Source organism: Paroedura picta, chromosome 6 (assembly GCF_049243985.1).
Source record: "Paroedura picta isolate Pp20150507F chromosome 6, Ppicta_v3.0, whole genome shotgun sequence".
Lineage (NCBI taxonomy): Eukaryota > Metazoa > Chordata > Lepidosauria > Squamata > Gekkonidae > Paroedura > Paroedura picta.
Genome location: NC_135374.1, coordinates 67,593,564 through 67,648,113, shown reverse-complemented (window position 1 = coordinate 67,648,113; position 54,550 = coordinate 67,593,564). Strand labels below are relative to the sequence as shown.

Sequence of the window (54,550 nt, the reverse complement as noted above, 5' to 3'; positions counted from 1 at the left end):
TGGGAAGACCCCTCTCCCAGTCAGACACTGGAAGCAAGGCAAGCATTTCTCCTATTCTCACAGCCCCCCCCCCCATCTCCAAAAGCAAAGAGGGTAGCTCAAAGCCCTGAGTGTACCTAATGCCCAAACCTCAGCAGGGAAAAGGTATTTACCGTCAGGAGGGTATAAAAAGTGGGTCTTCAGCCAACGCACCCAGTAGCTAAGCCTCTCCCCACAACATGAGCAGAGACGTGGGGTGGCTGAGAGCCCTGAGTCCACCTGGCGCACAAACCCCACAATGGGAGAGGTATTCACTTGCAGGAAGGATGGGAGTGTATAAATGTGGGTCTTCAACCAAGGCATCCAGTAGCTAAGCTCCTCTGCTCAAAATGAGCAGAGAGATGGGGTGAGTCAGAGCCCTGAGCCCACTTAAAACCCAAGCCCCACCAGGGAAGAGATTTTTCACAATCAGCAATACATGAATGTGCTCTGCTTTTAACAAGTTCCCTGTTTCTCTAACTGCCAATACACAATTGAGGTGAGGGTGCAGAGCAGAGGTATATATAGCATTCTGATTCCCTAGAGAAGAATGGGAACTCTGTTATTGGAAGAAGCACCTGTTAAGTTTTGGAAGCCCCCTATTGGTGTTTCCAGGGCTGTACTGTTGCTTTTGATGTTTGGTAAACATTGTGATTGAGTGAAGAGAGTCTGTCTGGAAATTTTTCCATACATGAAATTTTCCATACATGAACTACCATGAATTGCCACATTTTATTTTAATTCATGGAACGTTCATGTTGGTTGACCTGCCATGTAACCTCAGTTCATAAATTACAAACTGGCCAAAATTAATCATGAACCAGTCCATGAGCCAGTTCACGCCCATCTCTATCCAGTGCTTGTAACATAACAATGTAACCTCTTCTTTTGCAGTGTGGTCTTAGTGAATGGGGTATGAACACCACTGTGTGTTGCCTCCTATGAATGGTTTAACCTGTGAAATAACTTGGACACAACTGGATTTTAAGCATCATGCCACTGGGTGAGAACTGGTGTTACTGGTCAACTGATGCTGAGGTCATGTCCAACTCTTGGCGATCCTATGGGTCAACTGTCACATCTTTCAATCTTGCACCACTTCTTTTAGCTGTATAATGCTCTGGCCAGTGTCCATTTTGATTGTATCTAACCACCGTGTTCTTTGTCAGCCTAGTTTCCTTTTACCACTGACTAGTAATATCAACAGATAACAGGATGAAATCTGGTACCGAGTCCATAAAATCTGCTCACTAGGAACGTCTGAGAAGGACTAGGAATATTCCAGAAATGTTCCCCTAGAAATATGTTTTATTTGCTTCATAACAATGACCAATACTGCAGCACAGAGCAAACCAAGGCACGAAGGGGGCCTAATGTCGGGCTGTTGGGACTCTCCTCAAGCACAAAGTAGCCTCACAAGAGATAATCAACTGGGGTTATTGATTCTCCTATCAAACAGGGCAAGAAAGGTCAGTCACAGTGGGAAATGGTATACATGTCTTTTAAGCTGCTTTAGTGAGCTGTTCTAAGGCTCCAGTGGCATAAAGCTTGTTATTGGGACCACCTAAACCGACAGAATGGCTGAGAACAGCAACAACTGGAAACTGATACGCTTTCAGATTCACGGAATTCTTCAGGATGGCGAGAAGCTCTTCAGCCCTTCCTTCTCACGTTAGGGCCGTTACCGAGTGCAAACTGGCAGCCTGCCCTGAGCTAAGCAGCTGATGCCTCTTGCTGCCACCCTGGTTGGTGGCGACAGGATCTGCCAGCGCCTCCGCCGGGCCCTCCGGGTGACGGTCGAGCCACGCCCCGCGGGACCGCGGCGACGGCGGGGGAGGGATGAGCCTGCTGCCCGGAGCCCGGGTCACTCCCGGGACCGCGCCTCCGCCGGGCGGCTCCTCGCCCCCAGCCCCGCCGGGAAGCCCGGGCGAGACCATTGGGCGGCCGGAGCCGCAGCCCTCCCAGGCCTGCCCCCTAGCGGCCGTCCCCGGCCCGCTCGCTGCCTTTCGTCTCTCGCCGCCGTCCATCCGCCGGAGCCGCGCGATGGGCGCCCGTGCGCCGCCAGCCCTGCCCCGCAGCAGCGCGCTGAGCTGAGGCTGGCCCGCCACGGCCGGCCGGCGGGGTCCCGAGCGATGAAATTCCCGGGCTCCGTCCTGGTCTCGCTCTTCCTCTTCGTGGCCGAGACGGTGGCCGCCCTGTACCTGAGCAGCACCTACCGCTCGGCGGGGGACCGCATCTGGCAGTCGCTCACGCTCCTCTTCGCCCTGCTGCCCTGCGCCCTGGTCCAGTTCAGCCTCGTCTTCGTCCACCGCGACCTCAGCCGGGACAGGCCGCTCGTGCTGCTGCTCCACATCCTGCAGCTGGGACCCATTGTCAGGTGGGCGCCTCCCTGCACCAGCCCGGCGGACCGGAGGGCGGGGCGGGGCGGGGCGGGGCGGGGCGGACGGGGCCTCCCTGACCCCTCGTGGCCCCCGCCGAAGGGGAGCCTCAGCGGCACGCCCTCCCCCCCTCGGACCATGGCTGGCGCAGAGCCTGGCCTAGCCTGGTGCTCAGTTGGTGGCCCTTTTGCTGCACGCTAGCCAAGATGGGCCGCCCCCCCCCCCCCCGCGTTTGCATGCGCCGCCTTCGTCTGGTTCCCGGAGGCAAAGAGAGGGGAATATACGGAGGCAGTGACGGGGCATGTGCTCAGCGCCTTCTGCAGCAGTGCAGGGTAGCTGTATCTATGGCACAGAAACGTGCCTTACATAATGGCATGCCCCTACACGGAACTTCTCTCGGGAGGAAGGGAAGGGCCGGTGGTTGTATTCCACCTGTTGGATCATGCAACGGTGCAGAATGAATGGACAAGATTGACTGCCCTCCTTAAGAAGCGACCCTTAATTTCTTGTAGGGGCAGTCAGCCACACGTCTTGGCCTTTCTGTTATCATAATATAATATGCTGCACAATCTTGGACTTTATTTATTCATTAAAACAAACCAGTCAATGTTCTCCATATACCTTCCTTTCAAGGTGCAGCTTGAAGACAAATAACGCTGTGAGATGTCAGAAGCGACTGTAAATGAAAGAATGCTAAGCAGACTCCCAGCCAGTATTCAAAGGGAGAAAGTTTCAAAGCTGTTGTGTCACTAGTTGCCAGGGAAAGGCTTTTGGGGCTACATCTAACATTGCTGAGGAGATCTGCTATGTAGGATTGGGTAACTGGCCTGGAGAAAAACATAATGCCCTTATTGAAGGCTTTCTCAGTGAGGGTTTCATGAAACCTTGGGGATTCTTGATGGTCCTAGAAGGGATTCCTGAATGGATGGGAGTTAATTAAATTTGTATATATTTTTAAATGTGTTAAACATTTATTGGGTGATATGACCATATATAAGAGCCTCTTGTGGCACAGAGTGGTAAGGCAGCAGACATGCAGTGTGAAGCTCTGCCCATGAGGCTGGGAGTTCAATCCCAGCAGCCAGCTCAAGGTTGACTTAGCCTTCCATCCTTCAGAGGTCGGTAAAATGAGTACCCAGCTTGCTGCTGGGGGGTAAACGGTAATGACTGGGGAAGGCACTGGCAAACCACCCCGTATTGAGTCTGCCATGAAAATGCTGGAGGGTGTCACCCCAAGGGTCAGACATGACCCGGTGCTTGCACAGGGGATACCTTTACCTTTATGACCATATATGGCCATCTACCTGCCCCCCATCACCAATTATGGGCCTGGAAGGGGAAGGAAGGGGAGGGGCCCTGGGTGGGCGAGTATACAGCTGTGCTTCCCAACCATATTCTGCATGATTGCACCACTTCTGGGGCTTCTCAAAGCCTGAAGAATGTTTCAGAGATTTCTCAATGGTAAAAAAGTTGAGAAAGGTTGCGTTACTACAAAGAACCCTAGAAATAACAAGCTGCAGTCTGAGGTTACAGGTCAGTCAAACAGCAGCCACAGTGTAAAAAATAAAATAATTAACCAACTATTGTAACTTCACCTCTAAGTTAGGAAGGTGCCATCCATTGCAAGAAGTAATGTACACCTAATTCTGGAGCACATACTTCAGCTGCGTGGTGGGGTATTCCTCAAGGTAAACTACGCTCAACAAAAAGAGGGAGGAGTCCAGTAACTTCTTATTGATCTCTAAGGTGCTACTCAACTTAAATCTGGCTGCTCCTTTAATTGGTAGCGTTCTTAGTCTCTCTTAATTTTCCAGCTTATCAGAAAATCATAGAATTGAAAGGATCCATACAGGCCATCTACACCCCTGCTCAATGCAGAATCATCCTAAAGCATCCAGGATAAACATCTGTCCAGCCACTGCTTAAAGAACACCAGTGAGGGGGAGCTCACCACCTCCTTAGGCACCCGATTCCACTGCTGAACTACTCTGACTGTGAAAAATCTCCCCTGATATCTAACCTGTATTTAACCTCCCCTGATATCTAAACAGTGTAAAGCCCTGTCCTCTGCTGCCATCCTTTCCCTCCAAGTGACAACCTTTCAGATACTTAGAGCAATCATATCCCCTCTCAACCTCCTCTTCTCCAGGCTGAAGATTCCCAAATCCCTTGGTCCTCATAGGGCTTGGTCCTGCAGACAAAATGCCATCTGTTGTGCCACTTTCCCCATCTCCAAGAGCTTTATTGTACTCTTGATTCAGAGAGGTTTCTGATGGAAGAAAGTCATTCATTTTCTTGGTTAGCTTCCCCACACAATCCCATCTATGACTGGACAAATTTGCTTGCTTGTGCTGCTCTAACGGATCTAATTACACCAGAGCATCATGGAGAACATGGATCAACTTATTTTGAGGATGCTGTTTAAGGATGAATGTGACTTTTGCAAACTCGTGGGCAAGATTTGAATGTCCTCCTTTTGATTCAATTTCTTTTTTGCAAAAAAGGAACCTATGGCAAATCCTGGTTTTACACACTTTGTATTGCCTTCTGTTAAACTCCCCTGAAAAAATGTTCGCATTTCTCCATGCTGTTTGTGTGCCAGTTGTATATAAATAGCATAAAATAAACAACAATCATCAACTAAAATGTGATGGATCCAAAAAGGGGTGAAAGTGGCTATATATGTAGTGCTAATGTGCAGGTATTATATTCCCTATTCCCTGTATTGATTTGTCCCTGTCACACAGGAACAGATATTTGAATAATTAAGCTAATAGCACACATATCACTACCCTAAATCCAGTTTTTGAGGCAAGACAGAAAAGTATTTGAAAGCAGTCTTATTGGATTAAAGAGATCTAGATTTCTTGATTTACTGCAGCAGATTGTATCAGGACTGCAGTTACAAATGCATGTATTTCACTGAGCACTGAGGGAACTCTTGCCTGCAATAAGACATTGCTGTATTCTAGTGGCTAAGGCTATAAACATCTGTTTAGGATTGTCCCCTATAAGGCTGAACTGAAAACCACCATATCCCCCTTTCATTTGCCATAAACTCAGTAGTTGCCCTTAGGCATGCTGCTATAAACTTCATCCTACCCCTCTTGCAACTGTAATATGCCAAGCCTCTATAACTGCATGGAAAAGTCTGAGGAGTTCCTCAGTTTCTCTACTGTCAATTGTTTTCTCTTGCAGCTACATTTATTTTAAATTTTCCAATTGATAAGCTTTTGTCCTTTTTTGTTGCCATCACATCACTGCTGACTTACAGTGACTTTGTGGGTTTTCAAGGCAAGAGAGGTTCAGAGGTCGTTTGTCATTGCCTACCTCTATGTAGTGACCCTGGCATTACTTGGTGGTCTCCCTTCCAAATACTGACTGGAGCTGACCTTGCTTAGCTTCTGAGGTCTGATGAGGCTGGACTAGCTCAGTCTGTCCAGGGCAGCGGCTGCATGCGTCTGCTTTTTATCCATCCCCAGTCCAAATAAATCCCTCCATCTACACTGAATTCGATTTCTATTTTGATTTTGGGTGCTTTAAATTTTCCTTCTGCAACATGCATGATTGAGTTGTGGCGACCCTACCTTTCCCCCGCAATATCCAGGAGCGGAGATAGCTCAGTATAATTGATCAAGGCACTGAGGTAGAGAAGCAGTTTGTCCCTGATTGGCTGGGCGCCAGTTCAAAGACTTCCTGGTTCCCGGTTGCAAAACTTTCCTCCCAAGATTTATTTTTGCCCTTTTTTTGGAATCTGTTTTAAAGTGACTGCGCTCCAGAATCCCACACTTCTTTCAGCAGAGATTTGCCTTGTTCTCTGAGAGGCTGCTGCTGGCTCCACTCGGCTCCCCTCCCCTCCCCCACCGCTCGTTAAGGAAAGGAAAGAGACGAGCAGTCTCATGCTGCACTTGGCTTCTCCACCGGTGGTCAAAAGAGAATGCCGGCTGGACTTCACACCCCCCCTCCATCCTCCCCCTCTGAGCTTCCCCAATCAAGTGCAAAACACTTTCTGTTTCAAGTTAGGGAAAAGCAATGAGGAAGACCCAGGTTCAAATCTATCTGAATTCAGCGGGATTGACAATGGAAAAAACAAAGTAAGTGCAGAATCAGCCTAGGTCAAGGCTTTATTCTTTTTATACTGTTCTTTTTACATGCAAGGGGAGGAATTAAAAGTGTTCCCAACTCCTTGCTTGCACAGAGGATCCCTGATGTAGAATCATATCATCTGTGCAGTTAGAAAGGCTAATCAGAGATGGGTTTTTTTTTTAAGTCAGGAGACTTACAGGAGGGTGCCTTGTGTAATTGTTTCTCTGTTTCTTTTTCTCCAGGTGTGTGGAAGTTTTTTATATTTATTTTCATGCAGGGAGAATAGAAGAACCTTATGTCAGCATCACCAAAAAGAGGCAGATGCCCAGAGATGGTCATTCGGAGGAAGTCGAGAAAGAAGTGGGCCAGGCAGAGGGCAAGCTCTTCACACACAGGTCTGCATTTAGTAGGGCATCCGTGATCCAAGCTTTCCTCGGTTCTGCACCTCAACTGACACTTCAGCTGTACATATGTGTCCTACAGCAGGAGATTGCGGCAGCCAGAAGTACGTAATAAACATATCCCTTTCTCGTTTTTTCTGTTTGGGTAGGACTGAAAGATATGGATCCAGTGCAACCTGTTCCCATGCTCCAGTGGGCTGTTTCTCTGTTAACTGTGGGAAAACAATTAAATAGACAGTTTATGGACTATGTCATATTCAGCAGGCTATAAAGTTATAACTGGTCCACCTATTGTAAAACCTCCTTCCCTGCTTAACTTGTAAGAGTTCAGAGCTTGCCTGTGAAAGTCATACCTCCTGTCCTGGAAAGCTGAATTTTTACAGACTCAGTGTGCTGCAGCACTGCAAAGAGGCTTGGAGAAAAGAAGCTTACTCTGTGGTAATGGGTTTCTGAAGGTCTTCATGGCAGAACATCACCTGGTAAAAACATCCCAAGCAGCCTAGATTAGAGGGGGTTGTGTTTTCCCCTGCAGGCACTTGGCACTCCTTGAACATGGAGATTCATGTCTCTATTGGTGTTAGTGCGGTGTCATGCTTAAGAGTGTCGGAATGGGATCTGGGAGACCAGGGCTTAGATCCCCACTTATACCATAGAAGCTCTCTCAGTGGCCTTGGGCCAGTCATGTTCTCACAGCCTGACCTACCTCACAGCGCTGTTGTGAAGATAAAAATAGAGGAGAGGAGAATGAGGTAAACTGCATTGGGTCCCCATTGGGAACAAAGGCAGGGTGCAAATGAGCTGTTTAAATAAATAAATCTGCCTAAATAAGTGACATGGATGATTTTATAAGAAGAGTTGGGTTTTATGCCCCACTTTTCACTACCTGAAGGAGTCTCAAAGTGGCTTACAATCACCTTCCCTTTCTCTTGCCACAACAGACACCCTGTGCTTTAGGTGGGATTGAGAGAGAGAGAGAGAGAGAGAGAGAGAGAGAGAGAGCCCTAAGAGAACCCTGGCCCAAGGTCACCCAGCTGACTGCATATGGAGGAGGAGATGGGAATCAAACCCAGTTATCCAGAATAGAGGCTGCCACTCTTAACCACTGTACCAAGCTGGCTCTTCTCTGTTTCTCAGTATAACCAATTTCACAGAGTTGCTGTGATATTAAAAAGGGTCACACAGCTGTCATATGTGTAAAATCATTAATATTCAAGTAAAATCAGATTGTTATCAAGAATTTAGATGCATGCACAAATATCTATTAAGATTAATTCGAAGGATCAGTTTGAAAATACCCTGGGCTAAAGAAATATGTGCAAGAAATCTTATTGGCAGTCACCGCCAGCTCATTCAGGGCCATGGCCAAGGACTGTATGGCTTGAAAGATAAAAGATCTCATAAGTGCACTGGAATAGCCTACAGTATTGGTAATCAAATACATAAGTGGATTGACCTTACAAAAACAAGAAAATGACTGCAGACAGAGTTGGATGGTGGGCCTTTTTTCAGAAAGTCATCATGAGTTGGAAATGACTTGATGGATCCTATCAACATTGGTAATGCAGCTGGTTTTTCAATAGGTTAATGAAGCAAATGTATTCATATTGCAGATACGTGGATGGTTGCTAAGCACTCAATATGAATGGAATCATTGTAAGCCAGCTTGCTGCTGGATGAGGGACCTCCTCAACAGTACAAGTTACTATGGATATAAAATGAGGATGTGTATGAAACTCGTGTGCTTTGGTTTTCCTGTTTGTGTTATGAGATCCAGAGAGGAAATGTGTTGAGAGGCATAAATTGTGTCTTGTGCAAAACATGTATCAGTTCTTCCTTCACCTTTTACCAGGAAGCCTGGGGGAAAAAAGCATATTATAAGACATCCGTATTTTCAACTTCGGGGTTATTTGTAAAGTGTTTCTCAGTTACCGTCGTTCCTATGAGCCGTCTGTAGATATGTATGCTAGATGAGCAAGGAAAGGTAATAAAGCTAAGATAGGAAATAAACCATTCCTTGACCATCTTTCTCTCCAATCCTAGAAGAAGCTGCAGAGTCCACATCTGGACTCAGACCATCACACTCTTTAGGGCAGCAGTTCTTAACCACTTGGCCATAGATGCTTAGTGCTTTTCATAATGCCACCCGTTATGGAACCACAAGTGAAATACTTACCTTATGAAGACACTATAATTTTGGTGTTTTGCATGACGTCACCAACTTCCCATGTCCATTCAGCAAACCTCAAGCAACATCTGCCATTTTAAAGCAGTAGTTGGGGAATCTCATAAAGTGAATTCCCCTACCTATGTAGTGGGAGCTACAGGAGAGCAACAAGCAATCCACATGCTAAAGATATGTATGGAGGTGAAGAAGCACTATCTCCAATGTCCTGCCCTCGCACCCACCTTCCTCTCCCATCTTCCGAGGACTTTTTTAGAGCAAACTGCCTGGAGCAATGAATTAATGAATTCAATCATGCTGGCAACAGCAAAAAGAATTTCCCCAAAAAACTGTCATACAAAGCATGCCCCTCTAAAGTCCCCCCACCCCCCAAAAAATTAAGAATGAGATTAATTTTTTAAGATTCCAGACTTGTGGTTCCATAACGGGTGGCATTATGAAAAGCAATAAGCATCTATGATTAGATACATAGGCATTTCAATTGAGAAGTTTTACTTTAAAAAAATAGCTGGCATTGCAGGCCCTTTAAAACAGTAGTCCCCAACCCATGGGCCGCGGCCCGGTGTCAGGCCGCAAAGGCCTTGGTGCCGGGCCGCAGCTCCTTCTTCCCTCCCCCCACGAAGCGAGAAGCTCGCCAGGCCAAAGCGGCCGATTAGCTCAGGGCCCGGCAAGCTTCTGGTTTCGGGAGGGGGGGGGAGAGAAGCTTGCCAAGCCGCAAGCTAATCAGCTGCTCTGGCGGCCAATTTGCTGGCGGCCCAGAGGGGCCGGGAGGGGGAGCCGCGGCCGCCGGCATGGCGGCGGCGCAAACGCGCTTGCACGGACTGCCGTGCACGTGCGTTTGCGCCCCTGCCGGGCGCAAACGCACGTGCGCAGCAGTCCGCGCAGGCGCATTTGCGCTGGGGCAGCCGCGCGTGGGCGGGCCCCCAGGCCACCCTCTCCCCCCACTCCGGAGCAGCGGTCCGCGGCAGCCAAAAGGTTGCGGACCGCTGCTTTAAAACATTGCAAAAGGGGATTGGCTGCCTAGCTTGATTGACAGGCGGAAGAGAGTCACATGTAAAGTGCATTGTTCTCTTCCACCATTTCAAGCAGTGCTTGTGGAGTGTAAGAAGTGTGAGAAGGCCACAGACGAAAGCAAGAGGGCCAGAAGGTGAGGACAGAGGAACAATAATTTGTAGCACTATGCCATTTTGCTGGTGTAACACTATTTTTTTCAATTTGCAGAAATGCCCTTAGTTTCTGTTTTCTCCCCATCTTCCTTTAGCAATCCTTTTATTCCTTGGTCATCGAAAGGTCCAGCTATTTCTCTGGGTAATTTCCTGTTATGGGCATATTTAAAGAAATGCACTTTTTTTTGTCTGAAAGGTTTTAGAGTTCTGTTTTTCAAATTTATTTGCCTATTTATTTCTATACTGCTTTTGCCAGTCCCTGTGCTTCTTTCTGCTTACCTTTTGAAATAAGCCTTTATTTTCTTTTGCTTTTTATGGCTTCCTTGACTTTGGTCATTTAACATGAAGCATTCTTGTAGCAGTTCATTTCCTAACTCAGGTAATGCATTCTATCTGGGCTTCAATTAGTGTGGTTTGATACAGCTTCCAAGAATCCTGCAGGGATCTGACTTTCTTTTGGTTCCCTTTCAACTTTTCTTTGGCCAAGGTACAATGAGAGTGTGTATTGTATTACTTTATACTAACTGTGTCACTTCAGTAGAAGGATGTACTTACTCTGGCCTGTCACTAAAACAAGTAAAGAAAGTAAAGTCTCAGTAGTGGGTAGAAATATCTTTGGTATGTTCTTTTTCTAGGGACTTGTGTCTCTCAGCCAGCTCAACCCCATTCTGTCATTCTCTGGCTTTCTCTTATCCCCCCCCCCCCCCACACACACACATAATCACACCATCAAAAGATCTCAGAGCTCCTTCCTTCTATTTTATCATCACAGCACTGTGAAGTGAGTCAGACTGAGGAAAAGTGATGGGCCCAAGGTCACCCAAGTGCATTCATGGCAGAGGGGCTATTTAAGCCCATACTCCCCAATCCAAGGACAACACTCTGTCTGCTGTACCTGATTGGCTCTATAGGATTATAAATGTTGTAGGGAGTTGCAGGTTTCCACACTGGGAACTTCGTTGCCCCAGCTCCCATGAGGGAGCACAAATCTTGGGCGGACAAGGTACACTGGAACAAATGCTCCCCCGTGCAGAAGCAGGAAGTGGGTAGTAAGTAACCTGCTCTGACTCAAACTCCAGCCTGCAACCTGGTGCAAACCCTCCAGTGTGGAAACAGTCACAGATCAAACCACACACAGTAGCTTCTCTCAGTGGTTTATTTAGGAGGCTACAACCAAGAACCAGAAAAGCAGAGAAGGGCTTGTTAACCCTTTCCACACATGCCTTTTGGGAATTTTTAAAGTTGTTCTCCCCTCTCCACTCTCTGTATGCTTAAGTGCCGCTTCTATGGTTGCTTTGTACAGGAAAGACTTGCAGCTGATCTCCTGGAGCTCCAGAGAGCCTGCTGCATGTCCTATAATAGTTCCCAAAACAAAATGTTGGTACAAGAAGTCACAGAAGTGATTGATGCCAGTTAACCTCTGTTTGAAAAGCAGAGAGTGGAAACAGTTACAGGACAAAGTCTGCCTCAGCTACAGTCTTCTAAAATCACTGTCATTGTGGCTCAGTGTCCAAAGTAATTGAGCTCACTGAATAGTTTGGGATGCCGACCAGGAAGAGGTTTTCTTCAGCTGACGGCCGTGGTGAGTCTCTATTGAGTCCTAAAATGTCTGAACACGACACAGTTTATTGCTGTCCTGCTGCATTTGATTCTGCGAGTTCATTTCCCTTTGTTCCCAGGCAAAAGACATTCTGTAGCTATGCTGGGAGGATTTCTTTATGGTCTTTACTGGGCTGAACTTTCCATCTATTGAGTGGTGCCCAGGGAATCCTTTATTTCTGTCTGTGATCTGATTCTAGACTCAAGCTGATAATATTCCCTCCAGAAAGCTCTCATTGCTTCCTTTTTCTCCCCAGGTGTCTTCATGGTGCTTTCTCTCCTATCGATTGTGTACGGAGCCCTCCGCTGCAACATCCTGGCCATTAAGATTAAGTATGATGATTATGACGTCAGTGTGAAACCTGCTGCCTACCTCTGCGTCTTTCTGTGGCGAAGCTTTGAGATTGCGACCAGAGTTATTGTTCTCGTTCTCTTTAGCTCAGTCCTACAAATCTGGATCCTTCCCGTGGTGCTTGTCAATTTCTTTGCCTTTTTCTTCCACCCGTGGATTCTCTTCTGGCAGAGCAAGTCTGCTTTGCCAGAAAACATAGAGAAGGCTTTGAGTAAAGTAGGCACTGCCATCGTCCTAGGCCTTCTCACTTTCTTATATGCCGGCATCAATATGTTCTGCTGGTCTGCTGTGCAACTGAAGCTCAACGATTCCGACCTAATTGACAAATCCCAGAACTGGTACAGGCTGGCGTTCTATTACATAATAAGGTTCTTTGAGAATGCTTTTCTCTTGCTGATGTGGTATATGTATAAGACTGATGTTTACATGTATGTTTGTGCCCCATTTCTGGTCTTGCAGTTGTTGATTGGCTATTGCATAGCTGTCCTTTTTATGCTTGTGTTCTACCAGTTTTGCCACCCATGCAAGAAACTTTTCTCGTCTAATATTTCAGAAGGATTGGCTATGTGTTTCAGATTCTTTTGTTTCATCTGCAAGCCTGGGACATCCAGCAACTCGGTGGAAAAAGCAGATTTGAAATCCCCAGATGATCCTGATTATAATACACAAGCCAGTTACAAAGCGAGTGAATCCCAGAATGGAAATGCACACCACAGTGTTTCTTCCAATGCCTAGAACAAGTGTTTGATATTGAGAAGGTACCACATTAAAGCAGCAGATGACTTGATTCAAGATCTCTTTCTCGTGATGTTCATGGAGTGAGAGTGTCTAGCCAGATACTCTTCCAGGCATATACCCCACAGGGGAGTTTGGTTGATCTGTGCATATTGTAGATTAATGCTGTTTGTTGGTTTTACCTCAAGTTATCTGTCACTTCTGAATTCCTTAATCGGAGGGCATGTCTAAGTCCTGTCAAATTGTTGCAATGCTAGTTTGGTTGTTCAGCAACTATGATGGTAATTTGAATGCCTGTCAACTGATGCAGATGGTATGCTTTCTGGACAATATGCTTCACTTTAGATTCAGGGACTCATGAACTTTGTCCCAAGAAGTCTCCCAAGTCCAGAAAGAAAAGACTGAACAATGACAAAGTGACTTATTCCAGGAAAGGAGCTGAACTGATTGCAGGAAATGGGAAAGTTCTATCCTGTGTCAAGTTTATCTCCATTCCCTATAGTATTATTTTCTTGACTGGAACCAGAAACATCTGGATCCAAACAGGAACACACAGAAAGAATGTAGCCACTTAATTCAAGCCTTTGACATTGACCTGCCAAATTTTCCTTCCAAGTGCCACAAATGTTGACTCTCTCCAGAAGGCAGCTTAGAGACTTGGTCTTTCAGTTTTCTTTTTGTTGTAATTTGCCTTGTTCAATTATGGTTTTGCTTTGTAAAATGCTAAGCAAGCTCTGATTAATGGGCACACAGGGGGTGCTATTTATAAATAGTATAAAAGTAAGAGCTTAGTTGCTAGAAGTGTGAGTAAATGCGGTGTGTGTGTGATTTTATACAAACAGTTCTGCTTCTGATGTTTCCATTGGCTCAAACATTATCGAGATTATTGAAAACAAAAGGAAAAGAGCATTGGTTAGAGTTATGAAGTGAAGCTCAAGTTATGAAGTTCAAGGTACTGCTTGGTTTGGCTTTAGGGTTTCAGCACTGAAGAGCTTGGATCATATAGGTAATTCTCTCTGACTGGTCTCTCTCTGGCTGGTCTCTGTATTTTTATCCCACCTTCTTCCAAGGCATTCAAAGAGTCTATCTGCAAAGTAAGTCAGGCCTGTTTACCGAAAATCATCCAGAGTGCATAAGCTGCTGACTGAGGATTTGAACCTGTGCATCCCTTTCCCACACTCCACATTAGGGTTGTGCATGGCTGCATCTGAATCGGCCACTCCAGGCCACTGCAGCTAGCGCCCCACTGTGGGGGGGGAGGGTGTGCGGCCACGCACCCTCCCTCTCCCCCTGCAGTGAGGCGCTAGCTGCAGTGGCCTAGAGTGGCCGATTCAGATGCAGCCGCGCACAACCCTACTCCACATTATCATGTAACATAATGAGAAAAAGACAAATTGTAAATGGGATGATAATATAGAAATAATAAAGAACCCTGTTTTAGCTGCTGTGTGGGTGACACTAGCCAGCTAAAACCTAGCCTGTGCTTAGCAGCTGCAGGGTACAGTGCCTAGTTGTATCTTCATTTTTCATATATAAATGTTTTATAGTTAGTTCATGTATGAATGTTTTATAGCTTCGCCCTATCTGTCAGACTGACTCCATTTATGCTTTGTAAAGACAGTTCATGGTACAGCCACAAAGTAAGAAGAGGCAAGCATCACATTGTTGTTATTGTTGTTATGTGCGAAGTCGTGTCCGACCCATCGCGACCCCATGGACAATGATCCTCCAGGCCTTCCTGTCCTCTACCATTCCCCGGAGTCCATTTAAGTTTGCACCTACTGCTTCAGTGACTCCATCCAGCCACCTCATTCTCTGTCGTCCCCTTCTTCTTTTGCCCTCGATCGCTCCCAGCATTAGGCTCTTCTCCAGGGAGTCCTTCCTTCTCATGAGGGGGCCAAAGTATTTGAGTTTCATCTTCAGGATCTGGCCTTCTACAGAGCAGTCAGGGTTGATCTCCTCTAGGACTGACCGGTTTATTCGCCTTGCAGTCCAAGGGACTCGCAAGAGTCTTCTCCAGCACCAGAGTTCAAAAGCCTCAATTCTTTGACGCTCGGCCTTCCTTATGGTCCAACTCTCGCAGCCATACATTGCAACTGGGAAGACCATAGCCTTGACTAAACGCACTTTTGTTGGCAGGGTGATGTCTCTGCTTTTTAGGATGCTGTCTAGATTTGTCATAGCTTTCCTCCCCAGGAGCAAGCGTCTTTTAATTTCTTTGCTGCAGTCCCCATAGCATGGCAAAAATATGTAACTTGACCTTTGTATTGTTATAACACTGTTATGTTGTATACGTGTTTCCATTCGTTTTCTAATGACATTGTCCCAAATAAGTGACATGACAGTGGGTATGTTGACTTGTTCCCAGGATAAAGTCCATATTCTTCAGAGATTGGCTGTCTGGAAATATACTACACTTAATTTATCTGTATTTGTGAGCTAGAAATTAGTTTATAAAGTGCAATGATTGAAGGTACATCTCTCAGAAGATGAAAAGTGTGTTTGTATCAAGGGCTTAGGACACCTTCAGGCCTATGTACTACTACTACTACTCAAAGAAAAAGAGTTGTTTCTTATATGCCACCTTTCTCTACCCGAAGGAGTCTTAAAGCAGCTTACATTCACCTTTCCTCTCCCCACAACAGACACCCTGTGAGGTGGGTGAGGCTGAGAGAGCCCTGATATTACTACTTAGTCAGAGCAGCTTTATCAGTGCTGTGGTGAGCCCAGGGTCATCCAGCTGGTTGCATGTGGAGAAGGAGCGGGGAATCAAACCCGGCTCGCCAGAAGTCCGTGCTCCTAACCACTACACCAAGCTGGCTCTTGAGCATGGAACTGAAAGTGAAGGAGAGGCTTTTATATTGCAGATGAACATTCTGCCCATTGTAGGGACCACAGTGTATGAAAACTCTGTTTTACTTACAGTGGTTCTGTACATGGGCATTCTCTTGCATGGGCATTTTCTTATGTATGTAGATAAGGACATTCTTGTGTTTATCAAACGGAATGATATAGATGTGACAAAGGATTTTGTGCATGTTGACATGTGCTCAGCCAATGAGTTTATGCAGATCCTGTTGCATTGCTCAGACTTTGTGGTCTCCTCATTACAACCTTCAGCAACTCCTCTTTAGCACATCTAGGCCTCATGTATTTCAAAGGTTTAGATACATGTTACATAGGTTCAGATTTCCTCGTTTTACATTGGTAAAGGTAAAGGTATCCCCTGTGCAAGCACCGAGTCATGTCTGACCCTTGGGGTGACGCCCTCCAGCGTTTTCATGGCAGACTCAATACGGGGTGGTTTGCCAGTGCCTTCCCCAGTCATTACCGGTTACCCCCCAGCAAGCTGGGTACTCATTTTACCGACCTCGGAAGGATGGAAGGCTGAGTCAACCTTGAGCCGGCTGCTGGGATTGAACTCCCAACCTCATGGGCAAAGCTTTCAGGCGGCTGCCTTACCACTCTGCGCCACAAGAGGCTCTTGGTACAGCTTACATTGGTACAGCTTAGCAATTGCTTCCAATAGTGTCCCTTTGGGAAAACATTCACAGGTTTTACATTTTTGAGGTTGTTTTCCCACCATAGGAAACAATGGAGGATGACTGGGGGCCAGTTGGTCCAATTGACCTGAAATATGAGAGTTATTTAAAGGACAAGCCCCAGCAGCTCCCTAGCAGTTTTGGTGCCAGTATCTTTAAAAATACCCCCAGCTTCCCATAAATATTCCCAGTAAGAACTAATGGAAGAAGAAAAGAGTTCATATAGGAGCCATGTGTGTGCGACACTGGCACCTTCTAGGGGATCTAAAACAATTGCAGCTATTTAGTTAGGAGAACAATCTGCTAAACACTGATAAGATGTAATCAAATGCATTTTCACACTCCAGAGGACCTCAATATAGTTTTACTAACTGAAATAATAGTTTTACAGGAAGTTAGATCATTGCCCAGCTTATGTAAAGTTTTAGTTGCCTTAGTCGCTTCTTCATAATAGCTTTGCAAGAACAGCTAAATAATTTCTCTTTAGCAGTCTCATTAAAAAGGGCCTTTGGATAGACTGACAGTATGATATCGTTTACTGAAACAAAGTCCAGTTAATGTTTCTAGCTCTTAGAACATAAGGTTGTGAGTTTCTGTTTGTATTTAACTAAAAGGTGGCTGTTAATTTATTTCATTGTGATGTCATTCACTTCAGGGAAGTCACAGGTACATAAGATGAAGTATAATGCTGGATCAAAGTGGCTAAATAAAAAGAAGAGAAATATATTGCTAATATAGCAAGTTACATAGTATATATTTTTGTTGTGCAAAGCCTGCCTTTTTCTTTCCTAAATATGTCACAGTAAGCCCATGCATCATATCAGTTCTGTGGTTAGTTAAAATACAAATGATGATCCCAAACTATTCATTTGATCTCTCCTCCTTGGCACCCATTATAATCATGTGCAAACTGAAGCTATTTTAGAATACCATTATTGGGGCCAGCTAAAAAAAACCCTAAAAGGGATCTAGCTTTACAGAACATGGGCTTATTGTAAAAAAGAAAATGGGAGGGATGAAATTTACAATATTTCAGTTCATCCTACTTTCATGTTTCTGGTTGTTCCCAATTATATATTCCTGAAAGTATTTACTACTTTGGGTGGTATTTGGCCAAATATTTTTGTTTGGGGGTCACATAATGGATTCTCCTTGGGAATGGGGCGGAAATCCTGAGTCAGAATGGACTGAGTCTACCACAAGTCCTCTACAGCAAAAAAGTAATCTATTTAGAATACTGATACAAGGATACTCTGTTATGAGAAGTGAACTCTGAGGCATGATGCCTTTGTATGGTCAGCATGCTGTCTTGCCCTTGGGCAGGTACAGCTAAAAGCAATGGTAGAATATGTATTTGTTCATTAGGACTAGGAGAGCCAGTGAAGTGCAATAGTAAAAAGTATTACACTACAATCTGGGAAACCCCACTCTGCTATGGAAGCTTGCTAGATGACTTGGGGTTGGTCACACACTCTCAGCCTAACCTACCTCACAGGGTGGTTGTGAGGATAAAGTGGAGGAGAGGAGAACAATGTAAGCCACTGTAAGTCCCCATTGGGGTGAAAGGTAGGATAGAAATATAAATACAGTAAATAAAATAAATAAATCTAAGACTACCAACTTGAGTTTGCCAGAATTCCAGCTGGATATTAAGCAAAACTAAAGACCTCCCAAAAGGGAAGGGAGACAAATATGTTGTTGAGCATGGTTGAAAATCTCATTCTGCAGGTTTTCAATACCTTGATGGAGCTGAGGAAGATGTAATAGCAACTTAATGATGTAATTATTATTATACTGGGACAAAAATGTGATGGTCACTTCCCCTTTAAAAATAATAAATGCCAGCCATAATTCAGACAACACCGGAATTTCTGTAGAGACAAAAATTGTATATTGCCTGGGGGTTTGTTGCTTAGTTGTTTGTTTGCTATCCAGAAGGTGGACATCCTTTATTTGTTTTGTAAAATTCTCACTGGCGTTAGCAATCACTGGTGCCTTTGATTACCATTTAGTCTTCAAACAGTTATTTCAATGGAGTTACTTAGGAATAAATTATTTTGAGGAACAATACAATCAGAGTCCAGTAGCACTTTTAAGACCAACAAAGATTTATTCAGGGAGTGAGCATGCAAGTGCAAGCACTCTTCCTCAGACTATGAATTCCTTACATGACGGTGCGAATATATAGCAAAACACGGCTACACATTTGAATCTATTATTTTGGAAGACGTTGGTGAGAATGATAAAGGAATGACATTTGACCCACAAAGCCAATTGAATGGATGAGTATAAGAGCATTTTCGCCAGTGATGATAAGGATGCATTTTGGTCCATAGCATGTCACTTATGAATGTAATTAATATGGATTTTTAAAATGTCTTTTCTAGTCAACATGGATTTTATTTGGAACAGTTCTTTTCACTTTATGTCATGCTTTGTACATTAATCGTATTTGTATTCTATCCCATTCCCCATGTATGATTTTGTTTCACTTTGTGTTCACTGCAGCCCTGTGAATAAATTTGGTGGAAGCAGAATTTTTTTTAAGACTCCTGATAAGTTCTTTATTTCTGCAAACATACAGGTGAAACTCTGAAGAGGAGAAAGCACTGCACTATGATTTCAAGTGAGAAAATTGGGGTTAAGTGTTCTTTCTCCCTTCTTTGTTTTCAGTCATCAGCAGCTGCTTTCTCCATATTCTCCATATATTCTCCATATGTGCATTACTGCACTTACATCAAAACGTCAACCTTGGACTGTGCTTAATGTGACTGTATGTGCTTGCATTTAGTGTGCAGACAGCTTTGCTAATAAATTGTCTTGTTATTCTTTAGCAGTACAATATTCCCCACCATCATTGGTTCTCACTTTAGGCTAGTATTTAATTATCTGGATAATAACTCTATATAATATTTTAGAACAAGAATAAATACACTAAATATACTTACTAGAAAACAAAAATTGAGTCCAATAGCACCTTTAATACCAACAAAGATGTATTCAAGGCATGAACTTTCTAGTTCCAATGATAGCCAGGGATACATCATATGCACATCCAGGCCCTGAAATCCACCCATTTCTAGCTTTCATTCCCTATTTACTCACTCAGGCTATATTGATTATGGAACCAATGCCATTAGATGTTGGCTGAGTCTGCAAACAACACATGTGAAATATGTATTTATCTCACACAATTATGCAGAAATGTGCTTTATGAAGCAAGTATTTTTAATGAAAAGTTGGTAAACAGGCCTTTTAATTGTAATTTGAATACGCTGAATATAAATGTTCTGTTTATCTAGTGGAATTTCATAAAGATCAAGAAAATCTGAATTATAGTCAAATCTTTTGATTCCCAGCAGGAATAAAAATATTCTAATTTATATATTCTGATTCTTTAGGAAAGCTTGTGGCATGAGGAAATTTGAATTGTATAGTCTTTGTTTGTCTTTTCCTCTCCAGAGAGCAAAGTAACTTGCTAGGGAAAAAAACATTTTTTGAAAATGTTGAATTACTAATTCTTTGGAGTCAGGGGCTACTTCTGCATAGAGGGATTTTTTCCACCTGGGCTTCCAAACTGGATCACTTTGTCTGGAGCTTCCACATAACATCATGATGAAAGTCTCATATTTCCTTCCTTAATGGACTGTCCCCTTTTCTGCCTTACTCTGATATTTCTGGAAATGACTGACCAGATACACTGTTAGCACATTGCGTAGAAGGAATGGTGATCCTTCTCTTGTCCTGCAACAGCCCAAGGCCATGTCGGGATCATTTCCCCAAGATCAGCCCCTATGGATCCTATTCACCCAGCATTTTTACCCTTGCTTCCTCACCAGAGGTCTTTAAAATAACAGTAATTGTTATGAAATCTACTGCTATAGCACTCTACTTGAAATTTCAAAACACCCATACTAATGCTATAATGTACATGCTCAACAAGGGAAGGGGGCAGAGATTCATTGTACGATCTGTCCTCCTGGCTCCACCATGCAGTGATTTCTTTGCCAACTGGATAAAGAAAACAAAAGAGGCAGAGCTTCAGCTGGAGGGACCCTACTTATATAGCACCGGGATACAGGCATGAAAAAAAGAACAAAACAGGGAAGGCTGGCAAGCCACTATGGCAGCCATGATGATATCGCTCCCAAGAGCCAACATGGAGACAGTCAGCCCAAAGAGAAAAGTCAGGCCCCCAAATGGAGTTTTGATCTGGAGGGTCTTACCATGTGGAAGCAGCCTAGGATTCGGGGTTTGATTAACTTGGTTTGCTAACAGGATTGCCAACTCTGGGTTGGGAAATGCCTAGAGATTGGGAGGTGGAGCCTACAGAGGGGAGGGGAAGGGAGCCAGAGAATCCACCCTCTACAGCAGCCGTTTCCTCCAGGGGAATGGCTCTCTGTCATCATTTGCAATTCTGGGAGATCTGCAGGCCCCACCTGGAGATTGGCAACTTCAGTAATAATGTGGGAAAGGGTTATGAGACTAATGGGTTATGTTGTGATTCCTGAGGGGAACTAGGAATCAGGCAAGGGCCACATCTCCACTTCCAAGGTTCATGTCACTCACTCCAGAAAATGGTGCTTGTGATAAGCTGCAGATGGTTTAGTGGACAGCAGATCAAACAACTATCATTGTAAAAAGAAACTGTACCACAACAAGGAAATGAAGAACTAAGGGAAGTGGTTTCATGAATGAGTAACTTATTACCTCCAGCACTATCATGATTTCAGCTGTGTTTCAGGAGACAAAAATGCTTCAAGCAACAAACCTAAGGGTTCAAAACTTTCATTTAAAAGTTATTCGATTACCTATGTAAAATATTGTATTCATGCCAAAGAGCAATAGATACTAATAATGCAAAATCAGCCCCCTGTAAACAAAAACAAGTTCAGGTGCCGTTTAACTGTTAAAGCAAATCAAAATAAAACAATACCTCAGTACATAAATAATAAAACTGAACTGGAGAAATAATATTTTGAAGCAGATGCATTAAATTCAATAGGAAAATGGAGTTACTGGCTTCTCAGCAAAATGCCTCCTCGATTCAAGGAAATCTCTCATCTAAGACACAACCTTCTATAAAACAAATGGCAAAATTGAGCTTATTAAACAGGATTTATTTTTTTTGAATGCAGCACATTCAGATTAGGTAGGAAAAGGGAGTTACTGACTTTTCATCCCAGATGCTCTTGTTTTGTTCTTCCACAGAAATTTTTGCAGGCTGTTTCTTCAGGGTATCTGGCTGGTCTGCCTCCTACTACATATTTTCCAGTTTTACAGGGCAGGAAGTTGGCATTGGAATCTGTTTGGCACCTGTTTTAAATTTCTGAGATGTGTTTCCATGATATTTTCCTTTCCCCTTCTATAGATTACCAGATACAAGTGTTTCCAACATGCAATGAGCCAAACACAGTTGTAATATACTGTCGTGAGCCCCTCAAGGCTGTTGTGCAAGATACAGCGGCTGCAACTGCAGCTGAACCTCCCAGGGGACGTTCTGATAACCCGGTAAAGGTTTCTCCATTTCTTTTCTAGTTCTGTCTTAAATAGGAAAAACGTAAATAGGAAAAAATGTGTATCTATAACCATTTAAGAAAAATTAAGCATGTCCACAAAGGGGCACTGTTTCCTCACACATTGGGTTGAACATCTTCTTCCTACAAGATGATACCTTTCTGCAATTTGCTGGGGCTGTTTCTTTTTCTCCTGTTCTTTCTTGATCTCCTATAAATCAAAACGTATAAGCCTGGCCTACTTTTCTTTCCCAGTCTGGTTAAAGGCTAGATCAGGGGTAGTCAAACTGCAGCCCTCCAGATGTCCATGGACTACAATTCCCATGAGCCCCAGCTGGCAAATGCTGGCAGGGGCTCATGGGAATTGTAGTCCATGGACATTTGGAAGGCCGCAGTTTGACTACCCCTGGCCTAGATGTTTACCAGACTATGCAGCTGGGAATCCTGTAATTATTTGTTGTCTAGACAGCTCGTCTAGAGTAGTGGTTAGGGTCTCAGACTCAGAGACTCAGATTCTCATCCTCACTCCATCATGAAACTTGCTGGGTGACCTGAGGCCAATCATTCTCTTATTCTAACTTACCCCACCTGAGGAGAATTGTTTTTTAGGTGGCCTTTATTAAGCTGCACAGTTAGAAACGTGTTTGTTTATATTTTTGTTACAGCTCTGCTTCTCACTGTCCTCCCCTGAAGATATGTAGAAAGTAGAGCTGTGAAAAGTTGTCCTAGGTGTCTTTTATACCGGGATAGGATATTGTGGTTTCCCCATCACTGGTGCATCAGCAAATAGAGCACAACAGCAATGGGGCTTCCACATGGCAGGTTTCACTGCCTCAGTCCCCAGAAGTGGCTACGCCCACTTGCCTCACCAACACTGGGATACAGGGGACTTCTTGAAATGGCTGAACTCCAATCTCCATTGCTGAGGAGAGAGAGTAGCTATTGGGGAAGAGCAATCCTACCACTGAGACATCCAGTGTGGGTTGCACAGAATGTGATTCTCTCCTCAGTGTGGTTTAAGAGAACCAGCGTGGTGAAGTGGTTAAGAGCAATGGCTACTAATCTGGTGAGCCAGGTTTGATTCCCCACTCCTCCACATGCAGCCAGCTGAGTGACTTTGGGCTCGTCACAGCCCTGATAGTGCAGGACACTATCATCTCACCTACCTCACAGGATGTCTGTTCTGGGGAGTGGAAGGGAAGGCCATTGTAAGCTGTTTTGAGACTCATTTTGGACAATGAAAAGTGGAGTATAAAAACCAATTCTTCTTTTTCTTAACATCTTTCTGTGCCCTCTAGCCCAGATGATTTCGGGATACAGGCTTGGGTGTCATCAATATGCAGATGACACCCAGCTCTGTTGATGAATAGCTGGCCAAGTACACCCCCTGAGTTGTTGACCAGGTGTCAGGTGTCTAGTGGCTGTGACAGAATGACTCAGGTGAACTCACCTGAAATTGAACTCTTTGAAGATAGGTCCTATGGCTAGGAAGGAAAGGGACTGTCAAGGAAGAGGGCTTCCTCCATCTTCATGGGGTGCAGCTTAACACTGCACAGACTGTCAGAAATCTGGAATTGACTCTGAATTCCTCCCTTACAATGGAAGCCCAGGTCACAAAAGTAGCTTGGGTGGCATTTTTCCATCTTTATCAAGCCAAACTACTAGCACCCTATCTGGCCCTGATACAACTAGCCACAGTGATCCTTGCAGTAGTCACCTCCAGACTGTACTACTGCACTACTGTAACTCAGTCTGTGTGGGTCTTCCCTTATCTCTGATCCAGAAACTGTAATTGGTACAAAACGTGGCAGCCAGGGTTCTGACTAGGATATGGTAACCAGATTGTCCCACTTTTGGAGGAACATCTAGGGGTACCTGGCAAATTGTACTTATGTTGAAATTAAAATATATATATATTACCTTTAAGCTCATGTATGGCCTGGGCCCTGCATGTCTACAGAACTGCCTCTCCAGTATAGCTCCAGAAGAGCCTTGTTCTCAGTCAATGCAAAGAGGCTAGTGGTCTCTGACCCTAAAGAAATGCAGATGGCCTCAATCAGAGCCAGGGTTTTCTTGGCCTTGGCTCCTGCCTGGTAGAACAAGCTCCCGGAAAACATCAGTTAGTTGTCAGAGATCACTGAGTTCCCCAGGGCCTGTTAAAGAGAACAAATTGGCCAGGCCTACAACTAAGGCCAGTAAAACAGTCAACATTAATATCTACGCTGCTCTGCAACTTTGCAGGCCTTGGGTGTGGCCAGTGCTGGGCAGACAGGCCTCTGCGCTATCCTGTGACCATCCAGACCTCAGGTGGGGGCAGCGCTGGGGCTCCTCAGGCAGTGTGGTGGTGGTGGTGCAGCCTCCTCCCCATGATGGCTTGCGCTGTCCCACAGCTGCCTCGGCCTCCTCTAGCATGCTTCCTTGGATGGGACTACAGATGTCACATCTGTAGTTAAATCCGTTTTAGTGGGCACGCTGGAAGATATGTTCCACATTTTAAAAATTAGCACTCCTAAATAAAACTGCCTCCTGAAGATTAAAAGCGAAGGGGCCAAGAATACCTCTCCAGGGGAAGTTGTTCCATAATTGTGGGACTGCCACTGATAAAGCCCTCTCTTGTGTGCCCTCCCAGATGACCTTCTTTGACCTCTTTCTGTCATCTTAATTCCAGCGCAAGAACACATGAGAGAAAATGTTCCTTCAGATATCCCTAGTATGTGATTGATCCCCTTATGAATTCTCATGGCATTAAATGGACACAGGTTCCAGTTTGTTTGGTTTGAAAGTATAAATAAGCTAAATGGGCCCAAAAGAAGAGCATAAAAAGAAGAATATTCAGGTAAGAGATTCACCCTTTTCACCAAATTCCATGTAACACAGGACGTATCTATATAAGAATTAGGCATAGTATATTAGTTCGGTCTTTGTGTGTCAACTGAAGTACAATAAGAGAGGATAATGCCCTAGGAAGGATGATATCTGACATCTTGCAATACTTCTGAAGCTCAGGGAAGAAAATATGTTGACAGAAGGATGCTTCAGGGGGGTGGCATGTATCAGTATTACCCTGTTTATTTTACTGAGGATTGGTGGTTTAAGAATGAAATCTAAATGTTTGCCGAAAAGTTCTATGAGAATGAAATAGGGAACCAGGCTGTTGCAAATTTGTAGGTTTCACTTCCTTTGCAGGGAAAAAATAGCTTATAGACTCTTTGCTCAGAAAGAACAATGCCAGTGTAATCTCCTCTTAACAGTCATCATGGGCAACTGGGTCGTAAATGAAGGACTTTCTATATTTGTAATTGTGAGTACAATTAACACATTTTTAAGAGTAGCTATTTTTCAGCGATTGTTGTAGATTTTAATTAAAATCTCTCCAGATCCATAAGGATTTTTTCTTGCTTTAACAAGAAAAAAAAATACTTTGGATTCTTTCTGGGCTTTGGCTTTAAAATGTTCCATGGGCTACACATACTTGACGGTGGAATAACCGATTTTCATAATCTTCTGGTTATTTGCGTATATTATATTAGAAAAGTAAGGTGTTTCTAAAGAAAAACTGGAAAAGTATCTTCCAAGAATTATTTTGATTTGTAATTCAAAGTTCAGTCATCTTGTCATAGACTGTGACAGTTTGAACATGCTAATGGTCTTGTCTTATTTTAACCCACTGTGGTTGCAGCACAATGTGACAAACTGAACAGCACAGCCATTTTATCAAGGAATGTTGTGCTGATTTTTATAGAAATATAAGATTATTATGAGCAAATAGCTCATGATTGTTTTTGGGGAGGAATGATAGAGGAATAATTGGGAAGGGAACAGTTGAGCACATATTTCATATTTAGGTCTCAGATTAAATCTCTGGCACCTCCAGTGATAACATCTCCATTAGAGGCTGCTGGGAAAACCCTTCTCAGAAGAAGACTCTGGACAGCTGCTGGCAGTAAGATGGTCAGATTTGGAATCAAGCAACTTTATATGCTCATACATACTCACCTGAATAAAGTCTGATCTTTCGATAGTATTAAAATGCACATTAACACACATGCCAATTTCTGAAAGTAGAAAAGTGGATCCTGGAGAGAAGATGACTAAGAGGTGTCCATATTGTGATGGTTTAAACAGAAGTTGAAAATAATTTCAAGCTGTATACCTTTTCCCTTTAGTTCGTGTGGCTGGCTTTAAATATCTTCCTCTTCACATGGTACTACTTCGTATATGACCATGGGGATAAATACTACTATACAAGAGAGCTTCTTGGGGTAAGTACCAAATGTATATTTACTGTACAGTGTTCAGAGACAATACTAGCCCAAACTCCCATCATAACATACTTATTTGGAAACAGGTCCCATTCACTAAATTAAAAAAAAAAACCCTGTGGTTTCTTGATGGCCCTGGAAGGTTTCCTGAATAGGTGGGGAGTTTCATTAAATTGTTATATATTTTTTAAATTTGTTAAACATTTGTGGGGTGATATAGCCATATATGGTCATGTTGACCCACCCACATGTCCCAAAATGGTCAGTGCTGGGCCTGGAGGGGTGGGAAGAAGATAGGCCCCATGAAGCTGTGCTTCTCAACCATATTCTGCATCACCACGCCACGTCTGATGTTTCTAGAAGCCTCAAGAATGTTTCAGGGGTACCCTCAATGGTCAAAAAGTTGAGAAAGGCTGGTTTAGACCATTGATAAGTCTATTTTTTTCTGGGTCATATTCATGCAGTAATAAGTGTTATATTGAAATATAATAGCTAAAGAGGGCAAGACTACAAAAATGAATATGTGCAAATATCTGCTGCCTTCTCTGGATCCAGAAGCAGGATACTCATGTTTCAGCTCTTGATAATAAGGACAGTCACCAGTCCCCACTAATCAAACCATAATTGACAAGAAAATGAGAACATATCTATAAGCTCAATGCATGTGTGCGACTTCAATAAATATTGTCTGAGCTCAATAGACATAATCTGACATAAGAGAGCAGCCCCTGCTCACAAGAAGTGATTCTGCTAAATGTTGTTAGTTGGTTTCTCCAGCTGGACTGTTAGAAAATAGAACATCCCAGAATAACTTCCTCTGCTCACTTTTAAGCAATCCTAGAAGTCCCTTCATTGATTCCATTTCCCTTTTTCTTTTCTCACTTCTTGTCAGAAGTAGCTCTTGCATCAACTGTTTTAACAGCTTCTAATTAATATTCATGGTTGTGACTCAAGGTTGACAAGACCAATCATGGGACCTTGATGCAGAGCATGTCTCACATCTCCCTCCTAGCAAGAGGCTAAAGAGGAAAGTGGAGCATAAGAAGCTAAAGCAGGGAGGGGAGGAATGCCTTGAATGCACTCTGAGACCAAAATGTGATCGTTGCCAGCATACCCTATTACCAGAAAACACAAACAGGAATGTGGGTTGCTGCCCATTCACAATATTAATGTGCATATTGAGTAGGACATATTATATGAAATGAGGGCACATTGCCTTGCAGTCCTGTAGCAATGCAGACCACCCCATTAAAAAAAATAAATCTGGAAATAGAGAGGGAAGGGCAGGTGCAAGGGCAAGCAAAACACTGCAGAGACTGTCGCACGTTTCTTCTTTCAGACAGGCTTTCCCCTGTTTGCACCTTATTGTGCACCATGATAAGAAAGGGGGCAGTGCATTCTACCGCTTTCCCTCATTGTATGGCAAAGAGGATGAAAACTCACACCACTCACTGGAGAGCTATGGGTTGCTGCCAATGTCATGAGGAAGCAGTATTAAAACCCATGAACAACAAGAGGCCAGGCAGGAGCAAATTCTTCATGTGGAAATGGTCTCCTACTTGCCCAAAATCTTGGAGAGTTCAAGATTCCATGGGGACATCCCCTGAATTGTGGCAGCCTTCCACTGCCTACTTGGTAAAAAGAGGACGGGAGGGAGAGAGAAAAAGAATTGGCCAGATTCCTCCACCCTCCCACTGTACAAAGTGGTGAAAAACAAGAGACATATTGTGATGTCAAGCATAAGAGTAAAAAGAAGAGCCTGTTCCCCCATAGTGCATGGTCTCTTTGGGCCTGGGGGAGTCTCCAGGTCTAGATACAGCCTGGTGGGAGAAAACTTTTCAAACTCTGGGTGCCATCGTGGAAAGAGACTTTCCCTGATGCCTACCAAAAGCCATCAAATCACTGAAAAGTTGGTGATTTACTAGGCAGGGTAAATGGCACCAATAAAATTTTGTATGTAATTGATTTTATAGTATTTTATGTACTTTTATTGTATTTTGTCTTATTGTTTAATAAAAGAAATCAAAACATTTTTCACCCCTAGGCACAATGCCTGTCTACTGTGCCTAATCGATAAATCGGCTCTGTTTTCTTCTGTCATGGGTTATGCACAAGAAATAGGGAGATATTCATAGACATTGTGTACAGATGGGAAAGGACTGAGCATGCAGTCTTGTGCAGAACCATACATGTATGTGTGTACAAGTTCTACTTTTGTAGGTGCCGTTCTTGTGACTGGGAATGCTATGTATGTAGGGGGCAGGGCCAGGATGTTCTGCTGTCAGTTGAGCCTATCCCTCCTTCATACACATTGACACATACATTGTAAATAGAGGGGGACTTTTTAAATACTTTATCTGGCCCATTAGCACCTTGACAGAGCCCTGCCCTTCATCCACTATCACACACCTATAATATTCCAATCCAGGACCATTAATCTTCTATGTTTGTTCTGAGTCATTCTATAGATACACAGTTTGATTACCTGTAATCCTCTTGTCTTGTATTTTAGCCTTTCCTGGCATTGGCTCGGGCACCTGCAGCATGTCTGAATTTCAACTGTATGCTGATTCTGCTTCCTGTCTGTCGGAATCTGCTTTCCTTCCTCAGAGGATCCAGCGCAGTAAGATAAAGAAACACTTCCTGTTATGTGTGTGAGATGACAATAATTCTGTACAGTCAATGCTCAGCTAGAGTTCCTTTAAGCAGTTATGCAGCCACATTCCAGCTACACTGTACTAGTTTGATGCATGGTCCCATTGCAATTAGTTAATTAATTTTACTTCATTATTACCCCACTATGTTGGGAGAGAACCCAAAACAGCTTCCATCTTTCCCCTCTTATCCATTTTATCCTCACAATAATCTGTGATTCAGAGAAAAAATTGGGTCTATTAGTACCTTCGAATCAACAAGATGTTCAGGGTATAAGCTTTGTGAGTAAAAGCTGCCTTCATCAAATCTTTTGCTGTAGACCAATACTTCTGAAACTATCCCCTTGAGATAGTGTAGGTTGAGTGTGTGTAACTGGCTGAAGGTCACCCAGCAAGCTTCCATGGCAGAGTTGAGTTGTGAACTCTGGGTGTAACCAGTCCCCAATTTGAATGAATCCCTCCCATCTACACTGAATTTGATTTGCATTTTGATTTTGGGCACTTTAAATTTCTCCTCTGCAACATCCATGATTGATACGCAGTGACCCTACCTCCCCCCTGTAATATCCAGAAGTGGATAAAAGTCTCATTTTTTGAAAAATTGGCATCAGTAAATGTGCAACTCTCTGCTTTTTGTGAATTAACTTGTTGCCTCCAATCCTGTAACAAAGCAATCTTCCCTGATTGGTCAGGGCATCAGTTCAAGGACTTCCTAGTAGAAGAAGAAGAAGAAGAAGAAGAAGAGTTGGTTCTTATATGCTACTTTTCCCTACCTGAAGGAGGCTCAAAGCGGCTTACAGTCGCCTTCCCTTTCCTCCCCCCGCAACAGACACCCTGTGAGGTGGGTGAGGCTGAGAGAGCCCTGATATCACTACTCGGTCAGAACAGTTTTATCAGTGCCGTGGCGAGCCCAAGGTCACCCAGCTGGCTGCATGTGGGGGAGCGCAGAATTGAACCTGGCATGCCAGATTAGAAGTCCGCACTCCTAACCACTACACCAAACTGGCTCTCAGTACCCGGTTGCAAGGCTTCCCTTAAAGTGACTGCATTCCAGTAGCCCTAACTTCTCTCAGCAGATATTTGCCTCTTGGTTCCCCCCCCCTCCTCTGCTGTCTCCAATCCTCTCACCCGCCTCATTCAAGAAAAGAAAGTGGCTCCTGCTGCACTTGGCTCTTCTCTCCCTGTTCTGAGCTTCCCCAATCGAGTGCAGAATGCTTTCTGTTTCAATTGGAGGGGGGGATAGAGAACTCAAGTTCAAATCGATCTGAATTCAGCAGGATCCACAACGGAAAAGGCAGGAAGTGCAGAATCTCCAATATCATAGCCTGACACTCTACCTGCAACACCACATTGAAATAACATTACCATCTTTACATAAATGTATAGGCCATTTACCACATTGCACAGAGGAAAACTGGAGTTTGCCCCTCAATATATAAAGAGAGTTGCAGCCAATCAGGGTTCATTGGGTATCTGTATAAGGCATAGGTTCATTGTATGTATACAGGTGTGAAATGATCCTGTGATGAGACTGATTTGCAACATAAAGATTCAGAATCAGTAATGCTGTATTCAAGTCTGGTAGCATCTTAGGGATCGACAAGGTTTTTCAAGTTATGAGCGTTTAAGAGTCAAAGCTGCCAGATTAGTCCTCCTCCATAGCAAGAGGGATTCGATAGCACCAGAGGGATTTGTGCTATAAGTGGTCGCTTCAGTCTTACTCTCCATTCATGATATTATTTTTTAAATTCTATGTTGGGTGAGAAATCACCTTCAGATCCCTTGAGGTGAGAACAGTGTCTGATCACTTTAGAGCAGGGGTAGTCAAACTGCGGCCCTCCAGATGTCCATGGACTACAATTCCCATGAGCCCCTGCCAGCATTCGCTGGCAGCATTCGCTGGCAGCATTCGCTGGCAGCATTCGCTGGCAGGGGCTCATGGGAATTGTAGTCCATGGACATCTGGAGGGCCGCAGTTTGACGACCCCTGCTTTAGAGATTCAGGCATGTAATATGTTGCAGTCAACCTTTAATTATTTTATTTGCAGCATTTGGCTTTGCGAGATTTTTTTTTTAATTTAAATCTTCATTTGTATGAACATTCTCAATTTTTGCCTAAGCAAGCTGAATAAACTAATTTCAAGAGCTTGTAATTACTCTATACTTGTACCATCAAAGCTGCAAATCAGAGTTTTCACCTAAATTGTATAAATACCTTCCAATAAGTTAAAGGTAGGTAGCAAGAATTTGTCCTCTACATACCTGAATAATGTGTTTTGGAACACTAGGTTGGATTTGCCTTGTTGGGCGCTATCTCCTCATACAGATTGAAATAATTTATTTCAACATTTAGTTTTAAATACTGGAAGAGCGGCTAAACAGGAGAATGACTTCCACTTCAGACATATATTCTGTTTCAGTATCTACTAGGGCTCATTTGTCAATTGCAGGAAGAGGGTAAATTGTTGTTGTTGTTGTTGTTAGGTGCAAAGTCATGTCCGACCCATCACGACCCCATGGACAATGATCCTCCAGGCCTTCCTGTCCTCTACCATTCCCCGGAGTCCATTTAAGTTTGCACCTACTGCTTCAGTGACTCCATCCAGCCACCTCATTCTCTGTCGTCCCTTTCTTCTTTTGCCCTCAATCGCTCCCAGCATTAGGCTCTTCTCCAGGGAGTCCTTCCTTCTCATGAGGTAGCCAAAGTATTTGAGTTTCATCTTCAGGATCTGGCCTTCTAAGGAGCAGGCAGGGCTGATCTCCTCTAGGACTGACCGGTTTGTTCGCCTTGCAGTCCAAGGGACTCGCAAGAGTCTTCTCCAGCACCAGAGTTCAAAAGCCTCAATTCTTTGACGCTCAGCCTTCCTTATGGTCCAACTTTCGCAGCCATACATTGCAACTGAGAATACCATAGCCTTGACTAAATGCACTTTTGTTGGCAGGGTGATGTCTCTGCTTTTTAGGATGCTGTCTAGATTTGCCATAGCTTTCCTCCCCAGGAGCAAGCGTCTTTTAATTTCTTTACTGCAGTCCCCATCTACAGTGATCTTGGAGCCCAGGAAAATAAAATCTGTCACTATCTCCATTTCTTCCCCATCTATTTGCCAGGAACTGAGAGGGCCGGATGCCATGATCTTCGTTTTCTTGATGTTGTGTTTCAAACCATGTTTTGCACTCTCCTTCACCCGCATCAACAGGCTCTTTAGTTCCTCTTCACTTTCTGCCATTAGAGTGGTATCTTCTGCATATCTGAGGTTGTTGATATTTCTCCCTGCAATCTTGATCCCAATTTGTGACTCATCTAACCCCGCCTTTCTCATGATGTGCACCGCATAAAAGTTAAATAGGCAAGGCGACAGTATACAGTCTTGCCAAACTCCTTTTCAATTTTGAACTAATCAGTGATTCCATGTCCAGTTCTCACTGTTGCTTCTGGACCTGCATGTAAGTTTCTCAAGAGACAAATAAGATGCTCTGGTATTCCCATTTCTTTAAGAACTTGCCACAATTTGTTGTGCTCTACACAATCAAAGGCTTTAGCATAGTCAATGAAGCAGAAGTAGACGTTCATCTGGTACTCCCTAGCTTTCTCCATGATCCAGCATATGTTGGCAATATGATCTCTAGTTCCTCTACCTGTTCGAAATCCTGCCTGAACTTCTGGAAGTTCTCAGTCCACATATTGCAGGAGCCTAGCTTGTAGGATTTTGAGCATAACTTTGCTAGCATGAGAGATGAGTGTGATGACGTGGTAGTTTGAACATTCTTTGGCATTGCCCTTCTTTGGGACTGGAATGTAAACTGACCTTTTCCAATCCTGTGGCCATTGCTGAGTTTTACTGCATCGTCTTTTAAGATTTTGAATAGTTCAACTAGAATGCTGTCACCACCACTAGCTTTATTGTTGCTCAGACTTCCTAAGGCCCATTTGACTTCACATTCCAGTATGTCTGGCTCCAGGTCAGTGACTATCCCATTGGTAAATTACACCATTTCTATTTGTGAATACCAACTGAACTACAAGAGTATTGTCTACTCAGGGGTCCTAAATGTTAAAAGAATAAACGGACCACACACTGATGTAGGAAGCCCAAGTACTTACTCTTCCTTCTGATTCCCCAGTAGCTGCAGGTGATATTTACTGAAATGTCCGTTCTTTGTGGTTCAAGGTGGCTTACAATAATAATGAAAAAATATTGTCATTGAAACCAGAATAAAATAATAAACCCCAAATCTCTCCCTTCCCCATTTAAAAGATGCCTGTCACCCCCTCCCCTTCAAAAGTCCTGGCACACAAACAATTCTTGTAGCATCTCCTGAATATCACCTCTTCAGGGAAACCATTGCATAGAACAATGGATGAAGCTCAGGTCCTGATCAATGTCAGACAGGCTACCTTAAGTGGTGGTGTAGGCTATAGATGGCTGCCTGAAGACCACAGTTGGCACTCAGGGACATATGGAAGGCTTTCAAATCTGTGGGTTCCAGATCATGAATGGTTTTATTGCACCTGTGGAAAACCATTTCATTTGAGTGAGATTAGCTGGAAGGAAGCCCTGCCTTTCCAAAAAATATGGTGGAGGCCCGAATTGCTAGTGGTTACCATGGCATCCACAGATACCACAATGAGGAACCTGATCTACAGAGACATCCTAACCAGACCCAACACTCTCATTCTTAAAAGCCTCTGTGATTCAGTTGATTGTCTAGGCAACCCAGAATTACATGTGCCTTTGACTCTCAAGCATTTTTGTACTTCTGAGGATTCATTTTACAGACAAAGGGTAGCCTATAGTTACTATGTCAAGTGTTGTGGTGCAATCCAAGAATTACAAAGTTGGATGGTCCAAACAGACCATCTAATTTAACCCCCTGCTCAATAAAGGATCAGCCTAAAACATCAATGATAAGTATTTGTCAAGCCACTGCTTAAAGATCACCAGTGAGGGGGAACTCACTGTCTCATTAGGCAGCTGATTCCACTGCTGAACTATTCTGACTGTGAACATTTCTCCCTGTGATATCTAACTGGTATTGTTCTACATGTAGTTTAAACCCATTACTGTGGGTCCTATCTTCAGTTGCCAACTGGAACCGCTCCCTGTCCTCTAAGTGACAACCTTTCAAATACATAAAAGACAGCAATCATGTCCCCTGTCAATCTCTTCTTCTCCAGGCTGAACATTCCCAGGGCCCTCAATCTTTCTTTATAGAGCTTGTGTATAGTTACTCCAGTCTAGGCCTACTGAAATCTTAAAAAGAATAATTCCCATCTAATCCACTGATTTCATTGGATTTAGACTGGAATAACTCTTCATGGGATTTTACTATAAGCAATGGTTCTTCCTTTATGGTTCTTCCTTTATGGTTCTTATCCCCCCCACCCCCACTGCCATCAGTTCCTAAACAGAATATAATTGCTATAATCTTAAAATGGGCAATGGATAGTACATGACCCTGCACAGCTCTAGACTGCTGCTGAGTGGCCACTCATGCACAGAGCTTAAGGGGAACACTCATTAGAGCACCTGCAATTAGTTATAGTATATATCAAACTTGAATGTAAATGCAGATTCAAAACAGAAAGGGTTGCAGGGAGATGCAGCTATCATACTACCACATCCTAATTCCTACTTTGCTTGCACAACGAAGTCTTAATTTCATTGCCATTTATGTCGAAACATCCTACGTTAAGAAATGTACTTAAACAGCCCTGTAACATTCAGCCAGGAAATCTGGTATTGTCATCAGTGCACAACTCAGTTTGACCTCTCAGAAAGGGTAGTGGTGAGGTTATTGCCATTTTCAATCTTGAAGAAAGAATCAAACAAGATAGACACTTTATCTGAAGGGATCCCCCCCCCCCAATTACCTTGTGATGCAGAAAATAATTGAAAGAAGAAATCTCTCTGTCAGTGACTTTAGGATAAACATAGCTGAAATATCTCTGTAGTAAAAGAACTTAACCTCTGGTTCCATACTAATGGTCAAAAAACAGCTAGGCAGGGGGAATTAATTCCACTATAAATATTTATACTGTTTTTCAGCTTCTCACGGACAATGGGCCATGGATGTCAGTACAGAAAGAGGGTAAATGACAAAACACACATTAGCAAACCTCAATTGAACCACAAGAAAAAGACAGAATGAACACAATGATCCTTCTGGCCCCAGCAGAGGACATGGCACCTTGATGAAGGATCCTTATTCTGTGTTACCTGACTTTATTCATTAAAGACTGGGAGTCTGGTCTAAATTTTTGTCAGAAAGAGATGAGCTTTTTTTGTACTGTGCTTTTTATTACCCAAAGGAGTCTTAAAGTCTGCCCTTTCTCTCTCCTATGAGATAAGTGAGGCAGAGAAAGCTCTGAGAGAACTGTGACTGGCCCAAGGTCATCCAGCTTGCTGCATGTGGAGGAGTGGGGAATCAAACCCAGTTCTTCAGATTAGAGGCTATCACTCTTAACCACTGCACCATGCTGGCTCGCCATGTTTATGAATGAAGCCCATGCTGGTTAATGAAGCCCATTTTTCAATCTGGTTCAAATTCAATCTGTGAAAGCCTAAACAAAGGATGCTGAAACTCCGGGACCATGGTACAGCAAAATACAGCAGAGCTGCATACTGAGCACAGTCCTTGATTTTGGGGAAGATGCTGGCTTCAACCACATTATTAGGCATTATAGGTGTCAATTTTGAACCTGCTCTTCCTATTAAAGACAGATTTTTAAAGCATGTCTACAATATAGTACTAAATTGATTTACGTGTCAGTGGGGATTTTAACAGGCTCTCCAAGCTCCTAATATTAAACTCAGCACCACAGTGGCGATTGTGAGGGAGCTGCTGTTGAGCTGTAGCAAGCATCCAGCCCTGACAGCAAGTCATCTGGTGCTTACTGCCAGACCTGGCCCTAATGCATCCTCCCTTAAAAGTCAAAGCAGGCCTGAAAAGAGTCCTCCTCCCCTGACTTTTACTGACAAAAATCAAGGCTAGAGGGCTGGCAATATGGTTACGGTTGCTTAGCAACAGTCACTGAGGGCATATTGTTCTAAAAGCTACAGGCACTTCTATTATTCTATTATTTACCCAATTTAAACCTGTGGGTTTTTTTCCCAGTTTTATGGAAAGATTTGTCTTGTCTGTTCATTGCTTCAGTTTCCAGATAGTAGTATCCAAAAAATGTGGCCATGTTGAGAATTAGACATACGGAAGATATATGTTATTAAAATCTATAACATCTTAATGGTAGTATGGATGTTCTTTCAATTTCTTTCCTTTCTATTTTTTCAAGTTTATGTTCCATGCATATTCTTTTAATATATTACTATTATAAAAGTCAATTACATTGAACATAGTCTTTTTCAGACTATTATAATAACATAAAATCAAAGAAACAGAAGATCCATGGCCCTGTGTAGCAGTGGTCCCCAACCTTTCTGAGGCTGGGGACCGGCAGGGCATCGGGCCGCGCTGGCGCGGACCGTGCCCGCCACGCCGGCGCGGGCCACGCCCGCACATCGAGCCGCACCCGCGGGCCGCGCCCGCACATCAGGCCGCGCCTGCACATCGGGCCACGCCCGCACGGGCCACGCCCGCGCGATGAGAGGCCCGGCCCTGATTCCCTCTTCCCGCCCTCCCTCAGTAAGAAGCTTCCTAGGTCGCAAGCTTGTGGCCTGGGAAGTTTTTTACTGCGGGGGGGGGGGCGGGGAGAGGGAGCAGCGGCCCGCCGCCATGGCCTTGGCGGCTCGGCACCGGGCCGCGGCCCACAGGTTGGGGACCACTGTTGTGTAGTACTGTAAGAACTGAAACTAAAGGCCCAAGTACACTGCCTGTTTAAGGCCCATTTTGTATGGTAACAGCCGCACCAGGCTGCTGGCAGTGCAGTGCTCTGGAGCTTTATGCTCCACAGTTTTCTGTGTCCCCATGGGGGACAAATTTCAGAGCCGGATCTCCTCCAGCACTGAAATGTGTCTCCTTGGGTAACACAGTGGCTGAGGAATGGTTCCATTGCCTGCCCTGCAGCTGTGTCATGTGGAAGTGGGGTTTAGCCCCGCTTCCATATCATCCAAAAAATGTGGCCATGTTGAGAATTAGACATACGGAAGATATATGTTATTAAAATCTATAACGTCTTAATGGTAGTATGGATGTTCTTTCAATTTCTTTCAATTTCCATAAGCCTCTTGTGGCGCAGAGTGGTAAGGCAGCAGACATGCAGTCTGGAAGCTCTGCCCATGAGGCTGGGAGTTCAATCCGAGCAGCCGGCTCAAGGTTGACTCAGCCTTCCATCCTTCCGAGGTGGGTAAAATGGGTACCCAGCTTGCTGGGGGGTAAATGGTAATGACTGGGGAAGGCACTGGCAAACCACCCTGTATTGAGTCTGCCATGAAAACGCTAGAGGGCGTCACCCCAAGGGTCAGACATGACTCAGTGCTTGCACAGGGGATACCTTTACCTTTTACCCATATCATTGCCCTCTCGGCCTGTTCCACCTGTGCAGAATCAGCCTAATTCAGTGGTCCCCAACCTGCGGCGCCGGGCTGCGGCTCCCTGGCGCCAGGCCACGGCTCCCTCTCCCCACCCCCGCCGCAGTAAAAAACTTCCCAGGCCGCAAGCTTGCGGCCCGGGAAGCTTCTTACTGCGGGAGGGCGGGGAGAGGGAATCAGGGCCGGGCCGCGCATCGTGCATGCGCGGCCCGTGCGGGCGCGACCCGCGGGCATGGCCCAATGCGCGGGCGCAGCCCGTGGGGCGCGGCCCGATGTGCGGGTGCGGCCCGCGTGGGCGCGGCCAGATGTGCGGGCGCGGGGCGCACGGGCGCGGCCAGAGGTGCGGGCGCGGCCCACGCGGGTGCGGCCTGCGCAGGCGCGGCGCGGGTGTGGCCCGATGCGTGGGCACGGCCCGCGGGCGCAGCTGGTCCGTGCGGGCGCAGCCCGATGCCCTGCCGGTCCCCAGCCTCGGAAAGGTTGGGGACCACTGGCCTAATTGGTGATTACTGTGTGTGTTTTGAATATCCACACTGTTTTACCATATATTGCTTTTTCAATTTAATGAGTTCACTCATTGGAATTTTGAGTAAAGTTCTCATTTATTGTTGTGATTTGATTTCTTTGGCATGGGGTCAGATGGGTCTTGTGTGCCACATAACATGAACTATTATATGAATCATTATTAACCTTTGCGGCAGCTTCGGGAAGCCTCGTGTTTTAATTGAGTGTTGTTTTCTAAATATTGCATCTTTGATACTACAAATAAACTGTCCATGTTTCCTCTTTTCGAATCTCTAGTGCTGCTCAGTGCGAGTCAGAAGACAGTTGGACAGGAACCTCACATTTCACAAACTGGTGGCTTGGATGATTGCCCTCCATACTAGTAGGTTTTGAAATTTGCATTTTGCAGAAGTCCCAATGATTGCAGTAAGTGCAACGCTGGGAAGAAAGACAAGTGAGGAGCAGAGGGATAGGCCATACAGATCCCTGCCTGCTTCTACAGTGGGCTTGCCTGTTACTATCAGCCTATGGAAGCAGATTTACTTGCACTTTCACACAGTGCTATAATGTTGACAATGGAAATAAATGACAAATTGCAGATGAAATAATGGAATAATGATGTGCCAAAAGTAGGCTAAAAATACTAAATTGTGTCTGCAAGTCATCCATATACACAGAAGAGACTATTTTATGTTTAAGGACCGTCTTAATATTCACTGTCCCTCTATCATCTTTCTGACATCAAAAGGTGAAGTCTTTTTTGCTTAGCTTGACATTTTGTTACTGATCCTTGAGGGCCTAAATTAGGCAATTATTAGCCTTGAGGGCCTAAATTAGGCAAAAAGGCAGGCTAAAATGTTTTAAATAAATAAAAGAAGGTGGGAGGTGAAACTGAAAAAAAGTGTTTTGCATGTGATATGTTTTCTGAAACATTTAAATCTATTGTCTCCTTTCTCCCCCAGCAATCCACACAATTGCTCATTTATTTAATGTAGAAAATTCTGTGAATGCACGCAATGAAAACAAAACAACCATTACGTCTGTGCTATCTCGTTTAGAAGATACCGAAAATGAAACATACCTAAATTTTGCCCGCAAGAAACTTCCAGTAAGCAACCATGTAACCTTGACAAATATTGAATTAATACTTGTTTCAAGCTGTGGTTAGTAGTCTGAATTGGTGATTAGATCATTCTGAAGGAATAAACACAGAAATCTATCTGTGTTCGATATCTAGCAAATAATTCAAATGCTAATGCATAAATTCACTCGTTTAAAACATCCTTGTAAACAGAGAATTAACCATTATTATTATTCTGTAAGTGGCATGCCACTCTCCCACCAGTATGGTTCTGCGAAGCTGACAGGGGCGTTTGGTGTCCCTGCAGGGACACTATAGGCTAGGGGAGGAGCCAGGAGGAGCATTATGCACAAGGCTTGCCCGGCAGGGACACTGCACCAGGCCACGGACAGGATGGCGGCAGCATCATGCATAATCAGGGATTAGCCCCTCTGCTTTGCTGCTGCCACCCTGCTCTACCTACCCAGTGCATAATCGGGCCAAGTGGCATGGGAGTAGATAGAAATGGCATCTACATGACCTATTCACATGCCACTCAGTACAGACACCATTGCCCTGCCCCTCCATTTTGTCTGTGCTGACGTGACAATTGTGCTGGGTCTCCATGACCTTTCCCACATTCCAGAAAAACTGCAGGGCACAACTGTACCATGGCTGAGCTGTGAACGGGGGAAGGGGGCACTCATTAAAGGGCTAAAAAAGGAGAGGAGATGCAGAGCTAAGAGTTTTGCTACATCAGATCCTCAAATTGTCTATAGGAAGAGCATCCACACAGATGCTCTGCCCACAACTGTTCCTCAGTTCCTTCCCTTGAATTAAATCAAAGAAGAATCTCATTGGAGAAAACCTCAGGAGGTCTACAAGTCATGCTAGGAATGTGTGTTATGTGGATGCTCCCAAAAACAATTTAAGCTTGCATAATATGACTAGATGTTGACATTAGTCCAAGCAGTATGACAGGATGTAATTGCATAAGAATGTCTCCTGCACTGTCAATTGGTTCTATTGAACACTACATTAGTGGCATTATAGCTGCTGAAAACAGTTGAGTGGGGTTATATGGAGTTGACATTTCATTTCACCAAGCCACTGAGTTTGACATTTTCATGTGGTACTTGGAACTATGTGAGTCATTGTTCATATATATGATGCCCTTATGTTAATGGCATTGGCCTTGAGTCACCAGCTGAAGACAATGACATATTGATGGACCTTAATGTCACATTACACTTTTTAATAAGAATTCTAGTAACACTCATGGAAATTAACTTTGGATGCCATATAGCCTCTGCTGGCTCCACAATGATCCTAGAAGGGCTGACTTCTAAGAAGATTCCTTTGGTCAACTTCTTTCCTTCTGCAGTCATTGTTGTCCTGCCATAATGCACTTTTTAAATGGGACACTATTATTGTATTTAATTGTGGCTTCTTTAATATCCCCTTTAATATCCCTGCGCTCTTTTCCTTTCACAGAACCCTGAAGGTGGCCTCTATGTAGCATTCACAACCTTGGCAGGCCTCAGCGGTGTTATCATTACTCTGTGTCTAATATTAATTATCACATCATCTACTAAAACCATTCGAAGGTCATACTTTGAAGTGTTTTGGTTCACCCATCATCTTTTTGTTATATTTTTTGCTGGTCTTGTCATACATGGTGTTGGGTAAGTATTCATTGAGTTACTGTGACTCCAGGTTCCTTAATGGGGAACTATGTAGTAATCTCTTCATTAGGACCAACTAAAAGTGAAAAAACAATGAGTTATCTTTTGAGATTTACTGAACTTTTCCATAGCCCCTGTGCTAAATAAAAACAAGACTATTGTATTAGAAGCTGTTGCTCATACAGAGCATACAGTAACTTACACTCTTCAAATGAGAATTCAAGATGTTCAAATTAATCCTGTTACTCTTTGCCCAGAACAAAAGATGGTAGGTTGTATCAAAGCATGCTTGGTCAAAGAATACTTTTGTCTCACTGTACTCCACTGCCTCCTAAAATAGTTTGTGTGTTGAATATGTGCTGTCAAGTTGCTTCTGGCTTATGGTAACCCTATGAGTTGATGACCTCCAAAACACCCTGTCATTAACAGCTTTACTCAAGTCCTGCAAACTGAAGACCATGGATTCCTAGAATCGTTTATAGTGAGCAATAACTAATCTTACTTGCAGAAAACACTCTGGATTGTCATCTTAAAACTGTAACATCTTTTGGATGAAGCTTCTATCATTTCCCCTAAAATTAATATATCCACCACCATCCCATTTCTTTTTGTTAACCATAGCCCTCTTCACCATTACAATGACTACATGTAGTAACTGTGTACATAGTGTACACTTGATTTTTCTTCATACATGTGCTGAGTAATTCTCATGCTACATGCAAAGCATGTACAGCAGAATGGGGGATATAAACCCAACACTGATCCAGGTACTAGTCTGCAGTTTCATTTGTAAAGTGAACACATGTCTGCTCTTTCTTACAAATAGATGTATGACATACTTTTCCATTTGGAAGCGGTACAGCAGTGAGGCAAACATGACAACATCAGGTTTATTGGCAATGCTCAGTCTTTGAGATATTTATTGGTAAAGACAAAATAGGCATATTTATCAAAGCAGTAAAGAATATGGATTAAAGGTATCCCCTGTGCAAGCACTGAGTCATGTCTGACCCTTGGGGTGACGCCCTCTAGCGTTTTCTTGGCAGACTCAATACGGGGTGGTTTGCCAGTGCCTTCCCCAGTCATTACCATTTACCCCCCAGCAAGCTGGGTACTCATTTTACCGACCTCGGAAGGATGGAAGGCTGAGTCAACCTTGAGCCGGCTGCTGGGATTGAACTCCCAGCCTTATGGGCAAAGCTGTCAGACGGCTGCCTTACCACTCTGCGCCACAAGAGGCTCATAAATATGGATTGGATCTAGTCAAATTTACTACAGGTTAGAAGGAGAAAAAGGAGGTGCCTTTGATGACCCACATGGCCATGTTAGACTGTGTCCACATTTGAGACGTACTTTATTTTAGCCTCACTTTGGATTTCCTTTGGATGCTGCAAGTTGATACCAGACTTTCTGCATTTGGGCTTTCCTCCCCTTGTTTCCCATATGTTTTCCACATCTGAGTCAGGAGGAGGCAGCCTCCCACCATGCTTTTCTCCCTTCCTTTTCCAAAAAGGTCTCTCTTTTTTTGCAAAATGGTACCTGCTTGCACCTAATTCCACAATTCTGTAGCCTCAATCACCTCCCCCTTCCCCCAAGTACACTTGATGTGATTTTTTAAAATATGTTATATCATTACAATGCTGTTGCAGTGTAATGAACAGGACTGCCACTATTTTTAATACTTAGAGACACTGTTGTAATGCAATAACCCCCTTTTTTAAAAAGTCATATGTTTCAAGATGGTTGGAGGGAGGGTGGATGGTGATGAGGAAGTGGTATGCACAAATGCCTCAAAATGATGGATGGGGAAAAGCCTGAATGAAAGCATTTATCCATTGGACAGCCCCAAATTAGATTCTGCCTTGAAAAATGAAATTGTTGTAACCAGGAATTCGTTAACCGCATGATAAGTGAGAGGGCGATTTTGGTCTGTGCTTGGAAAGTTGGATTTTAGTGTGGAAACGGACAAAAAAAAGTCAGCCCTTTAAAAAGGCAAATCCAAATGATATTGCTAGTATGGAAACCGTCTTAGAGATCATAGGAATGGGACTAGCATGAGCAAAATGAGAGCAGAATTGTCCAAGATTGAGCAAAAAACATAGCTGTATCTGACAGTATCTGTGCAAAGCTTCTCACTTAGTCTGTTCAGTAATGGCAAATATGGTCAGTGTGGAAGTTTGGTATCAGATTTCTTGAAAATATACAATACATGAGTGAAAGCATGCATTCCATATGTGCAACAACAGATGACATCACCAGCATTATGAGATCTCTTTAATGGCTATCACTTTGTGGTTATTATGAATGGTTAATTTCGTTGACTACCTTTTACTCCTAGGCAAATTGTACGTGGTCAGACAAACACTAGTTTGGAAGAGCATAAACCAAGACAGTGTGTTAAGCAGTTCACTCAGTGGGGGAAAACGCCTGGGTGTCCTATACCACAGTTTTCTGGAAATCCTCCTATGGTATGATATTTTTAGAAATACAACCATTAAATACAATTACTGAATATCTTGATTTTTGCATCTAAAACAAAGGACTATACTTAAAACAAAGCTTTGCAATGCAACCCTAAGAAAAGTTATGTCCTCCTATGTCTATTGAAATCCATGGGTTTAGAATGATGATTGTTCAGTTACAGTTCAACCAGATCACGACTAATGTGTGTTCTTTCCACTAACTATGGGCGGCACGGACTCACCCGTGTGGCTCTTTGGCGGGTGGGGGGCCGGGAAAGGAGCGACGGCTCCGGCGGCCACGGCGCGAGCCTCCGGAGGCGCGCTGCATTGGCGGCGCACGTGGCAGGAGGCAGGGCTGAAGCGTTCGTTTAGGACGACGCTTGTCTCCTTCCCGCCTCTTTGCCAGCCGCCGGGGCAAGCGACCCACCCGCCCTCCCCTTTTATTATATGTTTTGTTTTAAATGTTTGTTTATGTTTTGTCACAGCATATATTGGCACAAGAGAGTGAAGCTGTTGGAGGAGAGCCGGTGTGCGATCGGCCTCCCCGCGGGGAATGGGGCCTCATTAATGAGGTGGTGGTAACGAGCCGCAAGCAGACCCTGCAGTGTAGGCTTGGGTAGCTCGTTCATGACCGGATAATCTGGGAGGTAACCAAAGAGGTTTGCGCCCTTTGGCCCTCCACCACAGATCATCTCCCTGGAATAGGCCAATGCACATGGTGAGACCTGTATTCTCAGCGGGGAAATTTGATGGGCTCCTTATGGTTTGGCATTGGGGACCGCAGTCAGCGGACTGCATAGGTCAGCTTCATTCCCTTGTTGCCTCCAACCCTCTGTTTTGGGTGTTGAATAAAGCTGTGGCCATTTTAAATGCCAATGAAAAGTGGAGTCTCGTCTTCTTTACCAAAGGTGCCCCCTTGCCTGCCAGATAAGATTTATTGGATGAATGGTAAAAGAAAAAGAACTAAATTATAGGTCTGTGTTAGATCAAGGACAAGGTTCTTCTTTACTAGGAACAGGTTTCAGAATCTAACCCATGGACTAAGTAATTTCCTACACAGATTTCTAAAAATACCAACAAAAGAAGTTGTATTTTGAACACAGGATGTGGTATAATGTGCTCTATATTGTTTTGAGAAGGACACAAGTTTCTTGGGTCTAATTATTTTGTGCATGTTTTATGTATAAACATGCTCTTTCACACATATCACCTTAAGGGAATTATTTTAGAGAATTTTATGACTGCATACTCTTCCCTTTCCTTGCTTGTATATTGTTTTTCTTTCTTTGACAGACATGGAAATGGGTCGTGGCTCCAATGATTCTATACCTCTGTGAGAGGCTGGTGCGGTTTTGGCGGTCACAACAAAAAGTTGTCATTACAAAGGTATGCGTCACTAAAGTGTTTTACAAATTTTACCTCCCTTGAAATGTTTCTCTAATGGTTAGCACCTGTGAGAACATATTCTGACAAAGGAATACAAATACGCAGTGTTCAGAATCCTTAGGGGTAGGGAAAGATTCAGAATGGTTCTGATTAAATCACGTTGATTTGATAAACATCAAATGGCAGTCTAAAAATTATTCTTACTTTGAATCAGACCCACCCAGTTACAAGGCCTCAAGGTCTTGTCCCATTCCTTCCAGCCTTTCTTCTTGGTGCCCTGATCAAAGGTAAGAGGGTGCAAGGATTGCACCGACTGCAGGATATCCACTCATGGCTTGGCCACTGCTGTCCATGCTCAGAAGTCTTACAGTTCTAGCCAGACCTCTCAGTGCTTCCAAATGATTTTAGAAAACTTGCAGATGGGCCAGTGGAGATGGCAAGGCCGAAAAAGCTGATTTGGGGGAAAGGGGATCTTAAGGGTTCAATCGTAAATTGATTCAAAGGAGAATGTGAGAACCAAGAGATCTTTGGTTCTGGATTCCACAAGCACACTGAATTGTATAGACAAGCTACATTCCCTCTTGCTCCTGGAAAGCTTGGAAAGTTGATTAGGAAAGGTTCTTTCTCTGGCAATGGGAAGCAAGAAAGGTCATCAGAAAACGTACAGTATATAAACAATAATATTTCTCTTCTTTTCATCTACTAGCAGCTATAGAAAGTCGAACAGGTGATGGCAGATGTAATTTACTCATTCATAGTCACCCAGGCAACACATGAGGAAATATTTCCCCCCCCCCCTGGCAAAATCCCAAATATTTTATTCTATTAATTTCAAGGTTTTTTTTCCTTCTCTGTGTTCCAATGTAATTTATCAGCTGAAAATATTTTGTTATTTACTTGATGCATACACTCTTTTTCTTCCCAGTGGAGACCCAATCCAGTTTACATCATTATCTTCTCTTCCATTTTGGATTATATAAATGGTTTATTCCTGACACAAGTATTGGATTCCTCCAGAAGAACAATACAATCAAGGCTGAGAGCCAAGCTGCACTTTTGGACAAATCACAAAAAACACATTACCTCAGATTGTCCTATTGCAGACAGTGGTGTGAGAAAATTTGTCTGTTTAAATGCTTCTCCAGTTAAAAAAATATCACTCACTTATAAACTAGCACATATTGAGTGTTTGTTTACCAATCACAAGTTTGCTTGACTAGTAAGCAAAATCATAACTTTGAATCCCTGGGCTGTAGGCAACGTACAGTTTAATGTGACAGACATCACTCTTGAACCTCTGAAGTCCCATACTAAAGCATTTCTAGTCTGTACTGCTAAGCAACCCAGTCCAAAAATCTGTAACATAGGATCAGTTCCTCTGATGCCTCCTGATATGACCTTTTTGCCTGAGAACCTCTGACATCCAAGAAGGTGGGTTAGAGTTAAGAAGGATAGTGCAAGAAAGAAGTGTGATACTTGTCCTTTAAATCTTACCTTCCCTTGCCTTCTGTTTCCTCCTCTTGACACACAGTTCCATAAAAGAGATGAACTTATCCTGGTTGCTTGGTAACTGAGAGTTTTTGGGGCAATAACTTCCTTGCTAAGGGGACCACATATGTAACAAAGAGGTCAAAACAGGGCAAGAAGTGCATCTCCATTAAAGAAGAGATAAGAGACAGCACATGTTTGTGTATATGTATGGTCCCATCCAATGAAAGCCACTTGGGTGCTTTTCAACATCTCAGTACACGTCCAAAACAATTCACCCAACGGTAATGTTGCCAGCATTGCACCATATGAAAGGGGAACACTAATTTTCTATGTGCATTTTCATTCACCTTTTCTAGCTACTAAAGTTGCCTATTGTTGGAATATACAAGTATGATATAAGAATAAGCAAGAAACAAACGAGGATTAAACTGTCAGAACCTTAACTGAGAGGACCTTTGAAAGACAAAAATGAATCCTGGAGTTAATTGAGGGCCAGGTTTTGCAAAGTTCATTCACCCTAAGCTTATTGGCCAGTAGCAAGCCTGGACTGTTGTAATGAGTTTCTAAAAGTGTTCCAGAAGTTTCCTTTCTTGTGTCATAGGTTGTCATTCATCCCTTCAAAACCATTGAGCTCCAGATGAAGAAGAAGGGCTTCAGGATGGAAGTCGGGCAGTACATTTTTGTCAAGTGTCCTGCTGTGTCCATGTTGGAGTGGCATCCTTTCACATTGACTTCTGCCCCTGAAGAGGATTACTTCAGCATTCACATACGTATTGTAGGGGACTGGACAGAAGGCTTGTTTAATGCTTGTGGATGTGACAAAAAAGAATTCCAGGATGCCTGGACACTGCCAAAGTAGGTCCAAAATATAATCATTATGAACATTTTGGAACAAAGAATAAAATGTATTAGCTTAAGCTGACATAGTGCAAAGAGTGACACAAGCTTTTTATTTCTTTATATCCTGCCTCTCTATCCAATGGGTATATAATACAACAGTTTATAATTCTACCACCTGATTATAGTTGATATTCAGTTATATCCCTCAAAACACTGTCCTGCTTCCCAAAAAATTATGTTGCTTTACAATGCCCAATATGTGGTTAAAGGTAAAGGTATCCCCTGTGCAAGCACCGGGTCATGTCTGACCCTTGGGATGACGCTCTCCAGCGCTTTCATGGCAGACTCAATAGAGGGTGGCCTTGCCATTCCCTTCCCCAGTCATTACCCTTTTACCCCTCAGCAAGCAAGCTGGGTACTCATTTTACCGACCTCAGAAGGATGGAAAGCTGAGTCAACCTTGAGCCGAATTCCCAACCTAACAGTCAGAGCTTCAGACAGCATGTCTGCTGCTTACCACTCTGTGTCACAAGAGGCTACATACCCACAAAGTCCCCAGGGGCAAAAAATAAATAAATAAAAAGATCTATAGGATGTTATTGAAAGAGAACAAAACAAAATCTTGCATCTTCCTTACTTAGCACCATCAAATGGAACACTTGGCTTTATATAGTTGACGTATGGTATACAAGGGCAACCTGCCCTAGGACTGAGTTTGAGTTCCAGAACTGATACAAGGAAGTGAACTGCAACATGGGTGTTCAGCCTATTAAACTAACAGCAGCTCTCTAGGGGCTCATGTGAAGACCTTTGGTACTATATCTACTTTGTATTCAGAAATTCCTAGGTCCCTTCTCCAGCTAACAATATCAAGGATTTTTTGAGCTGGAGATGAGACCTCGGACCTTCTGGATGCCAAGTAGATACACTACCAATGTGCCACAACCGCGTGCCCCATCCCCATTTGTCTCTTCTTGCTGGATCATAAAAATTTGTTCTCTCAAATGAGAATCTTGTTAGAAAGTCAATATGAGTCCATTTCAACTTACTCCCCTATTTGGCTTGAGTTTATATTGTGGCTTGTCAAACCATAGCCCTGGTAATACTCAAAGGAGACCACACACTGACTCCTTAAATAACCAGTACAGTCGTAAGTACCCAGGATATTCAAAAGCCAGGACAACCAACCGGAATTGACCACTGAAATTATAATGCAAAGTTTATTGTCTGGGCATGGTTGTTAACTGTATCCTTATTGCCTCTTACCAACTCTTATAGGATAGCTGTAGATGGCCCTTTTGGAACTGCTAGTGAAGATGTTTTCAGTTATGAAACGGTGATGTTGGTCGGAGCTGGCATTGGAGTCACCCCATTTGCATCCGTTCTCAAGTCTGTATGGTACAAATATTGTAATGATGCCACCAACCTGAGACTCAAAAAGGTATGATCTCAAATGTCCCCAACACAAGTTCAGTCAGCAATGGGTTCTCCTAAAGAAATATATCTGTTTTCAAGGATTTCTTGAATCTGTCACTCCATGATCATGAAAAATTCATTATTATAGCTTAGTGCTCAAGTTTTTTTTAAAAAAACAACTCAATGCACCACCTTTTATGACACTAGAATTTAGAAGAAAGTAAAATAAAGAAAGATGAAACAATGCAGTCACAACTTTAAAAGCATCCGATAAACTAGACATCCAGTGCCTCCATCTGCAATATCTTCTGGTAGAGATGATGGTCAGATTAATCATTGCTCAGATTGATAGTTGCCCTCCAGGACAGTGATTCACCAGGACATTACCAGTCTGTTCATTATCCAGCTCCTCAGTTAACTTCAGGGAAGCAAATGAAACCACCTAGCCTAACAGATAATCTAATGCTGTTATTCTGTTCAATTGATCTCTTCCAGATCTATTTCTATTGGCTCTGCAGAGACACACATGCCTTTGAATGGTTTGCTGACCTCTTGCAGTCACTGGAGACCCAAATGCAGGATAGGAACAATGCTGCATTTCTCAGCTACAATATCTATCTTACAGGCTGGGATGAATCTCAGGTACACAGTTACAATATTGCTCTTCAATTTTATTCAGACTGCTGAATGGAAATAAGGACGTCTAACCTGGTGAGCAGGAATATCAGGGCTCTGACAAAGCAGGAATATCAGGGTTCTCTCAGCCTCACCCACCTCACAGGGTGTCTGTTGTGGGGAGAGGAAAGGGAAGGCAAATGTAAGCCGCTTTGAGACTCCTTTGGATAGGGAAAAGCGGCATATAAGAACCAACTCTTCTTCTTCTTCTTCTTCTTCTTCTTCTTCTTCTTCTTCTTCTTCTTCTTCTTCTTCTTCTTCTGTGTTGGATGCTCTGATGGTCTTCAACTGGCTTTCATTCAGCAGAAGGCTTTCCCAATCACAGGAAGAATGCTACTTAGTGGAAGGAAATAATTGCATTCAATGCATTGTAGTATGCAAAATTTGTATTTATGAAGAGTCAGAGAGATGCTCAAGGATTTAGAGATAATTTCATTTTTTCTGGCAAAGGAATTAGCACAGTTAAACAGTGTTTCTGAGGTTATGTGAGTGAATCCCACAGTTTAATTGCTCATTGAGTAAAGAAGTGATTGTTCTGAACCTATGTCTCAACTCTTTCATTGGGTGCCCCAAGTTCTAGTATTATTGCAGGAGAAGAAAAAGCTTCCCTCTATCCATCGTCTCCATTTCATGCACAGAGAAAATGGTTGCTGTGTGGATAGCAGCAGGAAAATCTAGACCTTCCTACCCACAAGGCAGCCAACTTGGCTTTATTTCAATCCCCCCCCCCCAAAAAAAAAGAAAGAAACACTGAGCAAATGTATTTGGATCAGGATAGACATCAGAAACATTGAGGAAAACCTGTGTGGTACATGAAATGTGAGGAAACAGGAAGGGGGGAGACTTAACAGGGTTGATCCTGAAGCAGATCACACATGTGGAAATGTCAGGAGATTCAGTTAGACAATGCATCCTCACTTCTTCCTTTCTCATATTAGTTCATAGAGCTAATATAGTGGTTAAGGGTAGCAGCTTCTAATCTGATGAGCTCGGTTTGGTTCCCTGCTCTTCCACATGCAGCCAGCTGGGTTACCTTGGGATTGTCACAGTCCTGTTATAATGATTCTCACAGAGTAGTTTTTCTCAGAGCTCTCTCTGCCCCACCTATCTCACCGGGTGGCTGTGGTGGAGAGAGGAAGAGTGGTGGGGAGAGGAAGTCGCTTTGAGATTCCTTCATGTAGTATAAAATGGGATATGAAAACCAACTCTGCTTCTTCATTTGCTGGAGTTCAGTGTCATTCTGCTGTGTGCACTGGCTGTTTCTTCGGAAGTGCCTCTCAGCAGTCTGCCATCAACCTCAGTGGATGCTGTACTTTTGATGTACCCAAAGAAGCTTAAATCTTTCTTCTTTTTCTAGGCTACTCACTTTACAGTACATCACGATGAAGAGAAAGATGTGATCACTGGTTTGAAACAGAAAACCTTGTATGGGAGACCAAATTGGGAAAATGAGTTCAAAATGATTGCAACTCAACATCCCAGGTAAATTGGTTTCATGGCACTTGCAAAAGACTATCTTAGTTTTAATTTAGGAGTGAGTCTCTGTGTTGACTCTGAATGATGCAATTCCTTAATTAAGGAGACAAGCTTGAAAAACCAGACATGGGTAACAAGATTTCAATGGGATTTACTTCCAAAAAAGCTGTGTTAAAATACTGTAGGATGACATTATCATTGGCAAAGGATTTGAGATAAAGTTAATAAAAGTTTTGGGTAATGATGTATGAGATTGTAGTTTGGATCCAGGCTAAATTTTCCAGTGATGGAGTAGAACTTGCCTGCCTCCTCTCTCCCAGGGCAGCTCATGGATATCCAGAATATGCTGCCCAATGAAGGGTATCTGCAGGGGGAAGAGAGCAATGGTGAAAATTGCCAGTTCACTCTGGATCCAACCATGTACTTTTAAAACGAGAAATAAAATACTCACAATTGCTGAACCATTGGATCATGGGATAACTAAGACTTTGATGACTGCAACAGCATGTGATAGGTCACCTCCAAGATGAGAGCAGTTCATGCTCTCAGCTGTAATTCCTGAAGTGGCATCAGTGAAAGATCAGCTTTATTTTGCTAAATCAAACTGAAGTCCCACTCTAGACCTCAGAATGTTGCTTCTGATGCCAGTAGGTTATGCTTTACATTTTAAAAACAATAACGTTACTTGTCGGACAATCTTATGGATGGTTTTGGTTATAAAGTGTTGCAGTGTTCGGCCTTGTATCAGAGGCTCTCAGTATCACAGCTGTAGTTAATCTTCTTCTGTAACCTGCTGAAATTACAGTATTTCGCACTTGCAACATTAGCCTTTCTTTTCCCAACAGTTCAAGGATTGGAGTTTTCCTGTGTGGACCTGAGGCCTTGGCTACAACCTTAAATAAAATGAGTATCAGCAATTCAGAAGCTGACCCCCGTGGAGTACACTTCATATTCAACAAAGAAAATTTTTGAAGATGCCTGCCCCCGAGACAACAAAATAAAATGGCTGTGTTTCAACACTATAAAGCTTAATACAGCAGATTACCATCTCTCTAGAATTTTGCCCCAGTGTAATTGAAAGATTCTGTGTTCTGCTTCTATTAGTTTTTGCACCATATATAACTTAGCACATGATGTATTCCCTAGCTTTAAACTGACTTTCCCCAGCCTTGTTAATTCCCTCAGATCCTGAAAATGGTGATGATAAACAGCATATAACCAGGACTGTAAAAAAAGGTGGAAGATGACTAAAATAATGTTCTACACCTGTTAGTAAGCAACCAGAACAATACTTCTATACAGGAAGGAAAAAGTAGTAAAAGTTAAAAAGCCACTCCTAAATATTCAGCATTCTGTGGAAAAACTTGTAGATGGTCAGCTACATGAACTGCAGAGAGGACTTCTTGTCACAGATTATACAAAAGTACAAGAAGGTTGAAAGTAATTAGCCACCCATGTGAATGGACCCTTTGTCCTCTTGCTACAGCAAGAAGACTTATATTGCAACCCTGGAAAAATAAATGCCCATCTCCAGTACAATAAAATTTAGAACTCTATCGATATTTGAAACAAGGCCATATAGGTAACAATTGCAAATGAACTTATTTTTAGATGTTTATAGAAACTTATGTGTAGATCTGCCACCAATTATGAGTTATATTTTCTCCTCTAGCTGAACAATTTATATACAGGAGAAGTCAGTCTGTCTGTCAGATGTCCTAACTCCTTATCTGGGAAGGTGCTTTCCATCCTGTTCACATAAGAATGATGCATGATGAACTTAATTTGTGAGGCTATGATGTTGAGTTTATGGTCTTGTGTTGTATATAATATTCTCAATAAAATGGTCTGACTATTAGAATCTACTTTTGTCAGATCCACAATAGAAGAAAAAGAAGAGATAGTTCTTATATGTGATTTTCTCTACCCGAAGGAGGCTCAAAGCGGCTTACAGTCGCCTTCCCATTCCTCTCCCCACACCAGACACCCTATGAGGTAGGTGAGGCTGAGAGAGCCCTGATATCACTGCCCGGTCAGAACAGTTTTATCAGTGCCGTGGCGAGCCCAAGGTCACCCAGCTGGTTGCATGTGGGGGAGCGCAGAATCAAACCCGGCTCGACAGATTAGAAGTCCGCACTCCTAACTACTAACCACTAAACCAAGCTGGCATATCAATTTTTGACAGGAAGGCAAAGAAATTTCAATAAGTGGGTTGTTCAGGGATGTGTCGTTTGGTTAGTGTGGCTCCTATGTTTAAATGTGAGTTAGGCTATAAAATGGCAACAGTTTCATATAATTCATATAACTGAGAATGACTACTAAGACAATGATATAAAAAGTCCTGCCATGTCATTTCCTTTGCTTATATGCCTTCTGATTCATCATGTGAAAAATTAGCTAAAAGCCTCTTGCTGAACAGATCTCTAGTTCCTATTTTCAAGGGTAATTCCAAATGATATTCACCAGGTTCTTGCTGGAATGTGCAAGATCTGTGGTGTGCCTAATTCCACAGCATATTCAGATAGAATATCCTACAGGGAGCATCAGGGGAGGTGTATAGCTAGCATATTTAGATCAGGAACTTCCTGGTATTTTAAAAATAATCTCCTCCTGTGTCCTGATTGGCTCAATTGCAGACTTCCTGCCCCTTCGAGCACACTTCCTCCCTGTTTGTTTTCTGATGAAGAACAATTAGGATTACCTCTCCTCTCTTACTTACCAAGTTGTAGCTCTTCTTAATAAAACTTATTTTATGCTTTTTGCTTGTTCATAAAAAATAAATTACTATTTGATCTATTTGTTCCATATGAAGTCAGAGAACTCGGCATTAAGCAGTACAGGGAGGATGAAGATGTTTAATAAATGTATGTCATCCAGTGTAAGGCGTGTCACAAATTACATTCACAGGAGCAGTACAACTGAACACAATTGAGCTACCTACATTTCTACACATAGTTTAGCATTCAGGACAACAGAAATTTCCCTCCGAAGTCCAAAACAAAGTCCAAAAGAAGAAACTGCTAAAATGAGAGAAGTAGCCAAAGGGAAGTTAATATTGACAATTCCAGTGTGCCTGGAAATTGTTTAAAACTATGGCTATCAAGGCTCAGATAGAATGCATACTTCAAATCAGAAAGGTACAAAGGAGTCTAAAAGGATGCCAACGTGATTAAGAACTCACCTCAAGGAAGTCATAAAAAGCAAAAAGGCTTCTTTTAAAAAATGGAAGATTCCCCCCAATCAAGATGAACAGAAAAGAGCATAATCTTCAGCAAAACAAACATACATTGACAGTAACGCAAGCAAAAGGAGAATTTGAGGAGCTGGTGGCCAAAAACATTAAAACAAACAATAAGCATTTCTTCAAATATATTGTCAGGAAAAGGGCTAGGGAGTTGGAGGGCCTTTGGATAACTAAGGAATAAAAAGATTTCTCACAGAAAATGGAGAGATGTTAGATAGATCAAATGAATTCTTTGCATCTGTTTTCACCGTGGAAATGTGGGGCACACACCCATGCCAGAGCCACTGTTTTTGGGAAGGGTATTCGAAGAACTGAGTCTAATTCAAGTGAGACAATAAGTTCTAGGACTACTGAGCAAACTCAAAACCAATATCTGCATGTCCAGAGGGCTCTTAAAGAACTCAAAGATGAAATTGTTAATCTACTAATGTATAGGTATGTGGTGGGCTCTCTGGGAGGGCAGAACACATCCCTTGGCCCAGCAGCAAGACTGGGTGGAGTAGGGGTGGATCAGGAGGGTACAGTCAGGGTAGTCTCAACAACTCATCTGCTTTGGCAGTGTCAGTCACAGGGCGGCTCAGAAGGTGGCAGGCAAGTCTGGGCCAGGGAACAATGGCTCTCTGCACCCAGGGGGCAAAGCTGTGGAGAAAAGGAGCTGGCTAAGGCACAGGGGACAGAAAACAGGGGGGCAGAACTTAACCAATCAGGTATGAAGCTGGGGCTATAAATGAAGAGGAAATGGCTGATGGGAGAAGGAAAGGGATCAGAAATTCAAGAGGAGAAGGAGGAAAAGGAAGAAATCAGGGAGCAGAGTTGCCTCAGGGGAGTTTCTAGGCAAGGTGGCAGGTTGCAGAGGTGTGGCTCTTTTCCCTTGTAACCTTGAGGTGGACGAAGCTAACTACAAGTTCATGAAACAGTTAACTGAGAATAAAAGCCA

At 43.4% G+C, this 54,550-nt stretch overlaps 2 protein-coding genes and 1 long non-coding RNA gene across 3 annotated transcripts; all 3 read left to right on the top strand.

The window, feature by feature from the left end:
• Positions 1-1,750: 1,750 nt before the first annotated feature.
• Positions 1,751-14,139, top strand: XK (X-linked Kx blood group antigen, Kell and VPS13A binding protein). The gene is made up of 3 exons (XM_077342931.1): positions 1,751-2,395; positions 6,725-6,987; positions 12,088-14,139. The coding sequence occupies exons 1-3, from the start codon at positions 2,151-2,153 to the stop codon at positions 12,915-12,917; spliced, it is 1,338 nt and encodes a 445-aa protein (XP_077199046.1). The 5' UTR covers positions 1,751-2,150; the 3' UTR covers positions 12,918-14,139.
• Positions 14,140-14,187: 48 nt separating this feature from the next.
• On the top strand, positions 14,188-19,001 carry LOC143840032 (uncharacterized). The gene is made up of 2 exons (XR_013231979.1): positions 14,188-16,130; positions 16,426-19,001. It is a non-coding gene; the product is annotated as an uncharacterized LOC143840032 (long non-coding RNA).
• A 6,197-nt stretch (positions 19,002-25,198) lies between these two features.
• On the top strand, positions 25,199-53,422 carry CYBB (cytochrome b-245 beta chain). Its single transcript, XM_077342930.1, has 13 exons — positions 25,199-25,276; positions 26,142-26,237; positions 28,750-28,860; positions 38,176-38,260; positions 38,841-38,986; positions 40,433-40,623; positions 42,962-43,091; positions 44,379-44,471; positions 46,564-46,817; positions 48,081-48,243; positions 48,714-48,860; positions 50,251-50,375; positions 51,215-53,422. Exons 1-13 carry the CDS (start codon positions 25,232-25,234, stop codon positions 51,339-51,341), a joined length of 1,713 nt encoding a protein of 570 aa, XP_077199045.1. The 5' UTR covers positions 25,199-25,231; the 3' UTR covers positions 51,342-53,422.
• Positions 53,423-54,550: the final 1,128 nt, after the last annotated feature.

Bases quoted from the DNA above. Each gene is read 5' to 3' on its own strand.
- CYBB (XM_077342930.1), top strand. From the start codon at position 25,232: ATGGGCAACTGGGTCGTAAATGAAGGACTTTCTATATTTGTAATT. The intron at 26,238-28,749 runs GTAAGTACCAAA...CTTGTATTTTAG, and splicing joins ATACAAGAGAGCTTCTTGGG to CCTTTCCTGGCATTGGCTCG. The intron at 38,261-38,840 runs GTAGGTTTTGAA...TTTCTCCCCCAG, and splicing joins GATGATTGCCCTCCATACTA to CAATCCACACAATTGCTCAT.
- XK (XM_077342931.1), top strand. From the start codon at position 2,151: ATGAAATTCCCGGGCTCCGTCCTGGTCTCGCTCTTCCTCTTCGTGGCC. The intron at 2,396-6,724 runs GTGGGCGCCTCC...CTTTTTCTCCAG, and splicing joins CAGCTGGGACCCATTGTCAG to GTGTGTGGAAGTTTTTTATA. The intron at 6,988-12,087 runs GTACGTAATAAA...TTTTCTCCCCAG, and splicing joins GGAGATTGCGGCAGCCAGAA to GTGTCTTCATGGTGCTTTCT.